At 34.6% G+C, this 72089-nt stretch overlaps 2 protein-coding genes and 3 long non-coding RNA genes across 6 annotated transcripts; 3 read left to right on the forward strand and 2 right to left on the reverse strand.

Moving 5' to 3' along the window:
- Positions 1-19243: 19243 nt before the first annotated feature.
- On the forward strand, positions 19244-21272 carry LOC130051803 (uncharacterized). Its single transcript, XR_008800061.1, has 3 exons — positions 19244-19510; positions 19723-19885; positions 20456-21272. It is a non-coding gene; the product is annotated as an uncharacterized LOC130051803 (long non-coding RNA).
- A 7087-nt stretch (positions 21273-28359) lies between these two features.
- Positions 28360-29130, reverse strand: LOC125679977 (LIM domain kinase 1-like). The gene has a single exon (XM_048919426.1). The coding sequence runs from the start codon at positions 29128-29130 to the stop codon at positions 28360-28362; it is 771 nt and encodes a 256-aa protein (XP_048775383.1).
- A 6458-nt stretch (positions 29131-35588) lies between these two features.
- On the forward strand, positions 35589-37788 carry LOC125679314 (uncharacterized). Of its 2 annotated transcripts, XR_007371777.2 has the most exons (3): positions 35592-36284; positions 37238-37322; positions 37457-37788. It is a non-coding gene; the product is annotated as an uncharacterized LOC125679314 (long non-coding RNA). The 2 variants fall into 2 exon arrangements; XR_008800062.1 differs by having other exon boundaries at positions 35589-37322.
- A 10584-nt stretch (positions 37789-48372) lies between these two features.
- Positions 48373-62346, reverse strand: LOC125679305 (uncharacterized). The gene is made up of 3 exons (XM_048918424.2): positions 58934-62346; positions 53028-53225; positions 48373-49418 (listed from the first exon to the last, which is right to left on the reverse strand). Exons 1-3 carry the CDS (start codon positions 59262-59264, stop codon positions 48751-48753), a joined length of 1197 nt encoding a protein of 398 aa, XP_048774381.1. The 5' UTR covers positions 59265-62346; the 3' UTR covers positions 48373-48750.
- LOC130051804 (uncharacterized) lies at positions 55832-58607 on the forward strand. Its single transcript, XR_008800063.1, has 2 exons — positions 55832-58330; positions 58500-58607. It is a non-coding gene; the product is annotated as an uncharacterized LOC130051804 (long non-coding RNA).
- Positions 62347-72089: the final 9743 nt, after the last annotated feature.

Consider the following 72089-nt stretch of genomic DNA (forward strand, 5'->3'; position numbering starts at 1 on the left):
AGAGGGAGGAGAAAAGCAAAGTTGGGGTTTGGGATAAAGGGCTTGGATGGCGACCATTCGTGCTCGGATATGGCCTAAAATTGACGACCATTCGTGTCTACCCTATAGCACCTTTGGTCGCCCGGCATAACATTGCCATTCACTTGAACGACTTTACTTAAGGTTGCGTTGTGAAAGGTGAATATAACGAACAGTGATCAATCTTTTTATTCCTATAAGCAATAAAAAATAAAGAGTTGGGCAACTACGGACCCCTGGATATACCAGAGGTGGGATCAGGTGCCCAAGAGGAGTCACTTTATCTTGATCAGGTAAATGGAGTTATCCGTAGTTAAAATCAGTGTGCCAAGAACAGCCTAACATCAGTATGAAACACATCAGACAGTATTTGACCCAATGAAACTAGATCATTATAATGACCATAGAATTTGCGAAATGCTGAATTTACACGAGACTGTTGAAATCCCTGCACCATCAACTTGTTAGTAGCCTGCCTCGATTTAAAATTTGATCATACACAGAACAAGATCTTGCGTATCGAATCAATTGAGATATATAAACACCATATGCATAATGCAGGTGATAATGGAATATTGCTACATAAATATGGGAAGTTGACGATGAAGAAGCTGAAATCATTCCGTTCATCAGGGAGTTGAGTTGTTAGTTTGCCGTTAACATCTATTTTCAATAAAATATCTAAGTATAAAGCAGAAGTAGACGACTGTGTCTTTTTTATTTCGAGTTTACAGGGATATATCAAATCAACATATGAATGAAAATTATTATGATTGTTGATAGATAAAGCATCGTCGTTATATCTAAATGTCGAATTAAAGGCCACAACAAGAGATTTTTTCTTCTCATGTAGAAGTTTTTTAATAAATTCTGCTTCACAAGAATACAAAAACAGGTCAGCTAACAAAGGAGCACAATTCGTGCCCATGGGAATTCCAACAGACTGTTGGAAGACCTGATTACCAAAGACTACAAAGATATTGTCAATGAGAAACTCCAGCATATTTTTAATTTCAACTTCAGAATACTTTTGTGTGGAATCAGAAAGGTGTTTAACGAAGTAATTTTTTGGATAACAGACCACTAGATAACAATATTTACGTTTTTCATTTCTGTTGAAGAAGCGACTGTCTATGGTGTCAAAAAGTCTAGTCTTTAATTCATCATAAGGAATGGTTATGTAAAGTGTTGAAAAATCATACGTTTTAATGTTGTTGATTTGAGAAAAGCTTTGCGATTTCAAGTCTACTAAAAGTTCTTTAGATGTTTTTAAATCCACATTTGATTTACACCATTTCTGGCATATACAGTGGCACAATACTTTTGAGTTTCTCTTTCACAGCTGTTAATATTTTCGTGAGGAGCAAAAAGAGGGGCTTGATATAACATTTACTGGATCCAGCAATGTATCTTTGTTTGTAAGGGTTTTTATGAAGTTTAGGAATCCAGTATATGTACGGTAACTAATATTCATCCGACCCATTGACTGGGATATCAATTGTGTCTAAAACTTACGCATGGTTTTGAAGAATTTCATCTTTTGAAAGGATAGTTGGAGTATAAGTACGATGACCAAAAATGGAATTAATGCAAAGTTCGTTTAAAATACAGATGTAATAATGAGCCTTACAAACAAAGGCAATGCTGTTACAAGCTTTGTCAGCTGGAACCAAAACATATTCCTCTTGTAACCTATCTAATTCTTTTATTTTTCTGGTTTACTAAACACAGAAGGATAGACGATACATACTTTTGTTTTGATGTGTCTAATGCAGGATTTTAATATTCCTTTTATACTTTGAATCCATTCTGACAATGTAAGGAGTTCTTTTCATATTTAGCCCATCGTCTGTCATAATCTTCGACAGAATTCATAAGGGGCGAGATCAAAAAATTGATGTCAGATAAAAATCTTACTTTAAATAGTTAGGGTGAGGGGGATAAAATCTCCCGTAAGTTTCTGTCATCCGACATCGATTACACTTTAATAGAAAAAAAAAAGACAAGCGACTGTTAAAAACCACATTTTAATGAACATTTAATAGTTTTGATGTACACTTTCATTTGTGAATACACAGTAGAAAAGGTATACAGAGTGTTATTTATAATCAGATGTTTTTACTTCTTGAAGCTCTGTCACCAATTGAAAGAACGAGGTTCTCTGTATCTAGGACCCTTTAAAATAAGTGATTTGAGGTTCTCATTTTCAACTATAACAACATCACCAGTAATGACATGTCCAGCTGGACTATAGTTGAAAGGAGACAAAGAACAAGAACACATAGTTGGATGCAACAGTAGAAGTTTATTTGTAGGAAATACAGGGTGTAGACTTCGAACTTGAAATATGTTGGAATACAAGACTGAACTCTTTTATGATGAAGAATGTTGCTTATGTTGACGGCATCTATTCCTTTGTTTGTAAATCCGAGCTTCATGAACTGGTGGCATGGTTCGAAAAGTATACCATCTATGACTCTGGTAGTTTGTGATTGGCAACATCCTGATCCATAGAGTTCAGTCTACATTCAGGTGCAAACGAACTCTGGCGGAAGTTTGCATTCAGGTGTTGACAAATCCAAGAATAGACTAGCTCTGGCTTCTTCAAATAACGTATATAAAACTCTCAATGGAACAAAGTAAAGTTTTGTGCGAATATGTGGACCTAATTGTCTGTTGACATAAAGTAAATGCGAACCAAGCGTGACATCATGTATACTTGGTCATTCATAAGAACGATGTCCAAAACTGCGTTTCCATCTTTGAGTATTAAGAAAGAGTCCCATCATCACATTCATGTTATTTCCTTGTGGACTAGTCAAATTTCCTACATCATATACAGTATCATTGCATATGGAGAGTCCTGATCCATGAGTGCTCTTCTCGTTCATGTCTACGAAAAGGGGTACTTGAAAGGTTGGATTGTTTGTATGGTGGTAATTTTTTTCTAGAATCCTGACCCTCATCAACAAGATGGAGTGGTCAGGGGAATTCAAATGCTTGTACAGAATTTGGTTACCACCATGATTTATTTGAAATTAGTGCCTGATATTATTTTATTAAAAGAACCCTTAATTTCTCCCACATTAAAGCCACATAGGTTAAATTACACTGAAAGGCGTAGATAAGTCTTATTAAAAGTTTTGGTACAAAAACTACGTCCGGTGAGATTACTACTAAATGAATTTTTAGTGATCAGTATATCACAAGTTTTACAATTTTCTACAGAACATTTTGAGATCAAGCACATTAGATCTGAAAAAGAATCATCGAAAATATCTGTTAAAGGAACACATGACAGTCTTTAATTCGGCCAAATTTGGTATCATGAATTTGTGTGAAGTTTGGTTGATTCTGACGATTTTTAAAAATCCTCATGATATATTAAGAAAGAAGGCGACCTTCAATTGAACTTGAATTCCCTTTACCCAAGAATGCTTTGTGTCAAGTTTGGTTGAAATTGACCCAGTGGTTCTAGGGAAAATTTTTGAAAGTTGTCACTTTAATTTCACTATTATCTGCCCTTGGTGATAGGTGTGGTTCTTCGTTTGAACAAAATTGAATCCCCTTTACTGAAGGATGCGTTGTGCTAAGTTTGGTTGAAATTTGTTCAGTGAATCTGCAGCAGAAGTTGAAAATGTAAAAAGTGTTTACAGACGGACGGACTTATGCTGGACAAAATGTGATCAGAAAAACTCACCTGAACCTTCGGTCATGTGAGCTAAAACCTATAAATGCTAATATGTGCAAATGTTTCATGTTTGGTATCTTACAACTTGGAGTAAAATTGCTTAAAAAAGGTTTTATCTGGATAATTACGGTTAATTTGAATGAGATAACTAATGTGAGCTAAATAGAACAAAAAGTGAAGTATACAGGTCTTTTTCTTTTTTATTACATTTACATTTCTCTTAATTAATTTATGCAATAGGTTGTAGAGAGTTCTGAAATTTATAATGATCCATTATACATGTTCTATGGGGTAATTCCCCCAGCCACTCTATTCTACAATTGTGCAAATATCTTGGAAATATAGAAATGCCAGTATTTACATGCATGTTCAAAACATTGCAAGACAATGACTTATCAAAAGTAAACAAACAGATGTCGATGATACAAACAGTATATATAGCTAATATTCAGTATAATAAAACAATATTGCACGTATCCCCGGTAGCTGAGGATAGCAATGAAAATCATTACCCCTCCAAAACGAATAGTCAACCTTGAATTCACCTCGGGTGGCAACTGGTTCTCTTGGAGTGATAATTTCCAATGCTGCCATCAATACGCAAGTTCCGAGTTACCCAAAAGTTATTTCCCTTTGTCGAACTCTTTCGCATTTTATGACGTATGGTGGGTACACAATGTATACATTATATCGTAGACTGGCATTGTACATAACGATTACGTACGATTAATGTAATAAAAGCGTAACTTTTGTTTATATCAATCACTCACTGGTATGCATATTCTGGCCATATCAAGCATAATTTGTTTGAATAAGATCATCAAATTGGCTATTGAATCATTATTCGTTTCCTCTTCTACATGAGTGACGCTTTTATCAAAGAAAGATGGCAATTAACAATATTTGTTTGAGCCATTTTGTTATCCAATACTCATAAACTCACTAAAGTTGCCTTTTCCCTGAGATAGGATGGTCTCAGAAACTCTGGATATCATCTTTTAAGAAATAATACAACGATAGTAATTAACAAATGTACCCACTGTCATCATATTTTACGTCATAATTTACGGAAGAGTTCGACAAAGGGAAATAACTCTTGGGGAACTCGGAACTTCCATATTACGGCTATTGGTACTTTGCGGAACGGAACGGAACCGATTGTGGGGTACCCTAAGGGGGAATCCACTGTAAAAAAAAATTTGGTTTTAAAAATAAAATACTGGACTTTAATCTTCTAGTTATATACATAATTGTGTCCATTGATGCTGGCCTAAGAGAAGTAGAGAGTTGTAAAACAGAATACCAGGATTTAAAGTTGTATTTTTTAAATATGCAATTGTGTTCAATCATCTGACCTTTACTTCTGCGTTGGTATCTGTAGTTAATGTATAAACTATGCTTAATTTTCGATTTGCATTATGGATATTTTCTGCGCTGGTTCCGTTCCGTTTCGCTAAATACCAATGGCCGTGTGGATATTAGTATTTAACGGAACGGAACGAAACATCGAAATTCAAGAGTTATTCTACATCTAAAATTAGACACTTGCTATTCAATTATGCTCATTCTTTTTAATCGTACAGAATCTTAAGACAACGAATTATCTTTTTTTCCGATGGGGGTGGAAATAACTGCTTTCGCACACATGCATGTGTTTTTGAACATGTCTGAAATTTTTGATTGCAATTTGTTTCGGTTTTGAAGGCGCATTTTCACACGTGTTCAATCGCATCTTAAGACACCGAATTCTCTCTTTTCTTTTTCTTGCTGTGGTTTTTTTTGGGGGGGTGGGGGTGGGATTGTAAATTAATGCCAGGTTATTTTCTCCTGTTTTTGTAGAAGCTTTCTTTTTCATCGGTTTATTTGATCACTCTGAAAGTCAGAGGAATTGTTAATTTCAAAAATCAATATACATATAGATATATATAGGATTCCGTTCCGTTCCGCTAAATACCAATAGCCGTGTGGATATTAGTACTTAACGGAACGGAACGAAACATCGAATTTCAAGTGTTACTCTACAAGTCCAAGTAGTCTGTTATTAAGTGTTCTCATTCTTTGTAATCGCATCTTAAGACACCGAATTCTCTCTTTTCTTTTTATTTTGTGGGGTTTTTTCAGGAGGTGGTTTTTTTTTTTTTTTTTTTTTTTTGGTAAATTAATGCCACGTTATTTTCTATTGTTTTTGCTGAAGCTTTCTTTTTCATCGGTTTATTTGATCACTCTGAAAGTCAGGAATTGTTAATTTCAAAAATCAATATACATATAGATATATATAGGATTCCGTTCCGTTCCGCTAAATACCAATAGCCGTGTGGGTATTAGTACTTAACGGAACGGAACGAAACATCGAAATGGAAGTGTTATTCTACACCTACAATTAGTCTTTTGTTATTCAAATATGCTCATTCTTTTTAATCGTACAGAATCTTAAGACAACGAATTATCTTTTTTCCTATGGGGGTGGGGGTGGAAATAATTGCTTTCACACACATGCATGTGTTTTTGAACATGTCTGAAATTTTTGATTGCAATTTACTTTGGTTTTGAAGATGCATTTAACACGTGTTCAATCGCATCTTAAGACACCGAATTCCCTCTTTTATTTTTCTTGTGTTGTTTTTTTTTGGGGGGGGGGGATTGTTTTTTTGGTAAATTAATGCCAAGTTATTTTCTCCTGTTTTTGTAGAAGCTTTCATTTTCATCAGTTTATTATTTGATCACTCTGAAAGTCAGAGGAATTGTTAATTTCAAAAATCAATATACATATAGATATATATAGGATTCCGTTCCGTTCCGCTAAATACCAATAGCCGTGTGGATATTAGTACTTAACGGAACGGAACGAAACATCGAAATGGAAGTGTTATTCTACACCTACAATTAGTCTTTTGTTATTCAAATATGCTCATTCTTTTTAATCGTACAGAATCTTAAGACAACGAATTATCTTTTTTCCTATGGGGGTGGGGTGGAAATAATTGCTTTCACACACATGCATGTGTTTTTGAACATGTCTGAAATTTTTGATTGCAATTTACTTTGGTTTTGAAGATGCATTTAACACGTGTTCAATCGCATCTTAAGACACCGAATTCCCTCTTTTATTTTTCTTGTGTTGTTTTTGGGGGGGGGGGGGGGGTGATTGTTTTTTTGGTAAATTAATGCCAGGTTATTTTCTCCTGTTTTTGTAGAAGCTTTCATTTTCATCAGTTTATTATTTGATCACTCTGAAAGTCAGAGGAATTGTTAATTTCAAAAATCAATATACATATAGATATATATAGGATTCCGTTCCGTTCCGTTAAATACCAATAGCCTTGTGGATATTAGTACTTAACGGAACGGAACGAAACATCGAAATGGAAGTGTTATTCTACACCTACAATTAGTCTTTTGTTATTCAAATATGCTCATTCTTTTTAATCGTACAGAATCTTAAGACAACGAATTATCTTTTTTCCTATGGGGGTGGGGGTGGAAATAACTGCTTTCACACACATGCATGTGTTTTTGAACATGTCTGAAATTTTTGATTGCAATTTACTTTGGTTTTGAAGATGCATTTAACACGTGTTCAATCGCATCTTAAGACACCGAATTCCCTCTTTTCTTTTTCTTGTGTTGTTTTTTTGGGGGGGGGGGGGGGGGGGGGGGTGATATTTTTGGGGTAAATTAATGCCAGGTTATTTTCCCCTGTTTTTGTAGAAGCTTTCATTTTCATCGGTTTATTATTTGATCACTCTGAAAGTCAGAGGAATTGTTAATTTCAAAAATCAATATACATATAGATATATATAGGATTCCGTTCCGTTCCGCTAAATACCAATAGCCGTGTGGATATTAGTACTTAACGGAACGGAACGAAACATCGAATTTCAAGTGTTACTCTACAAGTCCAAGTAGTCTGTTATTAAGTGTTCTCATTCTTTGTAATCGCATCTTAAGACACCGAATTCTCTCTTTTCTTTTTATTTTGTGGGGTTTTTTCAAGGTTTTTTTTTTTTTTTTTTTTGTAAATTAATGCCACGTTATTTTCTATTGTTTTTGCTGAAGCTTTCTTTTTCATCGGTTTATTTGATCACTCTGAAAGTCAGAGGAATTGTTAATTTCAAAAATCAATATACATATAGATATATATAGGATTCCGTTCCGTTCCGCTAAATACCAATAGCCGTGTGGGTATTAGTACTTAACGGAACGGAACGAAACATCGAAATGGAAGTGTTATTCTACACCTACAATTAGTCTCTTGTTATTCAATTATGCTCATTCTTTTTAATCGTATGTTTGTTTTGATTTCACTTAAATATTCTCCATAGGGACTTAAACAATATTCAATTATAATTCAAGTGAAAATGTATATTCCAAATACGAATAACGGTGTAGATATTTGGATTGTGTGAAACAGAATAAGATGTAATCATGATTAATTAGGATTATGTGAAACAGAATAAGATGTAATCATGATTAATTTCCTTCCGCAAGTTGTGGCATCAGTGCATTTCTTTATCCTGTCTGCCTGTCCCAACTTTCGAATGATGCGGATAGGGCTCTCATAATTCATTGTGACAAGACCTTTCTGTTGGCACCGAAGTTGTGTATCTCAACTTTTCAGAAAACACAATATATCTTGACCAATGCGTAATATGAATCGAAAATTAATATTCCTTGTGATATGATCCTTTGTTGTCATCAGAGTATGTTTACAAACACATCTTGTTAATTATGTGTCCCCTCTTCCAGGAGGAGACATTGTTTTTGAACTGTCCATTCGTCCGTCACAAAATTTTGTGAACGTTTTTCCTCCTACATGGTTTATCAGATATACTTGAAACTTTGTACAATGCTTCATTGCAATTTGTAGATGTGTATGTTGTTGGGACTGGAGGATCCAATGATTTTCCTAAAAATTATAGTGGATCCAAGAGGGATGATAGATGTTAAATTAGGTTGTGAGTGTGTCTCCTCCTCTATGGCCAAGGTTTATCCAATATACTTGGAAACTGTTTACAATACTTTAAATGATATTTGTATATTGTCGGGACAGGAGGATCCTTAAAGTTATAGTGGATCTGAGGGGTGGAGAGTGTAAAATAGGTTGTGAACACTTTTCCTATGTGGCTTATGGGAGTTCATAATGTCTATGTTTCTGCTCATGCTTTCTCCTCCAAAAGAAATGCAATTTAATGACAGCCTCTTTTTTTCACAACACGATTTTACAAATCCTCCAGTTCCACAAGACACAAAAGTAATTTATGTTCCGCAATTTTGAAATAGAAAAAGCCATATATGAACAAAAACCTTTGGCATTCCGTAGCTCAGTTTTTGTGATTGGATAATCATTGAAATGTGTAATGAATAACACACATGTTAATTAAGTGAACATGTCATTTATTATCATGATCAAACAAATGACGTAATAAACCAAGTTCAAACAAAATGTCGTTAAAGACCAAAATATACAAAATTAATTGGCTGGGACAAACAACCGTTTGCTAATGACTAGGTTTGCAAATGAGCTAATAAACATGTAAATTACAAGAATTGATCCAAGCCAATATACATATAAAAAACACTAATAATATCATATAGGTGGCGCACAAAAAAGGTGAGACCGCACCATAATGCAAAAGGATACATACAATACCACAATACTACAAGTATATATATGCTAATTAAACATTAAAATCATAAAACCATTAACAAAGGCAGTGGAAGGGTTGTGGAGGTCGCTGACAAAATTTTGCTTATTTTCAAACAAATGGCGAAAGCTTCAAGTGGCCGTATTACTGCTTTCTAATTGGTTAAGAATTGAGGGGCACTTATAGGAAAATTTGAATCACATTGAAATGGAGGTACTTGAAGGAAATGCTAACTAATGTACAAAATGTAGAATATACAACAATTTAATGTTCCATTAAATATTTATCTATATTCTGCAATTATGAAATAGAAAAACCCATATATGAACAAAAAACTCTGGCATTCCGTAGCTCAGTTTTTGTGTTTGCATAAATCATTGAAATGCGTAATGAAAAACACATTTTAAGTGAACATGTCATTTATTACCATGATCAAACAAATGACGTAATAAACCAAGTTCAAACAAAATGAAGTAAAAGACCAAAATATACAAAATTAATTGGCTGGGACAAACAACCGTTTGCTAATGACTAGGTTTGCAAATGAGCTAATAAACATGTAAATTACAAGAATTGATCCAAGCCAATATACATATAAAAAAACACTGATAATATCATATAGGTGGCGCACAAAAAAGGCCACAAAGCAATGAAACATGCGAACAAGTTGCATGTAAATTGCTGAGCCATCCAAGGAATGCCAGTTAAATCATCCGAATCCAACATGACATTGTAAAGGAAATATTGAAGATATGATACAAGTTAAATAAATAATGAACAAGACAAAAACAGACTAGAATACACATATGAAGGACTGATTCGGGGAAAAATCAAATTTACTCATTAGGCATATGTAAGCAATGTAGCAGTAAAACTCTTCAGCAGCAAATAGATTCTGTCATGCTCAGAATAATAAAAACCCCAATTTCTACAGTATCTGGAGACTTGAGCAGCAGTTAAATACTGGCCTGCTCAATATTAAATAAACTATACAAGTCTAGATTTAACAATAACTAAAATTTTAAACACTTTTTGAGCAGCAGTCAACTACTGGCCTGCTCAAAAAGTAAGCAAGGCAGACAGTAAACACAGATCTAGTTTCTACAAATAACTGAAACAATTTTTAACTGCTCAGATGTATCAAGTATCTGATTTGTCTACAATAATATACAACTTAGCCAACTGATCACTATGACTTTAAAGAGAGAAAGAATTAATGCGAATACAGTATTATCGGGTCTCTCATGAACACTTGTTGTCTCGTTGCACAAATAACCCAAAATGTGTGTGGATATTATTATTTTGCAAAACAGAACGGAACAATGTACACTGAATTATACGTGTTCATACTAAATTTTCAGGTCATGTTCATAAAATGAAGTAATGGAAATAGGATAGAAAATGGATTCTCTAATATTTCTTCCATAAATGTTATGATTGTGCTTTACTTTTAAAAATTATTCTTATCACAATTATCTAAGAGTTACAATCACAACAAATATTTGAAGTCTACAAGTAAACAATACTAAGATATTTTGAGAGTGACAAACTTTTTCACTATTTACCACTTGTAGTCTTCCTTACAAGGGTCTATACTCTATTAAAATTTACAACAAAATGAGTAAATACTGTAGTGCCATCGTTGGTCTAACAAAATTGACATCATTGTGCTAAAGTTGACCAAACTGTGTCATGTCATTTGGGTAGTCTATCTAAATTTACAACACAAAGCGTAAATACTGTAGCTATTCGAATAAAGAAACACTCCATAAATATCTCTTAATAATTTGATCAGTGAAACTACATCTATTGGTCTATCCAACGTAAAAATGAAAAACAATCTCTCCATTTTCTTTGAAGAATATGGAACTTTTCACTACTCATAATCATTTAAAAATTAATTCTTTTTAAAAATAGTCGAGTTACAGGTATTTACCAATTAAGAGTAACATGGTGAAACCAACATGTTTTCTTTGCAAGGATGGAAAAATCATGGAAGTTTGTCACACAATAAATCCCCCCCCCCCCCAAAAAAAAAACCCTAGTCATTCAAAAAAGCATAAAAAAGGTAAAAATACACATCTTGAAAATACACAACTTATCCAACAGTATAATAAAAGAAACAAGAGTACTGCAAACAGTACAACATACGCCCGTTAGAAGTTCTGTGCAATATCTGTATTCATGATGAGAAAAAATCCAGAAAACTATTTGACCTATTTTTAGCCTTAAAGTAGGTCACAATGCAAGAATCAAGTTGAAATGTACAAAGATTATGTATTTCTCTGAAGGGGGGGGGGGGGGGGGATAAAAATTTCTGAGCAATATCAGATTCATATCCAAAAAATTCTAGAAAACTGTTTGACCTACTTTTACCCCTTAAGTAAGTCTTAGTGTACCTCCCATTCCAGCAAACTGAACTTACATTCCTCCAAGGAGAGCTTGTGACCAAAATTCAGACCAATATCTGTACTCATGATGAAAAAAAAAAGGATTTTCTACTAAGTGATACTACAACCTTAATCTTTGACCTTGAGAAACAATAGGCATCCTCTTCTTGGCATAAAGTGTATGTGTACCAAGTTTAACAGTCCTAGCCTCTATGATTCGGTCTGTATCCTGCCTACAAGGTTTTCTTATTAGCTAGTAGGTGATACTATGACCTTCACTTTTGACCTTGAAGAACAAAAGATGTTCTTCACTTGGCATTAGATGTATGTGTATCAAGTTTGACAGTCCTAGCCCCAAAGGTTGGTCTGTATCTTGTTTAAAAGTTTTTCCTAATAAATTATACAACGACCTTGACTTTTGACCTTGAAGAGCAATAGGTGTTCTCCACTTGGCATGTAGAGTATGTCTACCAAGTTTGACGATCCTCTCCACAATCATTTGGTCTGTATTGTGTCTACATGGTTGTCCTATTAACTGATACTATGACTTTGACCTTGAAAAACAATAGGCATCTTCTCATCAAGAAGATAAAATGTACCAAGTTGCAAGTTCCTGGAGCTTACAGTTTGGTCTGCACCCTGCCTACAAGGTTTTCTTTTTAAGTAATACTATGACCTTGAGCTTTAAAAACAAAAGGCATCCTTCACTTGGCATGGGGAGTTTGCGTACCAATTTTGACGGTCCTAGCCCTAATATATATTCTGCTTACAGGCTTCTCCTATCAACTGATATTAAGACTTTGACCTTGAAAATTCTTGGGCATCTTCCTCTCATCATTGTGATGAAATGTTTAAAGTTGTAAGATCCTAGAGTGTACAGTACATTTTGTATTTTGCCTACAATGTCCGAACAGACAGACGATGCCATACAAGTTCTGTCTTTGTCGGGCATAGAAAAATCATCACGTATAGGAATGAATCACAAAATTGTCAAGGAAACTGGTTGTGACGACAGTTGTTCAAAGTAATTACATCAGAGAAGAAAATGTTATCCAAATTAACAAGATATACCTAAACATCCTAAAAGAAGGAAGTAATTTGAATAACAAGTTTGCTTAGTACTATCCATCTGTACAGTTGAAGTTTCAAATTTCAAATCCTAAAATATCTTGCAACAAATCCTTGTGAGCATCTTGAAGTGATACTTCACTGATATCTATGAGACCTAACCAAAAGTAAGGATGACGTCTAAGTAGACATTTCTTCTTAATACAGTAATAATGTGGTCTCATTCTCTTCTTTGTTGTTTTCCAAATCGTTTTTCCATCCTCCGTTTGCTGTGGATATTTATATCTTTCGTGATGGGAAATCATAATGTCAAATGGCGGTAAAGGATTCTGCTTGCTGATGACAGATGTGCATGTAACACAAAATATTGTTCGTTTTCCTTTAACAGATTCGACGTTGACAATTTTAAATGGCTCATCGTTATGCCATGGCTCACAGTACTGGAATGGTCGCTGAACAGCAAGATCACAAATAACATCACTTTCTTCTTCCTCAAGAATAATTGGCACTTTCTTAATATTCTGTTGGCCTTTTCTGGGTTTTTTTACTCTTTTTTCACCAGAGGAAATGGGTTTGTTCTTATAGATGGCCATAGATGGATTGTATTTAAAGTTCTTCAGTATATCTTCCAGTCGACCCCTGTCATCAGCCACAACAATAACATGACCACAGAGACCAAGTCTTTTAAACTGGGAACACTGGCAAGAGAATCCCGTTTCCGTTTCTTTTATTATATAGGCCTTTTCATCATCGGCAACACAGAAGTTGCCATTATACATTTCATCTACCTTGTTGTAAGAGATGATTAATTCTGCTGCCTTCCAAAGGTCCCTTATGAGGGTCTGTGGAAGGGTAGTGTGAAGAGATGGACAATCTTCCGGTTGTATTGAAAGTTTTCTAAGAATAGGTTTTTCCTCACTGATATTCATCTTACAATGAAAAACTCTATTTATATGGTGTTGCTTTTGCTGCTCTGTCATACCTGCCCATTTTAGTGGATGAATTGCTAGATGTTTAAATGCAGGTGCAAGCCGATATTCACCATGTCCATATATAGCCTTCACTAATTCTTTCTCTTGTGGAACAACAACATTTTCATAAACAAGATCATGAACTGAAGCCTGGTCCACAAAATGTGACCCAAGTGACTCTTTTAAAGTGCTGTTTATGGACTCTGCTCTCTGATTGTCATACTTATTTGGAGGATTTCCTAGACCTGCTGTTATTCTAATTTCTCTTCCCATGCATTTTCTAAATGTTTCTTTTAACGAACGTACTTTTAATTCTTTGGATTCTATGTACTTTTTAAAATTTGTTGGCCATTGAGCGGATAAGTGTCTATAATCTTCTTCAAAGTTGTTTAAATCAACCAACCCTGGGACTCTTTTTCCGTTGAATTCTTTTCCTAATAGCGACTTAATGACTGATTCTTTTTCAAGAGTTGGATATTTCTTAAGTTCAACATCTAAATCGTCTTTCACATGATTGAAGCATCTTAATTTTATACTTTGGTTTGATTGTTTTACCCCTTCTATAGGATATATTGCCTCCATTCCTAACTCTAATGCAAGTTCCCCATCAGTTCCATAGATCATCTTTTCAATTCCATTTGCTTTCAACTGCCCAGCTAGGTACATGTAATCTTCCTTTTGCCTACCTGTACTTGTTGACATGCCTGTAAACACAGTTGGATGCTTTTGTTGATCTCCCTTATGCACGAACATTGGGTGTGGAAAACTCAGACATGTAGTAAAGAAAGGTCCAACTTTGTATGTCATATCAATTCCTAGCTGTGACTTGTGCTGTGCATCAGGATTGCAAAATGTCTTAGTCCATGTCAATGTATTATGTGTTGCAGCAAATGTGTTGGGATGAATTCTTTTACATCTTTCTCTGCTGGCAAAGTCGATGTTTTTGACAAAACCATCATTATCCATTGATGCCACAAGTTTTGAGAAATCTGGTGCTGCAACTCTTCCTGTATTTCGAGCCTTGAATGCGATGTTTGATTTTTTTTTCAAATTGTAGACCTGTTGTCTATCACGTGGTAAATCACTAGGAGATGTTCTGTTTTGAGGACTTTGTTTGTCAATTAAATTTATTACTTTTTTTGGTGGCATCTCACGAGACAAGTTTTTTTCTTTCGCAATCACAGAAGGCTTTGTCCTCATATAGAGTGTTGTTCTCTTCCTTGAATTTCCATGTGGTCTTAAAATAGACTGTCTATCTCCTATATATTGTATCAATCCATATTTGCACAATTTTGATTTGTAGTAAACCTTGCTTATTATTCTGAGACATTTTCCACATTCATTGTTTTGGACACTGTATAATCTTCTAACAAGAAATGTGTCGTCTTGTTCAAGACGAGGGTCATCTTCGGAAATTTTCGATCGTGACATTACCTTCAAATTCTTTATTTTTTTCCCATCAGATGTCATTACTACTTGAACTAGAGATGATGGGAATGAATGTGAATCATACTTTCCTGAATCATCACAAGTTAGATCTGTTTCCCCAACTGCTGTCATATCGACAACAAATACACTATTTGAATTCGGTGTTGGGACTGTTGTACAAATTTTGGACTTTTCAATGGATTGTTTTTCCGAACAGATTCCAATAATTTCATGTAAAGTGAGTCCCTTCTCTTTATTGGAGTAAGCTGGAGTAGCTGAAATGACAATTACCCACTCAACCTTATAAAATTTCTTTCCTTTCCATAATGGCATCTTATGTACATGTGTTAGTTAGATAGCATTAAAATATAGTCTAGGGCTGCAATGGGTACCCGAAATAACCGAAAACCGCGGGTCGTGTTGTTCGGGTCGGGTTCGGTTCCATTTTTTCCATATTTCGGTTCAGGTTTGGTTTTTAAAATAGAATCATTATTAGAAATCCGTTTAAATGAAATACCAAAATCCTCAAAGGTGATGACATTGTGGACAAAACTGTAAATAATAACAGTATATGTAAGATATGACAGACACATTGAAAATACGCCACAGGATCAACATTGTCAATGACAAAACATTGAAAGTATAGATGGAAACGACTTAGAAGTGACAATGCTGTTTGTAGTACCATGGATGTTGAGTCTAAACCTCATTCCACGTTCCAGAGTAATTTGTGTAATAAAGTACAATAAAGGTTTTTGATTTTAACTGTATACAAGATTTTTCAAATAGTCATATAGACCCGAACGGAAATACCCGAACCCGAAATAAAATTTTTAGAACCAACCCGACCCGAAAGTTTTTGGAACCGTGACAGCCCTAAAATATACTTAACAATATTATCAGTAAAACTGGTTAAAAGCTTCCTGCACTGCATCTAACCAATGAAACTATTTCATATGACAATTGACTTGCAAAATGATCAATAAATGTTGAAATATTGTTTCAATAAATGCTGAAAAAATTGTTTAAGTAAGTTTTTTTCCCATATAAAAGGTATATACATGTCGAGTGATGCTGACATTTACAGAATGCCCTTGAATGACTGTTGAAACCATTTGGCTATTACTTATTTGTGTGATATATTCCCATATCGAAAATAAATATGAAAATGATACAAGAAAATAATACTAAAATGATACCAAAAAAATATATTTTTAATGACCAAATTTGGAACCATCTAAATCTTGGTTCCAAATTAGGTCAAAAATAATACACTTTCTAAATAATGAAACACACAAAAATATATTTTTAATATACTTTATTTCTTAGTAAAAATACAAAAATGATACATTTGATGTATTATTTCTATACTCTTGTATTATTTATGTATTAAATCCCAATTTAAAGTACAAAAATAATACATTTTGGAGTAGGATTAAAAAAGTACAAAAAAAATACAAAGTGTATTAATTTTGTATCAACATATTAATTTTGTATCATTTGGTTCACCTTGAAAAAATAGGGAAAAAAATATGATTTGTATTAATTTTGTATCAACATATTATTTTTGTATTATTTGGTTCACCTTGAAAAATTAAAATAGGAAAAAAATATGAATTGTATTAAATTTGTATCAACATCTAAGTATTCAAAGATGGGGAATAGAAATAATACATTACCAAAAAAAAGTATAAAAACAATACATATTTAAAAAAATACAAAAAAAATACATTTTGTATTTCAAAAAAGTACAAGAATGATACACAAAAAGTATATTAATGTGCCAAAAATAATACAATGCAGTGCCTAGAAAAGTAAAAAGAATTGTAAAAAACATGTTTTAATAGTTTTTGAAAGCAGCTTTCAATCACATTTTAAGAAAGAAATCTGACATCTTTAAAAATATATGAATAAAACCTTCAGTCAAATCAACTTAGTTATGCAAAATCAATCAAAAGCAAGGGGAAACAAGATGTGTTTGTGAAACACAAATGTCCCCGATAATGGCCAATCCCAGAGATGGCCAAGGTCACAAGGACAAATATCTTGGTACCAGTAGAAAGATCTTGTCACAAGAAATGCTCATGTACAATATTAAAGCTCTAATATTTACCATTTAGAAGTTATGACCAATGTAAAAATAAAACTAAAAGTAGGTCAAATGTCAAGGTCAAAAGGTTTAGTACCAACGAAAAGGTCTTGTCACAAGGAATACTCATGTGAAATATCAAAGCTCTATCACTTACAGTTCAAAAGTTATTAACAAGGTTAAAGTTTTCAAAAAGTAGGTCAAACTCCAAGGTCAAAGGGTCAAAAGTGTTGGTACTCACGGAAAGGTCTTGTCACAAGGAATGCTCATGTGAAATATTAAAGCTCTACCACTTACTGTTCAAAAGTTATAAGCAAAGTTAAAGTTTTCAAAAAGTAGGTCAAACTCAAAGGTCAAGGTTACAGGGTCAAAAATGTTGGTACTCACCGAAAGGTCTTGTCACAAGGAATACTCATGTGAAATATCAAAGCTCTATCACTTACAGTTCAAAAGTTATTAGCAAGGTTAAAGTTTATGACAGAATGACAGACAGGACAAAAACAATATGCCAATATGCTCCCCCCCCCCCCCCCCCCCAATCTCGGGGCATAAAAAGACATGCATTGGCTACTAATTCAGCTACTATTAAAAGTAAAACCATTGTTACAGTAAACATAATATCCCATGTCGCATTGGCTACTATTGTAGAGATTTAAAAAGCGACTATTAAATACTTTGGGCTATATTATCATGAATATAATAAATAATAACAAATTGTTGTCATTTTCATTGTACAAGATTCAATAAATTGCTAGATGTTTAATCAGTATTTTATACATATCTAGCCTGTCCATGATGTTATATGGTACATACATATCTAGTCTGTCAGTGAGCTGATGATATGGTATGTACATATCTAGTCTGCCCATGATCTTATATGGTATACATATCTAGTCTGTCTGTGACCTTATATGGTATTCATATCTAGTCTGTCCATGATCTTCATAACACATCAGTCTTGAGACTCATCCTCCCTCTGCTTCTGCCGTTTCTTCTGCGTTGCAAAGTGCACTAACTTTGTTCCTAAGGGCTATCTTCAAGTCACACCACTTGTCGTCAGCCTTGACCACTGCATAATCTGTAATAGAATATTATAAAAATATATATATATAAAACATTATCATATAGTCTATCTATTGTCCCTTTATAATCTATACAAATGCAAACGGTTCATATCACATATTCACCGGATTTGAGACCATATTCACTGGAGGTACCCCTTCTGGAAATCCTGGATCTGCTGCTGTCCACCCCCCCCCCCCCTTCTATATAGATCTATGACTATAGTGTGGAAACTGGACAAGCTTGAACTATGCAGGACGAGTAACCCCCCCCCCCCCCCCCCCCGGCCTAGGTTTTGTTTTGGAATATAGGCCTAGCTATAATTTTCAGAAAATTGTAAAGTCAACTTTACTTTGAAAAACTATCCTTCCATACTACATAAACTGAAATAGTTTCATCTGCTGCAAAATAAAGAAATCTTGGGCATTACTTTAACTTACCATGTTGTGATGATCACAAGAACTTTACGTACACCCGGCCCAAAACGTCTGGACATGCCGTTCTTGCAGGATGTCACCTTCCTTATATATTCCGTGATTCTGGACTCCGGTCCTCATTCCACTCAACCACGGAATATTTAGCAATTTATGCAAAATAACCTCCGAAATATTGCGACAGTCTAATCACTTTGAAAATGGCAGCGTCACACATTCAACCAATCAAATTTGAGAGCTACAGATTTTGGAACTTCGACCAATCGCGTGAAAGTACGAAGACGGCCGAAAATTCTAGTCTTGTATTTATCTTTCGTAAATATGCTGTTATTATCTTGTTTGTTTAAATTTTCTGCTATTAGAAACTAATTCATAATTCATAGCTGTTTTTTTTAAACAAATACTAAGATTGTAATAATTTAAAATTGATTACGGAGTCACCCGAACTCTATCTACAGTCACTTCCGCTTCCATATTTTGAAATCGTCGATCTGTGAACATTGTGAGGAAAGGAAAGCAAAACAATGGGAGAAACACGTGGAGAGTATACAATCTATTTTGTGGACAACTTGTTAAAGGCTCCTAGAGTATTCTTATGGGGTATGCGACGTGTATAACACTGGAAGAAGCAGTCCTACCAAACTTGAAAAGCCACGAGGTCGAGTGGTAATGGCGCGCCCGTGCCGATGAACTTGCACGTTGTTTTCACAATCGGTATGCATTTTTCTTATTCGTTTTCTTTAATATTATTATTTGATAAATCCTATAATTGCGTATTTGAGAAATAGATATTTATTTTTCAAAGTGACTTGTGGTAAAATCGCACCTGATAGTTGCCCGATGATGATCAATGTGAAATAATATATCGTTGTTTAAGTTCATAAATTTTAGTTGTTTTTGTTTTCATGTGACCAATTCTATCATAGGTTTTCCCAACTGCCGACTATTCCTTGTCAGATAATCCTAAAAATCCGGGAGATATAGCATAGCCTATCTAACTTTGAAGTTTGAGGAAGCAGACTGACTTTGAAGACGACAATGATGTTGATTGAATAATACCAGGATGCAGCATTGCAGAAAGTAATGACGGTAAACGTAATTCAATTCTTTAACATGAAATATTCAATTTATGACCTTTAATAAACCCAAGTAACTGTTGATAGAGTATGTCCACAAAAAATAATAATAAGCATGTTACAATCACAGACACCTAAAATTTTAACAGTAAGTTGCATGTATTCATTTATAGGGAGGGGTGTGATATATGTTTTTTCAATCTATGGCATTATTTGTAACTTAAGGATAAAATTTCAGGTGCCTGTGTTACAGTTTTAAAAAAAAAATCTTTCATTAGAGGACATTGAAGATATATATATATATATATGCCCCTGCGGTTGAATTTAAAAAAACAAAATTAACTCTGTGAACCTGTAGATCAAAGTGTCAGACATCTTTAGAATGAATTGTATGAACAACAACGCTACACATCAGCATACTTTTGTTGAAGTGCTAACACGCTTCGTAAAGCATGCTGGTATAAAACAGTAACAAGTAAAGTTCATGCCCTCATTTATTTTTGAAAATGAAATATTTTTTTTGAAAATTAAAATTGCAGAGAAAATGTTCAATTTCAGTTGATTTCTTGTGTTTCATTTTCAGGTATCTGACATGTCTTATGCCAATCAATTCCTCCAGAAGATGACACAAACTTTAAATTATGGAAGTTGCGAGCAAGAATTTTTCAAGGGAATGTCAGATGGAGAAGAAACATCAGTCAACAAGACAGTGTAAAATGATAAAGTATCTGTAATAGGTGCTTACCATATTCTGCCTATTGTGGATTCAGTGATGGTTTTTCAAACGAACTATGCTCATCAACCAAATGTCCTTAAAATTTGTGGAGTGCAGAGCCACTTTCAGGCGAGACAGTAGTGTGGTTCATTTTAGTGGACATGATTTTAGACGAGATGTGCTTTGTGAAACTTGAAACATTGTTCATTCATCATAGTGTAATGAGAACTGTTGTGGTCCATCATTCTATGCTTTAGTGAAGTAATGGAGATAATGTGAAGTACATGTGTAAATGCTCATATTCTGCACAACATATTTTTCAGTGACATTATTTCTTTGAGACCAAGCTCTGGACAGTTGATAGCCATTTATGTGTAGGACTTTATTTATTTTTCTGTGTGTGCAATAGCAACTGCCACTTGCAGTAAACCCAAACAAAGTGGAGAAATAATTTGTTGAGTTCAGAGATTACAATTTTTATTGTGTTATTTTGATGAGAAGATAGTATTAATAAGGTACAATGGTACATTGTATCTTATTGAAAAGCTTATTTAAGAGTTATCAGTAGAATTAGACTGCATGACAATTATTAGAATGGGAAACCTAGATGAAGTCAAAAGAAACTATACTGTATTTTACAGACTGTCCTGGAAATATCATGCAATAAATAATGTCTCCAGTGTTATTTAGAAGTATACTTCCTTATTATTTCATTATGCATGCAACTGATAAAGTTGTCTAAACTTAAAAGTTTGAAATCTTTACTGTGAAGTTGAGAAGCTAAATCTTGCATCATGTTTTCCACAAGTTATAAGTTTTATATTTCAATTTAAAAATTAGTCAATTTTTATACAATGAAAATCACTGGGAAATTTTTTTAAGTCCAATTATAATACAAAATTAATACATATAAAATCAAAGATTTGGATTAAAAATGACTAAGTTAAAAAAAATACAATTATAATACAGTGAAAAATCACTGAAATTTTTTAAGTTCAATTATAATACAAAATTAATACATATAAATTCAAAGATTTGGATTAAAAATGACTAAGTTTTTAAAAAAATACAATTTTAATACAGTGAAAATGACTAAGTTTAATTTTGATACAAAAATAATATGCTTGAAAATAATCTAAGTCCAAAATGATACAAAAATAATACCCTTTAAAAAATCAAAGTCAGAATTTAATATAAAAATGAGTTACCCATTTTTTTTGTGATACAAAAATAATATATTTTTTTTGTATTATTTCAAAAAAGTACAAAAATGACTGTATTAATAATATATTAAAAATATACTTTTATGTATTATTTTTCCATATGGGTTATCAATACCTGTTTAAAAAAAACTGTTGAAAGAATGCACTTTTTCCTCATAAAAGTTATATGTTGAGTGACCTTGACCTTTCCAAAATGACCTTGAGAGACCTTGATCGAAAATATCAATAATGTTGAAATATTTTTGAAATGAAGGTTTTTTTCCATGATATATGTAAGGTTTATGTTGAGTTACATTGACCTTTACAAAATGACCTTGAGTGAATCTTGTCTGAAAGCCACTTATTTGTGTGATATATTATTACTAAAAGTGAAAAATATGTTGAAATAAACTTTTTACAGAGTGACCTTAACCTTTTCAATGACCTTGGTCCAAAAGTCCCTATCCCAAAGAATATTTGTGATCAATTTCTGATGAAAGGTTTAGGAGATGGGAACTTTTAGTTCAAGAACTGTAAAATAAGGACATTTTATATTTTATACCGTAAGTGTCAAGTGTAATTAATCAAATGTGGATCATGTGTACATAGTCATCAATGGATATGTCTTTTCTACTTACTACCCATACCATACTTTTTCTGCAATTTTACTATACCTGTATCTAATGAAGGTGTCATATACTAACTAGAACTATCAAGATATGAGTGTGTCTTGAACTCATGACCCTCTAATCGTGAAAGCAAATGCTCTACCACTGAGGTACTGGGTCTAGTTTACTAAGTATAAGCTTAATTCTAAAGTTGGCTGGATGTATATTGTTTAATGTCCCATTCAAGGAATTTTAGCTTGTATTGAGATGTCACCATGCATTGCTGGTGAAGGGCTGCAAAATCTAAGCCTATGCTCACTGCCACTCACTGCAGTGCTTACAGTTGTTGAGCAGGGAGAGATTTTTATCGTGTCACACCCGCTGTGACATGTGGTTTCGGTTTTTAGTCTCATACGACATGCAAGGGATATTGAGGACCTCTTCTAGCCAAGATTCCCACAATCTGTCCTAGTGTATAGTAAAGTACCAGAAAATGTTTTCATAATGTCTGTATTAGTGCACTTTAGACCAACAAGAGGCCCACAGGCCTTATCAGTCATCTGAGTATTAGTTAAAAGTATCATTAATTAACACCAAGGGCTATGAAATCAATAATAATTTTACTCTTCTGCATATATCTAAGCTAAATTCTAATATTCAGGAACAGTATAAAACATAATGTGTGCTTAATACAAATTGAAATGCCCCAAAAGTGCCAATACTCATGAAAGGTTTTACATATATTAAATATTATATTAACACTATATCATTAATTTGGACCCACCCTGGAGTTGGAGCTCTTGGTTTTGAGATTCACAACTCTAGTACATTGCTTCTTGCTTTTCCTATATATGCATTTTGTATCAGCAGAATTAAAGATAGTCATTCAAATGGTAATGACATTTATTCACTGATGACCATTTTGGCCCCACCCCAACACCAAAACCCCTACTCCTGGGATCATAGAATTTACAAGTTAGGTAAAGGGCCACCTGCTCCATCTGAATATCCAAAGTTTTAATTTAGTATCAATAGCATAAAAGAGGATGTAATTCAAATGTTTTTAAACATGAACAGCATATGCCAGGTTTGGCTTCACCCCAAGGATAATGAAATTTACAATTTTGGTAAAGGCCTTCCTGTTCTACATTATGCATTTAGCATTTTGTACAAATGTGCAGTTGTATTGGAAATTATTTTGAAAATTTGACAATTTTTGGCAGTTTCTACTCCACCGTTAAGACCCCAGGGCTGTAGGAAACTTAAAACTTACAATTTATGTTCCCTTGTTCTAAAGAAGCTTAATTGTTAACACGAAGAAAGATGCACCTGAATGATTCAGTTGACCTTAAAATAATATGTTTTAAGCAAAATTTTCAGCGAGGATTTCATTTTGGCATTATTAGCGAAAGTGATGAGATCATTAAAATTGAATATCGCTAAAATTTCATATTTTATCGGAGGTAATAATTATCTTTCCTGGAATTATAAAGTCGCTAAAATTAGCTCTCACTAAATACATACATACTTAATCATATGGAAAAGTTGCTAACTTTGTGTCTCATTAAAAATTTCACTTATACAGTAGGATTAAAGATAACATCGCTGTTATTCTTACCAGGGTATGGCAAAGAATCTGTTCTGTCCACATGCAGCAATGAAGGTTCATCAAACTCTTCCTCAATAGATCTTGTTTCCAAGATTTCCACATCTATGGGATATAAATCAATTTGCTCCTGTCTATCTTCACATTGACTGTGAAGATAGGATATCATTTCCGACAAATGTCTGAAATGAAACAACCCAGCTGACCCATCAGCATCAATTTCACCTTCTTGATTCCTTGAATGTGGATCGAAAATTGAATACCTCTGGTATTTTCCACAGATAATGGCTGTACATGAACCAAAGTGTCTGAATATAAAACTTTGATTTGGCTTGTTTTTAACAGCATTCATTATCAATGAGTGGATCTCATATGAAAATCCAAATGAGGCATCATTCAAAACGCCTATACTTGCATCTGCCTCACAGCCATCAATTTGTAGAGAAATAGAATCTGGCATTTCATCTATATCCAGTTTTGATTCACTTCTTCCAAATGGCCAGTCATACCTTCTCAAAATGCTAAGATGAAGACTGTCACCTTGATGAAGTATTTTGCCAATAATATCAGCATCCCAGTCCTCAACTGCTTTGAGTTGTGCTGCAACTACAGCTGTTAGACAAATACTGCTGCACTGGGTACCGGCAGCTGCATGTTTGAAGATTTCAGGTGTTGATTGATGAAAATGACCAAGAACAGCATCAAAATTTCCTACCTGAAATAGGAAAAGGGGTTTGTTAGTGAAACACTGATGTCCCTGTATGGTAGCAAAGTAACTCTGGTAACCAAAGAAACGTCTTATCACAAGAAATACACATGTAAAATATTATCAAAAGTTATGGCCTAGGTTAATTTTTTTCCTCCAAAATGTAAAACTCTATTAAAGGTCAAGATCACAAATTTTGATACAAATACACTCTTTAAAACATAATACTAAGACTGCTGTAAAGGTTTACTGTATCATTGCAATGTGTATTAAAAACGCATTTCGGTGTCAACAAATCATTTCGAAACAAGGCCAAGGCAAAATAATTTCCGTCTGTTCCCTTCTCCCTATTTGGACATTTCTGTACAAGTCAAGGACTAAATTGATTATTCTATGAGAAGAAAAAACCTAAATGTAAACTTTATGATTTTACAAATTAGTACATAATTCATGAAAATAACGGGACTGCAGAATTTTTGGTGTGATGTATTTGAAGGAGCAGTGTTAGATGAGGTCCTGTGCACTCCATTTTCAAACATCTGCTTGACTTTAACTGAAACGAACTTGTGTGTCTTGCTGGATGCATGTGTATTTAATTGGTATATATAAAAAAATTACTGAAAAGGAATACCCCCCAAATGTCCAACTGTTTGTTTTGAATAGATGCTGCCTATTTTTTAGTGGAACGTGCACAGACCAACAAGAGCAACGCCAACCTGGCATAATACACCCGTAGATTTTGCTCAAGGAAAACATATTTTAGTGGGATTCATATTTTAGTGAAGTTAGCACTGTCCTCTGTGAGTTAATTCATTATTATGCTTGTAGAAATGGATATCAAGATATAAAGAGGGATAGCCTTAGAATGCGCTACTTCATAAATATGCTAACGGTTCGGTTTGTACCCTACCCACAAGGTTTTCCTAATAAGTGATACTACGACCCTGACCTTTGACCTTGAAAACCAATAGGCACCTTCCTCTCATCATGATGATCAAATATACCAAGTTATAATATCCTGGAGCTTACGGTTCGTTTTGTATCCTGCCCACAAGGTTTTCCTTATAAGTGATACTACGACCTTGACCTTGAAAAACAATAGGCATCTTCCTCTCATCATGGTGATCAAATGTACCAAGTTGTAAAGTCCTAGGGCTTATGGTTCAGTCTGTATCCTGCCCACAAGGTCCGGACAGACAGATGGACGACGCCATACCATAATACGTCCCGTCTTTGACGGGCGTATAAAAATGTGACAACTCACATTTTACATGCGAGATTCGCGCATTTCTAGCCCTTCCCATGCTCTCATGTACAGGTAACAAATTCTCACACTTTCACAGATTTTCATTCACAAACATAATAGTCATATAATAAATGTTTGTACACATAATTACCCCCCCCCCCCCTTCAATGATACAAAATTGTAAAAGGGTTATACACATGCTTCATTTAATTTATAGTAATGCCAAAACAATTCAAGATATTGATTGGGCAATATCTTCCTATGTTCAGAGTGGATTGACCCTTGACCTTTAACATGTTACCTAAAATCAATATGAATAAATAAATGCTTATTCGGTATATACATACATAAATTATACCAACGAAAACCCATAAAAGCTCAAAAGCTTAATTCCAATGGGATCCTTTGATGCACAGATGTTTGTGCTAGGGGGTCATTTCTGTGGGAGGAAACCGGAGTACCTGGATGGAGAAAACCCATGTGTCCGAGCGGGCGACCACCATACCCTCTCACATACAACCACTGCCAATCACAAGAATCAAACTCAGGTGGCAGCGGTGGGAAGCGAGAGCGCTACCTCTGTGCTACACGGACACCCCTATGGATCATCTTCTCCTTAGGATGTACCATGTTTGGTGTCAATTAAGCAAATGATTCAAACAATATGAAACAAGATAATACTATGTTCAGTATGACCTTTGACCATTTGAACCCAAAATTAATATGGGTCAAGAACATATTGATCAGACAGTATTTTCCTATATACAGAGTGAGTTAATCCTTGACCTTGTGACCTCACAATCAATAGAGGTCATCTACTCCTTAAGATGTACTAGTGTACCAAGTTTGATGTCTGTCAAGCAAAGGGTTCTCAAGATATTGAGCAGACAACAATATGTGTTTGTGAAACACAAATGCCCCCGATAATGGCCAATTCCAAAGATGGCCAAGGTCACAAGGACTAATATCTTAGTACCAGTAGAAAGATCTTGTCACAAGGAATGCTCATGTACAATATGAAAGCTCTAATATATACCATTTAGAAGTTATGATCAATGTAAACAAGAGTACCGCAAACGGTACATAATACGCCCGTGAAATGCTTACATAGGGTGTTTTTCTTGTGCTATAATTTGTATAACTTTGCTTCAGGTAGTATCAGCCATCATGAGGCTGTGACAAACTTTCATATGAACAAAGGGTCTCAGTTTAAAAATTGAGATTTCCTCAAAATGGACCAAGTTCAACAACCTGCAATTTTTTCAAATATGGAAGAAAATCAAAATCCTTCACCAGATGCACATCTTCAGTACCTATACAAACACTCCACAAAATAAGGTCCTCACTTGAAAACTGTGAGAGGAGTTGGGCAGACAAATTATGTACCCTCCATGTAATAATTATTTCCAAATAAAGGGGCAAAACTCCTGGAAAAAAGGTAGAAATGGATCAAAATTTCATATCATATCTTATATATTTCTATGTGGAACTTTGATACCCTATCCTGGCCCAGTGGTTCTTGAGAAGAAGATTTTTAAAGATTTTAACTATATATTAGTTGCAAATCCTTTATCCCCCATTGTTGTCCCACCTTGACCATGGGAGGCCACGGTTTTAACAAATTTAAATCTGCACTATTTCAGGAAACTTTACCCTTAACCCAAGGATGCTTTTGGCATATCTAGTTAGGTTAAAATTGGCCCAGTGGTTCTGGAAAAGAAGTCGAAAATGTGAAAAGTTTACAGGCAGACAGACAGATGACGGACAACATGCAATCAGAAAAGCTCACTTGAGCTTTCAGCTCAGGTGAGCTAAAAACAGATGAAATAAGGAATTTGATATTGTCCGAGTGACCATGACCTTTTCAAAACGACCTTTTCAAAACTTGGTCCAAAAATCCTTGTCTCTAGGAACATTTGTGATCAATTATATAATTTCTGATGAAAGGTTTAGGAGACATGCGCTTGCATGGACATACAGACATGAAAGTGACTATATGCCCCCCCCCCCCCCCCCCCCCCCCCAAATTTTCCGTGGGGATAATAAAAAAAAATATAACTACTAATAATTTAATACAATGTTACAAATTTACATATCTATGAGTAAGGCTATCATACCTATCACTGTTCTTCTCAACTTTCTCTTCTAACAGGGATTTGACCTGAAGAGCTGTTGGTCTGTTCTCAAACTTTGCCGAAAATAAGAATGCTTTCTTAATCTGGCTCCACTGTACATCTTGCAGTAAGGAGTACTTTTCACTGAGTTCTGGGACAGTTAATTTTTCATAACCCCGTTTCATGATATTTTCACAGGTCATTCCAGATTTTTTAAAACCCTTCATCTCTATTTCATATGGATACCTTCTATCTGGATTAATCAGCATAAAAAATATCATTGACATTGACTACACATCTGTGCTTTTAAGTTGTTCAACAGTCATTGGAAGACCATCATGTTTGTGTAGTTCTGGTGCCATAAATATAGGTGTTCCTCTGTTGATATTTGCTGTTCTTGTGTGTAATAGCGATGAGGTCTGTATTATCTTTGATCTGCTTTCTCCAAAATCAGCTAATTTTGCAACCACTGGTTTTGTTTCCCAAAATTCACCAATATTGTCCTTTGTGTAATGCTGATTGGAAATTAAAACATTGTCAGGCTTTAAGTCCCTGTGGGCCACATCATTCTCATGTAAAAAGGCCAATCCCCTGGAAATGTCTTGTGCTATACATATCTGTAAATGCTCAAAACCAGAAAAGTTACAAACACTATCTACATTGTACAAGAATTCTTTCAGGGATGATACTTTAGTTTCTTCTCCAAAAGGAAGGAAATCAAATTGCATGTATTCCATTAAAAATCCAAATTTCCTGTTACCACAGTACACAACACTGTCGAACTTTACAATATTTTCATGATGTAGGCTGTGCATTAAGCTGGCTTCTTTGATAAATAATTTCTCTTGTTCAGAATCTTCATCAATGATTTCTTTTAGAACCAACTTGTTATCATTTCTCTGGCAAAGTTTGACCATTCCAAAACTTCCACCTGCGATTGTGTTAAGTATTTCCAAAGATTTAAATTCTGATACTGGAAGATCTTTGCACTGCTTCAAAAACCGTTCTTCTGGTTTTTTTCTTTTCCATAGCTTTGGGAGAGAGGGTACTTTAAACGCCATGATTACACCTACAACATTGATTTTTGGAAACTCATTATTTTCAAAAAGAGAATTTTTGTTCTACAACAAGAGTTAAATTTCATTTTAATAACATTAATGAAATATGTTTAATTATTTATGGAAAACTCTGTTGGACTGGTAAATTTTCCTTATCGGAAAGTTAAATTCTAATAATCAGTCTCAGTATTTATTTTTGGATGTGTTAATAATAAATCTTAAAACACAAATACCCCCGAAAGTGTCCATACTGTAACTGTTGATATTAAGATTTATATCACACATATGATAAGGTGAAAATAACGAAGTGATCCATCTCATAACTTCTATAAGAAATCAAAAATTTAGAGTATACTATGGGCAAACAGGAGCCACATGACATACTAGAGGTGGGATCAGGTGTCTCAGAGGAGTAAGCAAATGCAATCCCTGTCAACTAGTCCAGGGCTTGAAGCTAACTTTTTATGTAACCATGCAGTCCAGCCAGACTGATGGGGTATAATTTCAACCAGTCCGCAGAAAATTTATCAGTCCAACAAAGTTTTCCAGAAATAGTTAAACATATTTCATTAATGTTATTAAAATGAAATTTAACTCAATATGCCTCAGACAATATTGTAACACTTGAATGTGGGATTTATTTTTACGAATCAGATTCATCTGATATATCAATACAGATCGAAGCTTGCCAAATGTGTGTATAAAATTTCATAAGTATATTTCCCAAAATGATGCTTTAGAAAATTAACCAGTCCCATCACACTCACTAAAACAAATGTATGTCAGTCCGCCAGACTTTTAACCAGTCACAGACTGATGGACATATGTTAATTTCAAGCCATGCTGGTCACACCGGCCATGAGCCCTTTATCTTTGTCAGGTAAGCAGGTCAAAAGTCAACATCGGTGTACAAAGAACAGGTTGTATTGGCAAACTAGATTGTGATAATGATCACAGATTTTGCTAAATTCATGACTTTAAACAAGACTATTGAAACTTATAACATGATCTTGTTGTAGTAATCACTTTGTACAGATTGGAAGACTGTTGTTTAATACACTAGTATGCTGAAAGAGAAATCTATCTATTTGAAGGAAGAATATTCTTGAGGTGGCTCATTGCAATATCTTATCTAATGGCTTGTTTAAAGGACACATCTCATGTTTTCAAAGATATACAAAATTATATGCATTTTCTCTTCCTTATGCTTATAGAAATTAATTCTAATAGTTCGTTCGCCAAAATATTGCGATAATTAACCACAATAAGGACTAAAATCTAAGCCCCGATTTCAAAAAGACTAGTTAATTAGTTAGGGGGCCAAGATTTGAACAAACTTAAATCTGCACTATGTTAGGAAGTTTTCATGTAAATCTCAGCTTTTCTGGCTCAGTGGTTCTTGAGAAGACGATTTTTAAACATCTTTCCTATATAAATTTGTATGTAAAACTTTGATTCCCCCTTGTGGCCCCATCCAACCCCTGGGGGCCATGATTTGAACAAACTTGAATCTGCACTATATCAAGAAGCATTCATGTAAATCTCAGCTTTTCTGGCTCAGTGGTTCTGGAGAACATTTTTAAAATGACCCCACCCTATTTTTGCACTTCTGTGATTATCTCCCCTTTGAAAGGAACATGGCCCTTCATTTGAACAAACTTGAAAGCTCTTCACCCAAGGATGCTTTGGGCCAAGTTTGGTTGAAATTGGCCCAGTGGTTCTGGAGAAGAAGTTGAAAATATAAAAGGTTTACAAACGGACAGACGGACAACCGTGATCAGAAAAGCTCACTTGAGCTTTCAGCTCAGGTGAGCCAAAAACTTGAATCTGCAATATGTCTGGAAGCTTTCATGTAAATATCAGCATTTCTGGCCAAGTGGTTCTTGAGAAGAAGATTTTAAAGGATTTGTTAGATATATTTGTATACAGTAAAACTTTGATCCCCTATTGTGGCCCCATACTACCTCCATGGGCCATTATTTTAACAAACATGAAACTGCATTATGTCAGGAAACTTTCATGTAAATATCATCTTTTCTGGCTCTGTGGTTCTTGTAAAGAAGAATTTATAAGATTTTTCCTATATATTTGTATACAACACTTTGATCCCCTATTGTGACCCCATCCTACCCACGGGGGCCATGATTTTAACAACAATGAATCTGCATTATGCATTGAAGATTTCATGTAAATTTCAGCTCTACTGGCCTAGTGGTTCTTAAGTAGAAGATTTTTGAATGACCCCACCTTATTTTTGCATTTTTGTGATTATCTTCCCTTTTGAATGGGCCATGTCCTTTCATTTGAACAAACTTGAAGCCGTTTACCCAAGAATGCTTTTGGACAAGTTGGATTATAATTGGCCCAGTAGTTCTGAAGAAGTAAAAACTGTAAAAAGTTTATAGACAGACGGACAGACAGACGACAGACAATAGACGATCAGAAAAGATCACTTGAGCTTTCAGCTCAGATAAGCTAAAAATATAAAAGCTCTATCTTAAATAGTTACAGATACTGATTATGTCCGTTTTTTAAATAGTATGTCAAAGTCACCAGATCAAACATGAATGTATCACACAGTTTTGTCATAAAGAATCTAATATACAAAAAATATAGCAACCCTACATCGAATACTTCTAAAGATATAACAGGTTACGCATTCTTAAAAGTACATCAAATTCAAAGGTCATAGTAGGAAAAGAAAGGTCTTGCCATAAGAAATCTATATAAACAAAATGATGTTCATTGATTCAGAAATGCTTTGATATTCATACAGGTTTATTTTAAGGTCTTGATTTCAAGGGCCTGGGTCTTTCCAATTGGGATAAATAGCGATATTTGCTTGAAATTGGGAAAAGCATTAATTCAAAGAAAAAAGGCGAAAAACAATCCAGAGTGCATTAAGGTATAATTGGACTCCTTCTGACTTTTAACATGTTCAATTTGACTTAAGCTTACCTCATTTAAATAAACATAGGTAAAAAAAAAAAAAAAAAAAAAAAAGGTTTACTTTGAATTATTGATTCTAAATTGTTATTAACAATTTTTAAGCAAATATTGTAACCTGAGGGCCTGTGAAGAAGATTTATGAATGCATGATTAGGCTACTACTCTGCTTGATTTGTTTTTATTGTTTGGGAATTTCTAAGAAAACATTGGGAAAAATACCTGCTTTTTAGCATTGGGAATGGGGGCTTATATCGGCCCCCTAATTGGACCTAAAAAATCCCTGTCATATCATTGGTATGATATCTTAACTGATCTGCATGGTCAAAATTACAATCTGCATGCACATGCACATCATTTTGATTGTATGACACTTAAACATCTGTATCTCTCTTGGGGATCCGGGTTAGAATAGGTGCTCAGTACCCCTTACTTGTCATAAGAGGCAACTAAATGGGGTAGTCCTTCAGATGAGACCGCAAAAACTGAGGTCCTGTGTCACAGCAGGTGTGGTACGATAAAGATCCCTCCCTGTTAGTGCTCAATGGTCATAAGCGCCGAGCATAGGCCTAAATTTTGCAGCCCTTCACCGGCAGGATGAAAAACAACATACAATCAATCTTGTGAATGAAATGAATGAGTTGATATTCACAGCTTAAAAGTAGATAATATGATTATCTATAGATTAGTGTACTATCAAATTCCAACTCGCATACAAGTGAGCATGTGCATTGTGCATACACCGTCTTTTAATGGTTCAAGTTACATGTAAATACAGTGTCATAAATTGTTCAAAATAAATTCTCCAGTTATATCAAAATAGATGGTTCTTCAGATCATGATATGTAGAATCAAAATGTATAATTTCGGTTCATTATTAAGAGTAGTAAAATTCTTTTCTGTTTTCCTATAACATCACAAAAAAATATTCTTTCAACAACAAACTTTGGACATTTAATCAATAATTGAATCTCATCACCTAATGAACCAGAGTTGCATTTGTTATAGATTAATCTCAGCGAGATTCGTCGAGGCTGGATATTTGGACTGACACCTCTTCCGAATCTCAGACCACTGTCACCAGTGTCACATAAAGTGATTCGGGAAATCTTGCCTGAGCTCCGGCCGCTTGTTGCGATTAAAATGGGTTAAATTGAATTTCTTGTCCGCTTCAACACTGTAATTGGGATAGACCAAATTGTTTACGCCGATTTTCTAGGTTTAAAGCAATAGAGTGATCCCAAAAGTCGACGTCTGATAAACATTATGATGAAAGGAGTACATTGTTATGGAAAGAAAATATGCTTTCGAAGTACATTAGAAGTAAATAACAATGTTTTGAATTTGTGTTATTTTCTTTTCAATGTTGCGTATAGGGCCTAGATCTATGCCAATATTCGATGAGGTCTATGTCATTTTGTTTTGGCATAGACCCCTGGTCTTTTTTTAACACTGTGATCACTGTTCGGTGCAATTCAAATATAAGATTTACACCCCCCCCCTTTAAATGACACAGCTAAAAATCCAAAACTTACCACTTCAGGCCACTGTGAGAATCCAAGGTCTAGGCATATATGGGGTTCCCTCCAAAAAATGGCGGCCAAGGGACATAACTTTCAGGTTTTCACCTATACATCATAGTGCTCCGTTACATTAATAAGTATATATTTATCTCGCGATTCGTGTTACATTCAATTCTATCCCTTGCTCAACATTTTAAAAAAAACATAGGCTAGAGAAAACGTAAAAATCACACAAGATAGAGAGCTCTGTAATAACATCATTGGTCTCGTGGTTGTCTGCTATCCTGCACTATCGTTGTTTCTATTTGTGAAGAGCTTCAACAAAGGGACATAATTTCAATTTACAGCCATGAGCAATGATTCTCAAACAGGCCTATATATACATATACAGTGACGGATTTAAGGGAGGGGCACTCAGTGGCGAATTTAAGAGGGTAATCACAAAATCTTTTTATTCATTGAATTATTTTTGTTGGGAGAACTTACATTTTTTTCTCAAAAAACCCTTGAAATTTGCATCATTTTATTAATTTCACTATATTTGAAATGACATAAAATAGTAAAAATGACTACATAAGAGACATATTTCAAGCCCTATAAAATCTGTAAAATCCAGGAGCTTCCAGGGGGCTCCTGTCTCATAAAGTTGCACCCCACCTCAATTCCTGGATCCGCCCTGGTACTAATATATAAAATTCAGTAACAGAAATAAAGGAGAGGTGAACATGATGATGAAGAAGCATTGCTACCACTTAAAACACTCTTTAAAAACGGAATTAAAAATGACAAACGAATTTAAAATGATTATTGCTATAAGGGTTTAATGCCTGACAAAAAATATCACATAGTTTTCATCACCCCCCCCCCCCCAACTCTATTTGATGAATGTTTAAAATAATGATAATCAATGTATGAACATTAATGTCGTTTCAAGGGTTTTTGAACACCTTCTCACCCTACCTATTTGAATTTAGATTTTTTACCTGACATTGTTCATCTTTACCTCTACCCAAAAAGAGTTAAACCATTCTCTCTCTCTCTCTCTCTCTTTCTCTCTCTATATATATATATCACATAAAAAGCAAGGAGGGAGTTGCAACCCCTTTCTAGCCCCATCAATACAGACCCGATCTCGTTAACAGCAACTAAAACGTCTTCCGTCCGATTGTGAAATGATTTCAAAAGTTCCCTACCTTATTCCAAATAAATCACTAGTTATGTAACCAATCGTTAGATGGTGGTACCATACTTTTGATCCCTCGTTGTCCCTTATTTAAAGGGGCATCGACACGATTTGAACTAACAATTTCGAAATTGTATTTTTTCCATTTTATTGTTTACAATGCCTAACTGAAGTATTTCTAAAGGTCATCCAAAATTGTATTATCAGTTGTTGAGTTACAAGTGAGATACAGCACTAACAATTCTTCGTTATGTAAACAAGGCCTGTGCCATGTTTCTTTTTAAAATATGTATTAATAGAAAATAGCATGTTTAAAACAAAATGATTTGTGCCAAACACTGGAAACTATCTAATTGTATTCATAATTATCTTGCAAATTGAAAAAAAAAAATGCTTTAAACGAAATTTTACTGGTATATATAGCTTAAATGTAAACAGGGCACGAACCTTTTTATACATAACAAAGAATTGTGAGCTCTGTATCTCACATGTACCTCGACAACTAACATTAAAAATTTTGCTGACTATTACAAATACCTTAGTTAGACATTCTAAACATTAAAAATGGGGGGGAAAAGATTTGAAAATGTTCATCTCAAATCGTGTCCATGCCCCTTTAAATAAGGGAGTGACCCTTAAAACATGATCTTGTTGAATTGTGTTTTTATTATCATCCACAACTGTTGTTCTACGGGCAACGTTTAATATATATATATATAAGCTTTACTAAACGTCTTCGTGTTTCATTTTTATTTTTTACATATATATATATATATATATATATATATATATATATTTATTAAAAGAAATAGAATAAACAGTACACAAAGTTAAAAATTTAACGCAAGCGCTTTCATTTTATAATCCTCAGGCGTTACATTTTAAAATAGTTTTGAAATGGTTTGACGTCATAAAGGCGTCCTAACATTTCACGTACATAACGACGCCATAAACGAATGAAGGGAAAAGGATTTTACGTTAAGCATATTATGACGTCATAGATAATAACAGTAAACATATTTTACAGTAAGCTATTGAGAGCCGGTTTTAAGGTAGAGACCGATAGCAACCACGTGATCAGTAAAAATCGTGTATTTTCACGTGAAATTATTTTTCGGAATTCCGTACATCGCCATAGAGTAGTTGAAAAACAAAAAGGGGTTCCGAAAGTACAAGTTGCTGTGACTGAATCGATGATTGAGAGGGTCGTCTCGACGAAAGATATAGAAATTTGGCCATAGTTTAGATTAGGAATACGTCAATGTAATAATAGTGGACTAAATGTTTCGTCCGTGCAGAATGGCACTTTTTACCTCACGAAATTCACCACCATGCATAGCTGCGCTACGTAAACAAAGTTGTTGATGTAGCGTGATCGTGGTGTCCGAGTGCTGCGAGTTTCAATACTGTTTATGTAGTCATTGAGAGTTTAAACAAAGTTTCTTCTGAGAAGAGGAATTCGATGGATGCATTCAACGTGGACAACGAAATCATAATTTCGTTTGGTAAGTGAAAAAAATGGCAAATTGAATTTGTATTCAACCCACTTTTCCTCTGCTATTTCACAACGCGATTTTATAATAACATCTATAAACGCACAATTTGGAGCTGTTTCATTTTTTGTGCATTTATGTATTCCATATGTGCCCAAAATATAACTCCTACATGTGCATGTAATTGTAAATGGATGTCATGTATATGCCAGATTTGAAAAAAAATAGGGCTCTCACAAGTTTGGGGGGGGGGGGGGGGGGTTGCACTAAAATTCTATTTGGTATAAATGATAGTACTTATAGTATCTTGAAATTTCATTGACCTAAGGGATATTTCAAATCTGGGGTTTCATGTTTCATACAAGCATGTAGGTCTACAAAACTTTATTTAAAATATTTGTAAAATCACAAGCCCCCCTCATAGGCAAATAAATGTATTGTATGAAAATAAGATATGGATGTCCTTCTCTTGACCCACACTCCGTAAAGGAGACAGGTCTGATAAATCTAGAGTTGACTTGTTTTGATATTATTAGAATGAACTGGCAGTTTATGAAAACATATCTGTCATCTCATATTGTAATATGATAATTATGATGTTTATTCACCTCATTAAGGACCCGGGGGTGGGAGGGTATGTACAGTTTAAATAGAAGGTAACTATAACAATATGAAATAAATAGCAATCATGCAGATGTACTACTACTGCAAGAGTTCACATTGCTGCACTGCACACATTTAACATACATGTAGTGTTACATATGTAATACTGATTTCAGACAAGATTTTAAAAATTAACATAATAAAATACATGTTATGTGTGTATTTTTCAATATATCAGCATTTTAAAGTTCACTAAACATGCATTGAGACACACGATTTTAAAATTGACATTGTCTGACACAGTATAATTAATGATTAATACTGACTGTGCAAATATTAATTATGATGATTTTTTTTCTAAGCATCATCCTAAGGACCAGTGCAAGTTGAAATGGGCTTCCAGCCAACAACTTCAACAGCAATTTGCCATGAAAATCAGCAAGAAAGGTACAATATTTTCTATCTTAGTAAGATAGAATTTTTCATTTTAACACCAGACATTTATAAAGACAATTCTTAGTATATTAGATATTCATCTTTTTTTCAATATTTGAATATACAGAATATATTTTTTATAACAGGTACTTCATTTACATTGATGATGTCATATCCCCTGGACCCCACAACTTCATAGGTTACAGAGAAAATTCAAGAACTTCTGCAAAATATGGGACTTGGATAGAATCAATAATGTATTTGTGAGCCCCGAGCAATGGATATATTGTGCAACATACTAAAGTGTGAATTTAATGGAAAACAAGTACATGTACTCATGTATTACATGTCTTTTTTAAAGACAATAATATTGTATAAATATAGAGGAAGTGTCATTGTTGATTATTCTAAGTTTTTGATATATCAAAATCAGTAAACATTTCTAAATGAAAATAAAATACCAATTTTATAACTTTAATCAATGTGTTTGAATTTCTCATTTTCTAAACCAACACCCCCCCCCCCCCCCCCCCCCCCCCCCCGTTACACACACTCAGTGCATATATACTGCCAAACGCTCAGCATCAGGTGTGAATGTCACTGGTCCTCGGAGATGACCATCAAAACGGATGCCCAGCGTCACAGTAGATGTGGCACGCTAAAGAACCCTCACTGCTCAATGGCCGTAAGCGCCCGAGCAAAGGCCTAAATTTAAAGCCGTTCACCGGTCTTGGTAACGTCTCCATATGAGTAAAAAATTGTCGAGAGAGACGTTAAACAAGATACAATCAATCAATCCATGGGTCGATTGGGTGGAAATCTTTCCATTGATATTAAATATAAAGTTGTTATTTAAACATATTTGGTGCACTATGCTGTATAATCATATCAATTTCTTATAATAGGTAATCGTGTCTGGTTATTATAAAAAAAATGTATGAAAAATAACTAAATATTAATGCAATCATTGTGAGTGCAAAAAGGTCAATCGCAAGAGCACATACATAAATGCATTGGCGGATATAATGGGTGGGGTGGGGGGCAACCGGCGCGAGCCCCCCTAAAATTTTCAAGTTTAAAGTAAATCGTGGTCTCTTGTTTAGAAAAATATATACGATAAAAGAATCCATAATTTCCTCCACTCTCAGAGAAATAAATGTCTGACACAATCTTTTGATTTATTGAATTACTTTTAGTGGGAGAACGGCTACTTTTTCCAAAAACCCTTAAAATTTGCGTTATTTTATTAATTTCACCTTATTAAAAATGACAGAAAATAATAAAAATGACTACATAGGAGACATATTTTAAGCCCTAAAAAATCTGTAAAATCCAGGAGTTTCTGGGGAATCGCCCCCCCCCCTTTCAAGGCGGCCCCCAGACCCCTGCCTCATACAGTTGCACCCCCCTCCCAACTTCAATTCCTGATCCGCCCCTGAAATAGCTTATAGAAACCTTCTTATTGTCATGTTCAATTTTCAAAGAGGTAATTTGGGAATGCTTAAACATTCTAAGTTATAAAAAGGTCAGTAGTTTATCTCTGCTGGCTGAATCTTTCTTCTCAATGCACCGAGTGCATATTCATGACGTCTATGTTCCTGCTCATTCTTAAAGGGGTTGGGATGTAATGGAGACATTTGTTTTAACAAATATAAATTGTATTTCAATTTTTTGTGGGGATTTTTATTTGAGAAAACTCTTAATATTAATCATCAAATATGATGACGTATGATAAATCTATATTCTGAGTGTAAGTGCACAAAGGTCAACAACGAGAACTACAACAAAATATAAGCAAAAATTTGAAATACATACTTTCTGTATTATATTTATTAATTTAAAAAAGGTATTACAAAGAATCTTCGAATTTCAGCAAGCTGTTTTTGATGGATTGTTTACAACATCTTTTAATAACCCTTTTTCTTACGAAAATGTGTAGTTTGTTAAAAGGGGTGGGGTTAGGAATTTTTTGCTAGTTCCATATTGAACCCCATTATGGTGTATAATTTTTTTCATATATTTTACTTACTAATAGATTGACCACTTAATGAAATAAAATAAGAAATTTGATGGGTAATTTTTTTGCAGCTTAAGCAAAGGTATGACCCTGTGTGCAAATATTGTGCACTGTTTTAAGGTAATTGGCCAATGTAGCTCTGTTGAAGTAATGTTGTTGCATGTTAATAATGATTGCTGAACTTGAAATTGATGTGTAATATACAATTATGTGAAAGGTTGTTTGGAACCATATATGACAAGTTATGATCCTTTTTACAATAAAAATGTTATAGCTCTATTTGTATATTGCTCTCTACTTATTTTTCTTCACTTTTTACGCTTTACAAGGACTAAAGAAGGTGTTGTTAAAATCGCCATATTTCTCAAAAACAAGGTCGATTACCTACATTGATTTTTTATTATGTTTTATATCGAAGCTTCATCATAAACATATATCAAAATAAAAAAAATTCAATGGTTAATTTTTTTAGCATCAACCTATCAATCTCTACCTTAAAGTCTTAATAAAGTGTCTTTCTTTTTCTCGTCGGGAAATAGTATTTTCTGTATACAGTTTATAAAACGGAAATACACTAAATTGTCCGTGGCCACACACATCTATATGTTCACTAACTTTAATTTTTCTGTATTCGGGTGCTGAAATGTGTTGTTTATGAACTCGTATACGAGTTCGCAGAGTAGTTCCAGTTTCACCGATATAATGTTTTCCACAGCCAGCACATGTTATAACATAAATTAAATTTTTGGTGGAGCACGTCATATCTGAATTTACCGTAAATTCCTTGTTGTTAAATTCGACACTGTGATTTTTTTTAAAAACACAATTTGGATATATATATATATATATTTATGTATTTATACTTTATGTATATATAAAAAAAAATAAGAACGACGAAAATAACTCAACCGGTTTCATTTTCAAGAGTTATGATATTATTGCTTAGTTACACATTATAGAATATATATCAAACGTGACGGATTGTATTGACGCTTTAACAAAGATCATTATGACGTCATGATACAACGTTACGAAATATTACATGAGAAGAAAAAAAAGAAATAAAAACAAAGCCGACTTTTGGTCTGTGCAAGAAAAGAAAAATACAATATGTACAATAATAAATGACAAGTTTGTTTACATAGCAGTTGACTTCACAATCAAATAAAACAGATTTATAATGCGTGAAAATGTTTATAAATCATATAAAGTTTTGCATTGTATGAAGCGTTTAATGGGTACCTGTAAAGTGCGAAACGAAATCGACACGAAACGAAATCTACCGAAACGAAACGAAATCTACCGAAACGAAACGAAACAGATTGTACAACCGAACTCTTTTAATTGTAATTATTAAAAATGGTATCTTAGGCCCCTGTGAAAGTTACCACATATAAATAAAATTCACCTCCCCTTTGATGTAGGCTTTGGGCTTGACTTATACAATTTTTTAAAAATTGGAAGGGGGGGGGGGAGTAAGCCCATAGTACATATCTGATTAAATACCATGTGCAATTAGTTTCAGATTCATAAATTTCAGAACGGAGGGTTACAGTCTCACAGGTCAGAGGTCTGGGGAAACACACTTAATAGACTTATAATAGACGTTGGATCCGCGTTTGGGCATAAATACATGTTTCAGTGTTTTTGCTCTAAAGATAAATCTATGTATACATGTGGATATTGTGTATTTGTATGTAGTATATCAAACGGTGGATTCTAAGTATGTCCTCCCGTTCTCTTTGTAATCTCTGCTTCCCTTGTTCATAAGCCTTTTGATTTTACAAAATGCTGACCTCTTCCTGATATTATTGCATAAAACAAACTTTCTCGGACACCAGCTTCTTCAAACAATGTATATATACCTTGCCTCAGTAATATTATACGGGTTTTCATTTTCAATAATAAAAAAGAATGAAAATAATTGAATAACAACTTATTCGCATATGTAGCAAAACACTTCAATTTCGATGCGTTTTATTCCGTTCTGCTAAAACTAATATCCACACCGATATTGGTATTTAGCGGAATGAAACGGAACCAGATATAGTTACTTAGTTAAGATGTTTTTAACACAAATAAATCTACAGTTAGACCCCCTCAACACATTCTATAAAATGGTGTTCAAGTTACTACTTCCGATAACGCAGAGAAAGTTGATTTATTGAATGATTATCTTCCTTCAGTTTCAAATGTTGATGACAGTCGCAGAAGTCAACCTAAAATTTTCTCTTTATACAGCGATGTTCCGCAATTAATACATATTACAGAACAAGATGTTTTATATAATAACCTTTTTACCCGTTAACAAACAGGTCCTGACTATCAAAAAATGTTAAAGAGTACTACATATTCAAGACTTGTTATCTGATAAATTCTTGGATCATTGTACAATTCCAAACTGTTGGAAAATTGATCACTTTTTGTACAAAACAGATGATCCATCAGTTATGTCAGGAGAAACTAATGTGGCCTTAATTTACAAAAAGCCCCACTTCCGAAAAAAAAAGAAAAGAATTCGCTGTCTTAAACACTTGAACACATGTGAAAATGCGAATACTATATGTATATTGATTTTTGATATTAACAATCCCTCTGACTTTCAGAGTGATCAAATAATAAACCGATGAAAAAGAAAGCTTCAACAAAAACAGGAGAAAATCATGTGGCATTAATTTACACACCAAAAAAAAAAAATCAAAGGCCTGAAGGGCCACAATGGCGTCGTGCTAAGAAAGAAAAGATTATAATGAAACTATGTACTGTCCAGTTTATCAATGCTTCATCCCTTATTGTATGTACACAGAGTAGATATAGCTTTATATAAATCTCAATGGAGAGTCTTCTACCTGTGAATATTTTGATGCCATTGACTACAGTCACACCTTGTTATTGCAAATTCAACAGGACTGAAATTAAATTTGAGATATCCAAGGATTTGCGATAACAAGGATAACACACACACACAAAAGAAGTGGTTTGGACTGGCAACTCTATTTACATATTCCCGATAACGAAGATTAGCTGTACATGTATTAAAAACACACATACAGCTTTGAATTCAAGCAATACCAAGAATATTTATCCTTCATACAGGAATAATGCTTCTAATACATCTGTACAGTAGCTCTTTTCACACAAAAATTCAATTACAGATATATTTTTTTACAATTCCATTCATTTCTTCAGAATATTTTTCAAAGGATTATTTACAATATCTAATGTTATTAAATAATGAAGATTTTTGTGATCAACCATTGCTCTCAATTATTCTCACATCTTTGCTAGCCAAGGGAGTACTCTACAATCCTTGGCACAGATGTAATTCACAAAGAACTGAAAATTTGTGCATTAAGATATTTAGTGAAAAAGTCAACTGTTGTGAGAACTCTCCTTTTAATAGTTGTAAAGGGCAGTATTGCATGTACTTGTTGATAACATAATAAAAACAAGAAATAAGTTTTAAACCAAAATTTTAATAAGAAATATGTGCAACAATGTAAACAACTATGGACCATTTGTAGTATATATCACTGCTAGCATCTCAAGAGATGAAAATCTAGTCAGATTAAAAAAAAAATTTGTTAATTCAGTAACTTTTACCTCCACAAAAACCTTTACTTGAAAGCCTTATAATAATGAATGCTTCCGTGCTTGGTTTGTTTACAATAACATTAACACGTGCCAGTGTTTATATACCGAGTTGACCAATGATTTGCAAACCTACAGATGCGTTAATACCCTACTGAGAATGCTATGTAGTCAAATAAACATTACCTACCCTAAAATATAATGACCATAAATAATCCGCGATACACTATTTCTCAGTTTAAATTTCGCCAACAGCAAGCAATGTTTACAAACAAAACCCACGCTATCTTTCGTCTAGACACGCTATCGTTTCAGACATCACGTGACTTTGCAAATGTAGTTCACATTGAAATTGGAATTTTTATTTGATTTGTTTTTATTTTTTGTGAAAGTTTTTATATGTTAAAGTAAATCAATGTGATAATTTTCATTTGTTTCTCATTAACAACTTTAAAATGTCGTAAATCATTAAACAGTACAGATATTCATACGCCATTACAAAAAGCGCGGGATTTTTCCGCGGAAGCATCGATAGTCTGACACCTTCGGTCGCGTAAACTTTTCAGCTGATTCAGTCGTACACGCTGACTAGATGCCGTTCGAGCAAAGCTCGACGCCATAAAAAACTGGAAAAAAAACCCCACAAAACATAAAGAAAAGAGAGAATTCGGTGTCTTAAGATGCGATTGAACACGTGTGAAAATGCGTCTTCAAAACCAAAACAAATTGCAATCAAAAACTTCACGCATGTTCAAAAACACATGCATGTGTGTGAAAGCAATTATTTCCACCCCCACCCCCATAGGAAAAAAGATAATTCGTTGTCTTAAGATTCTGTACGATTAAAAAGAATGAGCATATTTGAATAACAAAAGACTAATTGTAGGTGTAGAATAACACTTCCATTTCGATGTTTCGTTCCGTTCCATTAAGTACTAATATCCACACGGCTATTGGTATTTAGCGGAACGGAACGGAATCCTATATATATATCTATATGTATATTGATTTTTGAAATTAACAATTCCTCTGACTTTCAGAGTGATCAAATAATAAACTGATGAAAATGAAAGCTTCTACAAAAACAGGGGAAAATAACCTGGCATTAATTTACCAAAAAAACAATCACCCCCCCCCCCCCAAAAAAAAAACAACACAAGAAAAAGAAAAGAGGGAATTCGGTGTCTTAAGATGCGATTGAACACGTGTTAAATGCATCTTCAAAACCATAGTAAATTGCAATCAGAAATTTCAGACATGTTCAAAAACACATGCATGTGTGTGAAAGCAATTATTTCCACCCCCATAGGAAAAAAGATAATTCGTTGTCTTAAGATTCTGTATGATTAAAAAGAAAGCATATTTGAATAACAAAAGACTAATTGTAGGTGTAGAATAACACCTCCATTTCGATGTTTCGTTCCGTTCCGTTAAGTACTAATACCCACACGGCTATTGGTATTTAGCGGAACGGAACGGAATCCTATATATATCTATAGGTATATTGATTTTTGAAATTAACAATTTCTGACTTTCAGAGTGATCAAATAAACCGATGAAAAAGAAAGCTTCAGCAAAAACAATAGAAAATAACGTGGCATTAATTTACAAAAAAAAAAAAAAAAAACACCTCCTGAAAAAACCCCACAAAATAAAAAGAAAAGAGAGAATTCGGTGTCTTAAGATGCGATTATAAAGAATGAGAACACTTAATAACAGACTACTTGGACTTGTAGAGTAACACTTGAAATTCGATGTTTCGTTCCGTTCCGTTAAGTACTAATATCCACACGGCTATTGGTATTTAGCGGAACGGAACGGAATCCTATATATATCTATAGGTATATTGATTTTTGAAATTAACAATTCCTCTGACTTTCAGAGTGATCAAATAATAAACCGATGAAAATGAAAGCTTCTACAAAAACAGGAGAAAATAACCTGGCATTAATTTACCCCAAATATATCACCCCCCCCCCCCAAAAAAAAAAACCCACAAGAAAAAGAAAAGAGGGAATTCGGTGTCTTAAGATGCGATTGAACACGTGTTAAATGCATCTTCAAAACCATAGTAAATTGCAATCAAAAATTTCAGACATGTTCAAAAACACATGCATGTGTGTGAAAGCAGTTATTTCCACCCCCACCCCCATAGGGAAAAAGATAATTCGTTGTCTTAAGATTCTGTACGATTAAAAAGAATGAGCATATTTGAATAACAAAAGACTAATTGTAGGTGTAGAATAACACTTCCATTTCGATGTTTCGTTCCGTTCCGTTAAGTACTAATATCCACACGGCTATTGGTATTTAGCGGAACGGAACGGAATCCTATATATATCTATAGGTATATTGATTTTTAAAATTAACAATACCTGACTTTCAGAGTGATCAAATAAACCGATGAAAAAGAAAGCTTCAGCAAAAACAATAGAAAATAACGTGGCATTAATTTACCAAAAAAAAACAAAAAAAAAACAAAAAACACCTCCTGAAAAAAACCCACAAAATAAAAAGAAAAGAGAGAATTCGGTGTCTTAAGATGCGATTATAAAGAATGAGAACACTTAATAACAGACTACTTGGACTTGCAGAGTAACACTTGAAATTCGATATTTCGTTCCGTTCCGTTAAGTACTAATATCCACACGGCTATTGGTATTTAGCGGAACGGAACGGAATCCTATATATATCTATATGTATATTGATTTTTGAAATTAACAATTCCTCTGACTTTCAGAGTGATCAAATAATAAACCGATGAAAATGAAAGCTTCTACAAAAACAGGAGAAAATAACCTGGCATTAATTTACCCCAAATATATCACCCCCCCCCCCCCCAAAAAAAAAAAACACAAGAAAAAGAAAAGAGGGAATTCGGTGTCTTAAGATGCGATTGAACACGTGTTAAATGCATCTTCAAAACCATAGTAAATTGCAATCAAAAATTTCAGACATGTTCAAAAACACATGCATGTGTGTGAAAGCAGTTATTTCCACCCCCACCCCCATAGGGAAAAAGATAATTCGTTGTCTTAAGGTATTCCATGTATAATGAAAGGATAATGAACAGTTTTGAAGGATTTAGATCAACATAAATGTTTATTGTTAAATAATGATGAAAGTGAAGCAGATGAAATTCACATGACGGGTAAATGATTAGAAGCTGACCTTTTTACACTTAAGACTTTTTGGAAGAGTTGTCTGCCCTTTGTAAAATCAAGAAAAATCTAATTTTCTAAAAATGTGTGTGGTCAATGATTAATTTTATTTCATATTTTCACTAAGAGAAAGTGTTTGTAACTTTCTACCAAGAGATTTGTGTGAAAATATAATTTCTTTTTAAAATATTGAAATAAAACATGCTTTTCCCATATACTTCAATGTTAAATCCTAGGTGAAATAAATCAAGCAGTAAACAAAATTTTGAAAATTCCTATGGTGGATTATTTTTATTTGATGAACCCTTCAAAATGATACCATGATTACAAAAATTCCACCATCCATTTATTAAATATGAAATATGGTCATTACACATTGAATACCTTAAGATTCTGTACGATTAAAAAGAATGAGCATATTTGAATAACAAAAGACTAATTGTAGGTGTAGAATAACACTTCCATTTCGATGTTTCGTTCCGTTCCGTTAAGTACTAATATCCACACGGCTATTGGTATTTAGCGGAACGGAACGGAATCCTATATATATCTATAGGTATATTGATTTTTAAAATTAACAATTCCTGACTTTCAGAGTGATCAAATAAACCGATGAAAAAGAAAGCTTCAGCAAAAACAATAGAAAATAACGTGGCATTAATTTACCAAAAAAAACAAAAAAAACCAAAAAACACCTCCTGAAAAAAACCCACAAAATAAAAAGAAAAGAGAGAATTCGGTGTCTTAAGATGCGATTATAAAGAATGAGAACACTTAATAACAGACTACTTGGACTTGCAGAGTAACACTTGAAATTCGATATTTCGTTCCGTTCCGTTAAGTACTAATATCCACACCGCTATTGGTATTTAGCGGAACGGAACGGAATCCTATATATATCTATATGTATATTGATTTTTGAAATTAACAATTCCTCTGACTTTCAGAGTGATCAAATAATAAACCGATGAAAATGAAAGCTTCTACAAAAACAGGAGAAAATAACCTGGCATTAATTTACCCCAAATATATCACCCCCCCCCCCCCAAAAAAAAAAAACCACAAGAAAAAGAAAAGAGGGAATTCGGTGTCTTAAGATGCGATTGAACACGTGTTAAATGCATCTTCAAAACCATAGTAAATTGCAATCAGAAATTTCAGACATGTTCAAAAACACATGCATGTGTGTGAAAGCAGTTATTTCCACCCCCACCCCCATAGGGAAAAAGATAATTCGTTGTCTTAAGATTCTGTACGATTAAAAAGAATGAGCATATTTGAATAACAAAAGACTAATTGTAGGTGTAGAATAACACTTCCATTTCGATGTTTCGTTCCGTTCCATTAAGTACTAATATCCACACGGCTATTGGTATTTAGCGGAACGGAACGGAATCCTATATATATCTATATGTATATTGATTTTTGAAATTAACAATTCCTGACTTTCAGAGTGATCAAATAAACCGATGAAAAAGAAAGCTTCAGCAAAAACAATAGAAAATAACGTGGCATTAATTTACAAAAAAAAAAAAAAAAAAAAAAAAAAAAAAAAAAAAAAACACCTCCTGAAAAAAACCACAAAATAAAAAGAAAAGAGAGAATTCGGTGTCTTAAGATGCGATTACAAAGAATGAGAACACTTAATAACAGACTACTTGGACTTGTAGAGTAACACTTGAAATTCGATGTTTCGTTCCGTTCCGTTAAGTACTAATATCCACATGGCTATTGGTATTTAGCGGAACGGAACGGAATCCTATATACATCTATATGTATATTGATTTTTGAAATTAACAATTCCTCTGACTTTCAGAGTGATCAAATAAACCGATGAAAAAGAAAGCTTCTACAAAAACAGGAGAAAATAACCTGGCATTAATTTACAATCCCACCCCCCCCCCCCAAAAAAAACCACAACAAGAAAAAGAAAAGAGAGAATTCGGTGTCTTAAGATGCGATTGAACACGTGTGAAAATGCGCCTTCAAAACCAAAACAAATTGCAATCAAAAATTTCAGACATGTTCAAAAACACATGCATGTGTGCGAAAGCAGTTATTTCCACCCCCATCGGAAAAAAAGATAATTCGTTGTCTTAAGATTCTGTACGATTAAAAAGAATGAGCATAATTGAATAGCAAGTGTCTAATTTTAGATGTAGAATAACTCTTGAATTTCGATGTTTCGTTCCGTTCCGTTAAATACTAATATCCACACGGCTATTGGTATTTAGCGAAACGGAACGTACCAGCGCAGAAAATATCCATTTTATATAAGTAATAAATGCAAATCGAAAATTAAGCATAGTTTATACATTAACTACAGATACCAACGCAGTAGTAAAGGTCAGATGATTGAACACAATTGTATATTTAAAAAATACAACTTTAAATCCTGGTATTCTGTTTTACAACTCTCTACTTCTCTTAGGCCAGCATCAATGGACACAATTATGTATATAACTAGAAGATTAAAGTCCAGTATTTTATTTTTAAAACCAAATTTTTTTTACAGTGGATTCCCCCTTAGGGTACCCCACAATCGGTTCCGTTCCGTTCCGCAAAGTACCAATAGCCCATATTACATGCAATATTTATATTACGTACAAGCCTAAAATAGATTTCTAAAATTGTCATCACATTTACTGCAGAGACATGTATAGATTCAAATTTATTGATTTGTTCCTGCCCCCATTTGGTCTGGCCCGTCTGATTCAGAAAGTTTCATCCTTTTCTTCTCCCTGTGAATTATTTCAATTAATTCAGTTTCAGTTTCCTCTATAAATGAACTCCAGTGTAAAGATCTTTTCCGGAAATCAAGCACTGGGACAGAACGGGCAATATTTCCTAGTTGTAATTTCTCCTCGTACACATTTATCTTTTCCTGTGCTTCTGTGAAAAAGCCACTTTTAAATTTTTTCATTTCTTCTGTTAAACCTGAACTCAAAAACTTGTAATTGACTGATAGCCAGGAAACTAATATTGCAGCATCATCAAATTCATATTTGTTCTCACCACATCTACGAAATAAAGGTATGTGAGAACTTTCTAAGATAACATCATGTTCTGAATCATAGAACATAACAATCATTGAAGAATTTCCTACTCCAATACATGGAGATAAAAAATGTTTCCTCTCTGGACGTGTTTGCTTCTTAAAGAATGAAAATACTATGGTTTGTGATATAATCTGGGCATTTCCAGACAGGACATTTGGCTTCACTTTCACTTCAACAGGACCTTTTCCTCCAGGACTATCGGGTATGTTTTCCAATGGTCCCACAATGAAGTCATTGTTGATAATTATATCTAAATTCCCATGCCAAACTTCTATATTTCCTATAAAATAAAAAGAAAAATCAAGTACAACCCATGTCAAGTGGAGTTATTTCCCATCTACTCACTTTAATATGAGATAAGTACTATTTTTTTTATACAAGAGGTCAAAGGGCCTTAATGGTCACCTGAATTTGATACAACACAGTAAAGGATCCATAAAAGTATAACATAAAACAAAATAACTACATTGGGTTCCATTTAACCCAATAGTGGTTTATCCAATATTTCTGTTAATCTAATATCATGTCAAAACACCAAACCATTTTTTATATATTCCTTTGTATTTTATTCTAATAAATTAATAATCCAATAGGCAAAATCAATAATTTCTGATAATCCAATATCGTTATCACCAAGTATGATATACAACTTGCATGTTTCACATATTTGACACCAAATTCATTGTGTACTCAGTCTGACAAGGCACCCAAGACAGTCATTGGAAGTCATTATAATCACAGGTGGCCCTATTTATGGGATAACAGGCTGCTGATAACTGCCCTTTGTATACACAATGTTTAATTAAATTGATGATTAGTCTGTTGTTTTTACTTAGTTGTTCAGCTTTGGTATTGAGAAACAATTATGATATGATGATCAGCATGCAGAATTGCACATAGCTAGGACACTGTAAGGCAATTATAAGGAATAGTTGGGTATCTTCACACTGTGCAATTAGATTTTATTTCATTTTAATATCTCAGTGTTTTAACATTTCTTTATTAAATGTCAGAAAATATGGATATTAATCCCCATGAGCCTTAACAGTCACCCAAGTGTACTGCAATACTGCAAAAAAGGCTACCCTAGATAGCTAAAATTCAACCATACATGAATGAAGCAAAATCAAATATCTATACATGGTTTCTAAAAGAGGATGGATGGGGATGACCCCCAGGGCATTTACCAAATATAACTGTCAATGCATCTTATCATGGGCATCAAGAGTACATAGGGTTTAGGGGTGGGGATCTCAACTATTTTAAAAATATTCTCCAAATTGCAAAATGAGAGATAGATTCACGCCCGGGGCTTTTGCCTAACATAATAGTAACTGCATCTTAACATGAGCATCAAGAATACATATAATTCAATAGTGGGGATCTCGACCATTTTCAATATATTTGACCAATAATATAATGAAGGGGGTGGGGATGACCCCAGAAGCACTTGCCTGACATAATAGTTAGTCAATGCATCTTCTCATGAGCATCCAAATTCTATATGGTTGAGGGGCAGGGATCTCAATCATTTTCAAGATGTTTGATCAAATGTATAATGAAGGTGGTGGGGATGACCCCCCGGGCACTTGCCTAACATAATAGTAAATGCATCACAAATACATATAGTTTAGGGGTGGGGATATCAACCATTTTAAAGATATTCTTCCATTCATATAATGACGGGGGTCATCCCAGGGGTGCTTAACATAGCAGTCAATGCATCTTATCATGAGCATCAAGGTAAGGATCTCAACCATTTTCAAGAAAATCTCCAAACTGTATAATGAGGGGGGGGGGGGGGGGACCCCTGGGGCACTTGTCTGACATAATAGTCAATGTGGCTGGGATTTGAACCCCAAACCTTTGCATGCTGGGGTGGAGATTTTAAGTATTTTAAAGATATTCATTGATTAATATGACTATTAAATATATAGTCCCACCCTAATTTAAGAATCCTGGCCCCAGGGGCCATGAATTTCACAATTTATATAGAGGTTTCCCTGTTTGATATAGCCATGTGCTCAGTTTATCTGCTGGATGGCCAGGAGTGGAGAAGAAGATTTTAAAAGAATTAAAGCATTTTGATTATATGACCTATGTAGCCTAGGGGTGAATATTGATCAACATTTTTGGATGTGATTATGATATCTGATATATTTATAGATTTACAATTTATTTAAACATTTTCTGAAATAAGGTCCGACATCAGTTGTTATTGTTATTGATCGATTTCGTCATATATGTGGCACATTTGACTTGCTTGATGGTGACTTTTTTTATGTTGAAGGAGACGGATCATCATACTTTTTGTCCCACCAGACATTGTAACTTTTTAAAACACAATTTAGACTGTTTCTTTTTTCTTAAGTGGTGAGATCAAAGATCGATGTCGGATAAAAATCTAAATTCAGATAGTTAGGGGGAGTAAAAACTCCTGCAAGTTTCTGTAATCCGACATCATTTACACTTTAATGGAAAAAGAAAAAAGACAAGTGACTATTAAAAACCACATAACAATATTATTTACATTTTTTAAAATACACATTTAACAGTAGAAAAAGTATACAGTGTTATTTATACTCGCATGTTTTTACTTCTTAATCAATAAATTTCAACATCCATCATAATTTATTTAGTTTTAAGGGTGGGGTGAAAACTATGTGAATTTAGTTTTTTGTTAGACATTGAACTTTTGATCTTGCCCTTAAAATACATTTGTATTCCAAGACTTTGCTCGTGTTCTTTAGGAAGCCATTTCTAAATCATGAAATTTGATCCCAACTATTAAAAGCGCTTATTTTAAGCCCCACTTTATATCAGCATATCGTCGAAACATCGTATCATATATCGCCTGACAGCCATGAATTTCACAACTGAAGAAAAAGCTTCCCTGCTTTAATATATTCATGTGCTCAGTTTGTCTGCTGGATGGCCAGGAGTGGAGGAGACATTTTTTGAAAGAATTAATGAATTTTGTCCATATGACCCTACATAGCCCTACCCTATTTTAAGAACTCTGGCCCATGGGGCATGAATTGCATAATTTATCTATAGGCTTTCTTGCTTTAATATTATAATCATGCTCTCGGTTTGTCTGCTGGATGGCCAGGAATGGAGAAGAAGATTTTTAAAGAATTCTTTTTTGCCTATATGACCTATATAGTTCCACCTTAATTAAAAAATCTTGACCTCAGGAATTTAATAATTTATGTAAAGGCTTTCCTGATTATTGTAATCATGCACTCATTGACAATTTGTCTGTTGGGTGCCCACAAGTAGAGAAGAAGATTTTTAAAGATTGCACAAATTTTCAGTTTTCACCCATCTGAGGGATGGGGATCCTGAATTTCACAATTCACCTTCTCCTACAGATGCCACATACCAAAGTTGGTTAAGATTGGCTCAGTAGCTTTAGAGAAGAAGTTGGAAAACGTTCAACTGTTTATGGACAGTTGATTGATTGATTAATTGCGGTTTTCTGCTGTTTTGGCAATATTTCAGCCATTTTACGACGGTTAACTAAATGAAATATGTTTGGTTGTGAGTGCTTGAGTTTCCCTGATGGCCCCTAGTGAGCCTACTCTTTTTACTCATGATGTCAAAATGACTCAGAACATTGGCGATCAAAATATGCATATTGAGATTCAAAAATATTAATTTTCTAGACAAAGAATTTAAAGGCTGATTTTTTTGCATGTATATTTTTATATATATATATATATATATATAAAAAATTGAAAGGTGGTAAAAAATCTTTCATATCTACACATGGACAGGCAGTCTTTTAAGATGATGGAAAACAGGTGATCAGAAAAGCTCACTTGAACATCTGGTTCAGGTGAGTTCAAAAGCAACAATAGGGAATAATAGTGAGGATTGGTCTTACCTATACTCGTATCCCCATATTGACCTGTCATCTTGCAAGATCTATCATCACAAAAGCACTGATCACCTTTTTTACCAGGAATACCTTTGTCAATAATGAAACAGTTGGAAGTTGCAAGTTTTCCAAAAAGATGATTTGTCAACAGCACAGTAAGTTCAATTTCACTTAACTTCTGTGGGTCAAGATTTATTCTTCTTTCTGAAATAATGAACAAAGTAATATTGAAAATGGACTTCAAATTGTGTTAAAACATCTAGGTAATCAAAGAAAATAGAGCTCGCTTTGACATTATATCACCTTTATAAGGCACCCATTATTATATATCACATTTTTGATATTGTAAACCTGATAATATTATCAACTATGATTGATTATCATGTATGTAATGATATAATATATATCTGATAAAACATACATACAACATTATCAGATTGTATATTATGTACAAGAGACCCATGGGTCACCTGAACAGCAGTTCATAGTAATTAACAAGCATGAGCAAAACTATCTTTATACCAGCACCTTGGTTCAGAAAAAATTCCAAAGGTAACTACTAAAAATTCATCATGTGATTATCATATATATATCCCCCTTGTAGAGAAGTATGGCCCTTTGTTCAAAGACATTTTACCTTAGAATGGTCTGTGCCAAGAATGGTTGAATTTAACCTAGTGGTTCTTGAGAAAAAAAATTTTAAAAGTCGTCAATGTAATTTCACTATTTTGCTAAAATCTCATTTATCAAGATTCTTGAAAAACTCCAAGCAAAGGGCAGAGGCGTATGTGAAGAATAAATGATAACTCTGCAAAGGAGATGGAACTAAGAAAAATGACTTGCCCATGGGCAAGTTCCTAATGATTTTTCACTTGCCCAAACAAACAAGCTGAAGAAGCAGCGGGACAGGGAAACTTGAGAGAACTGTATATGGTCACAAAGAAGCTCTCCTTTAAGTTCCAGCAGACAGACAAGCCAGTGAAGGACAAGAACGGGAATCCTCTCACAACAACAGAAGAACAATTGAAGAGATGGGTAGAACACTTTGGAGAGCTATTAAATAGACCAACACCAGATATGCCTCCAGACATACAACCAGCCAATGCAGACCTCCCAATCAACTGCGACAAGCCAACAAAGACAGAGATCAGGAGAGCAATTACCACACTTAAAAATGGAAAAGCAGCAGAACCTGACGAGATACCAGCAGAAGCCATCAAAGCTGATACAGAGACAGCTGTTAACATCTTACACAACCTCTTCAAGAAGATCTGGGAGGAAGAGAACATCCCGGAGGAATAGAAAGAAGGCATCCTCATTAAGCTACCAAAGAAGGGAGATCTTAGGGACTGCAGTAACTACCGGGGAATTATGCTCCTGTCAGTTCCTGGCAAGGTCCTCAACATGATCCTTCTTGAGAGGATGAAAGAGGCAGTGGACCCAAAGCTCCGTGACCAGCAGGCTGGTTTTAGACGCAACAGATTATGTGCTGATCAGATAGTCAGTCTGCATATCATCATCGAACAATCACCGGAGTGGAAGTCAACCCTCTATATCAACTTCATCAACTACGAGAAAGCGTTCGACAGGGTGAACCATGAGACACTGTGGAAGATACTGAGACACTATGGAGTACCCGAGAAGCTCATCTCCCTGATTCGTAACACCCACCAAGGCATGACATGCAGGGTCACCCATGCTGGCCAGATGTCCGAGAGTTGAGGTCAAGACAGGAGTTCGACAAGGACGTTTGTTGTCACCATTCCTCTTCCTCTTGGTTATTGACTGGATCATGAGGACTACCACATCAAGCAGGAACAATGGTATACAGTGGACACTCCTGATGCAACTCGACTTTGCAGATGACCTGGCTCTCCTTTCGCACAACCACAGTCAGATGCAGGACAAAACAACTCACCTTGTAACAACATCAGCAGGAACGGGACTCAAGATCAATTTGAAGAAAACAGAATTGATGAAGATCAACACCACTGTCCAATTACCAGTCACAGTTGGTGGTGAGCCCATCAAAGAAGCTGAGTCTTTCATCTACCTGGGGAGTGTGATGGACAGACAGGGTGGTACAGACCGCGACATCAAGTCAAGAATCAGCAAGGCACGAGCAGCGTTTACCATACTAAAGAACATATGGGCCTCAAAGAACATCCGCATTAATACCAAACTGCGGATCCTCAACTCCAATGCTAAGTCCGTCTTACTGTATGGAGCAGAGACATGGAGAATGACCAAAGGAAGTGGGGCTGGATTGGACACACCCTAAGGAAGCCATCTTCCAGCACCACATGCCAGGCCCTGACCTGGAAACCGCAGGGCAAGAGAAAGAGGGGACATCCAAGAAACACCTGGAGGCGTGACTCCGAGGCAGAACTAAAAGTGCAAGACATGACCTGGCACGACGCCGCAAAAGCAGCCCAGAATCGTGCTCGTTGGAGGACTGTCGTTGATGGCCTATGTTCCTCACGGAATGACAGACCTAAGTAAGTAAGTAAGTAATCTGAAAAAGCACTTGCCCTGAGCATCGGGCAATGGGATTTGTCAGCCCCTGTACTTGATATAAAAAATATGTCATACCACCTATTCAAACAACATACCATATTTGAACTTAATAGGACAACCATAAAAAAAATTATTAGCCTAGAAGACAACATAAAATTTGTGGATGGATGAAAGACAGACAGAAAGACAAAGTGATTACTATATAGGGCACCCACAAATTCTTGCAGGGCCCCAATTATGTTGACTTGTCATCTGGAGACCTTTATAAATTGACTAGTTGGAAAATGGATCAAGATGGCAGCTAGGGGCATTAAGGTAGTACTCTACATCGTCATAATGGCTGACTTCCTTTAAAAACATGGATGACAAAATCGATGTCAGCAATATTAGACTTTTCCTTTTCCATTTAAATACGTAGCTGAGTAGCTCAGTAGGTTAACACGTTGACTGCAAAAAGAAAAAAAAAAAAAAAACACGTTGACTGCTGAACTGTAGGTCGCAGGATCGAATCCAGCAGGGGTTTTAATTTTTTTTCCAGATTACCTTCTACTAAAACTGTATTTTTTGACAAAATAAAGTAAATTTGAAAATTTTCAACTTCAAAATATTGTTTTACATATCCTCCACTTTTCATCTACATCAAATTTCTCCGGTGTAGCATACCTCCTTAACACACTTTCATATAATCCGAGATTCCTCCGACTCTTACCCCTGCTTTTATATTCTGACATGTGCGGGGGAGACACATGTCACAATATAAAAGCGGGGTTAAGAGTCGGAGGAATCTTGGATTAACTTTCATATATATTGAGTTCCTAGTGATGATGATTTCTTAGTAAGCGAAGCAACAGGAGTGCAACATGTCTTTGCTGGTGCTTTTTGGTATCAATCAACACAAATTGTGTCCAATATTTATCACCTAACTAATCTATGTAATGTTCATCCTCTGAATAGGTGTTTTAGTGTCTTTATTGAAAGTAATGGCAAATTCCGAGCAATGCTGAATAAGTGCGACACACACTTAATATGATGCAAATCGTCTCTATAAAATTGACAAAACAGTCAAGAAATTTCATATCAACGTTGCTGTGTAAGAGGGAAGGAGGCTGAATTCCATATTTGCACATTGAGTTTTTGTTTTGATTTAAATATATTCGCAGAAGTATCACTATCAGACATTGTAGCACTTTTCTTCTTTTCACATGAAACATGAAGAGATGTACTCCTTGGTTGTTTTTCTTGGTTGTACGGGATATATTTACTCTCGCTAAAGACACAGGTATATACTATTTACTAAACATACCAGTTTGCTCAGATTGTGTCAATCCCTAAAGTAAAGGATTTTTTTTTTATCGTGTTTTCTAGAAAAAATCTCGCTATAGGGGAAGTGTTCCCAACATGTTAAACCATGTGCTCTAATATCTGTGGAAACGTGCGAAGTCTTTCCTAACCCCCTTGTTTCCACAGAAATTATTTGTGCTCATGTTTAGAAATTGTCTGTAGTAGCAATGCGAAAGCTCGCTAGGCGGCGCTGTCGAACGTAAATACTGTTATGGCGGAATTCTGACCTCAATTGACATCGCTTGTATTACGTGGTTTTACCCTATGAAAACGCCAGAGATGTCCGAATATATCGGCTATTTTTAGTAGGAAATCCTTTCTACATGACGTATTTGACCAAAATTTTCCCGGGCTGTGTCAGGAAGTAAGTACAAAATCTCACTGAACTTTTTGTCGATGTTTTTCTTATACTTATAATAGAAATACGCATACGTAATGCACATCAAAATGTTGTTTAATTATGTAAGTGAACATATGGAAACAAAAATGTCTTAGAATGAAGCGTAGTAGAAGCGAAAAGACGATTGTTCATGCTGACATGGAAATTCTAAGAACGATAACTCCACCATTGCATTTAACGCTGGTATCAAAAAATGTTTATCAAAAACTGTTTATAAATGATTGCAAGCAATGAAGAATTAATTTGAAGGTGAAATGACAATAATTCATGTAAATTCAACAAGTTAGGATGTTTTTGTTAATCCAATAGTTTATGCAATCGTCAATTATTCTATTTAAATTTTAATTATGAATTTTACTTTTTCTGTTTTAATTTTAGTGGACGAATATTCTCAACTTCTTCTTTTCTTCTCATAAAGCACCCAATAATTACCTGATTAAGATGTACATATATCATATTTACTATTGTAGTACTTAGTGTTCATGAGGATTTTTTAAGACTTTTGTAGATATACATGGCAAAGTTGGGACCATTTTTTTTTTATATGTGTAAGGATCTTTGGTTACAAAAGTTACAGTGTTCTTCATTTTTGTTTTATTCTTGAATAAACTCACAGGTAGTGAGTTTTTTTATAGCATGCTCTCATAGATAGTGAGTTTCCCTAGCTAAAATCTATAATTTACATCTCCAGGCAGAGAAAATGTACACCAAACACAAGAATGTCTCCTCCTCCCTCTTTTCTTGTTTATTTCAATAATAAGATATATTTATATCTTTTCTTAAATTAAAATTTTTATATGGATGTATAATGTCAATTCTGAGATCTATCTTTTTTTAATTATATTATTATTAAAATTCTTTATGGAAAATAACAAATATATTTTGAATTTATATTTGATGGAAGTAGATACATATAAAATTTTCTTCCTAGCTAAATTGCTACAAATGATATCATTATATATTTTTTTCTTGCAGGTACCATAATTTTTCCCCAAGCAGAGTGAGAAACATCCCTAGTTTTCTTCATAATTTTGGAAAAACTTGATTGTAGGTAAGTTACTAAAAAAATTAATTTTGTTAGCTGTAAATTTGCTACCGTTTTGTATGAAATGTTATAATTGTTTTGACAATCAAATTAATTAATGCTGCACTTTAATTATGTGGATTGAGATTGTATAGTAGAAGGAAAAGATGTAAATTAAATTTTATTACATTTTTAGGGAGAAGATTCAAGTTCCATGGACCGATATTTGTGTAGGATTTATTGACTGTATTTTTCTCAATGAGGATCATTATAAATCATAAATAAATCATTTGTAGACTGTTAATTCATATTTTAGTAGTTGTTTGTTTGAACTAAGAACCTAATGGAGAAATCCTGAAATTTTGAGGAGGAAACAGCGAAAAATAAAAAAGATATAGACCTGGGTTACTTTTTCTTCCGTTTCTAAATCAGGCCTCAAATTTTAAATGAATTTATCGAATGTTCACAAACCCATAACTTTCTCATTTTTGAAGGTATTAAGCTCAAATAAACTGCAATATGTTTCATTTGACCAACTAATAACAAATACATGCAGAAAAACCTTTTAAGTTAATGTTAAAAATTTCATGTGGCATTGCTATCTGTAGCTGTATGAGTGTATCTACTCACCTTCCTTTTTGAAATCTAAAAGTTTTCCAAGCAAAAGTCTATCTGTCTTGTCTTCTGGTATCGTTTCCCGAGACAAATACTTTGTAACCAATGTAATACCTTTTCGAAATACATCCCCGAACAAATACTCGACACTGTGCCCGTCAATATCACAAAAAGCTTTTGAGAATGGAGCGCCGCCGCCTCCAACTGTTGCATTGCTTCGTTTAATCCTAAACGGTAAAAGTTTCACTGCATTTGGAAACCATTCATTGGTAAAACATAAAGAATGTGTCGCATTTGCAAATGCAAACTTTAAAATATGATTTTTATTGTCATAATCAGACGCCATCTTATTTACTCCAAAACGAGGGTAGCAGGGAACAGTTTCGCACTAGATGGGCGCAAATACGAAACTAAGACACGTGGTCAGTTGCGGAAGAAATTCCAGAGAAAACATGCATTGCCTGATCCAGCAAAAGGTCTGTAGCTGAGAGGGAAGTGGATGGCCCCATATAAAAAGTAGATTTTTAAGAAGGACATACAGGGTTCTTGATTGCGCACAGTGTCTAAATCTCGGTAAATGCATGGGAGTGGTGGAATCCAGCTGTTTACATCAAAGTTTACGGTCTTTTCATTGGGATACAACACTAAATTTAAAACTGGATCACTTCACAAAATACGACAAGGAACACAATCACAACCTTTGACACTTTATGCAGAAACAGAAAAAATGTGAAATATAAGAAGAATCCAGCGATAGTCATCAAACATAAACTTTATTCATATGGATATAATACTTAATCTAAAACTACATCAATTCACAGAATAAATCAGAAAACATATGTATAACATTATGAAGGTTATACAGATACAGAAATCATGTGCAACAGAAGAAAAACCCTGCTGTTGACATCAATCATAAACTAATTTATTAATGATACAAAAAGAGGTTGAGGCAATCAAATTTCTCAGAATACATCAAGAAACATCAGCATATCATTATACAGGTTTTGTCAATACATAAATCTTATGCGATATAAGAAGATCCCAGCGGTTACCAAGCATAAACTTTTCATTGGGATACAAAATTAAACCCAAAACCTGGATCTTTTCATAGAATCAAAACAAAAAAAAATCATCTGCATAACATTCTGCAAGTTCTGCAGATACAGAAATCATGCTCAATAAAAGAAGAATCCAGCGGTTGGCATCATTCATAAACTCATTTTATCGGGATACAACACTATATCCAAGACTCCACAGAATACGGCAAAAACACGACCATAACATACTGCAGGGTAGCCGATACAGAAATTATTTGCAGTATAAAACGAATCCATCGGCTGACTTCACGCATAAACTTTTTTCACTGCGTTACAAAACTAAATTCAAAACTGGATCAATTCACTGAATACATTAAGAAACACCTACAAGATAAGATAAGTTTATTCTAATTTTGGGCCCAGAGGGCATAACAGCAAGACTGCTTATAAAGAAGGAAATTTCAAAAAATGTTTACAACATTAATTACAGATTACATGAACTGCCAACTACATGTGGATGCAGCATGTAGGGGAAACGAGTACATACATATATATGAATTGCAAATCAGGTGTATACACAAGTAAATGGACATTATATAACCGTCTGCAGTTTATACAGAGTCAGATATTTTGTGCAAAATAAGACGAATGATGATTTCTGGATGGGTTAATCTGCAAAATATTATTAAGCAAGTTCTGAGATATCAGCTTTTCTGTGATGGAGGTACGTTCAGTGTTCTGTTGAACACTTTGGTGGGTACAAGATGTATAGACTAGCTATGTAAATAAGGATAAAAGTTATGAAGGCGTAAATTTTGTGTATATCAGCCATTGGTATACATTCAACTGAAGAATATTTATTTGAACTAGGCCATTACATTAAATATGAAATTATTTTTTATTTCCGTGGCCGAGTGGTTAGATCATCGTGCTCAAAATCACATGGCCTCTCACCTCTGTCGGTGCGAGTTCGAATCCCACTCGCGCCGGTAAGTGAGAAAGTTTCCCAGTTTACTTTCGGAAGGTCGGTAGTCTCTTCTCAGGTATATTGTATCTGGGTTCTCTCTTCCACCAATAAAAACTGGGCGCCACCAGATAACTGAAAATTATTGAGTGTGGCGGAAAACACCAATCATTATCAAATACTCAAACTTACTAAATTTGTGTGTCCCAGCAGATTGGGTGGTTGCATGATGTCTAATAGTCATCCTTTAAGTAATATATGAAGGCAGCGATCAGCATTTGTACCCACCGCGTGTGGACGAAAGTATGTTTTGCGTCTCACCGTGCGTAAGAGTTCCACAAAGGGAAAGAACTATAGGGCAACTCGGAAATTGCGTAAGGGATAACATTTCTAAGTGGTTGAAAACACTCAACCCAACACTGGATCAATTAACAGATATCAAGAAACATCTGCAAGCCATTCTGCAGGTTATACCAATACAGAAATCGTGTGCAATATAGGAGGAATCAGGCTAATGACATCGAAGCACCGTTTGTGAAGAACTTAGGTACATGGTTTGATAAGATAATATGCATGCAATTTAAGCAAATTTCATCTGTGTCCCGTGCTTGCTATCATCAGCTATGTAATATCGGACGAATACGGTCGGTCATTAAAGAAGATGCGTGCAAGACCTAGCTTAGTATATTCCCCCATGACATCTCAGCTCGACTACGCCAATGCTCTTCTTTTCGGTGTCATTACAACCGACCTGGCTAAACTGCTAATGTAGTTTTGATATTATCTGCCATTATAATTTACTTTTATAACATACCATGCAGTTTTTACTATGTTCAGCGCTCTAGAGTGATTATCATATAAGGCGCTATATAAACAAATATTATCATTTATTATCATTAAATCAAAAACTGACCATTTCACAGAATACGTCAGGAAAAAGCATAACAATCTGCATGTTAAGCCGATACAAAAGTCGAGTTCAATATTAGAGGAAACCTGCGGTTGACATCAAACATACAATCCTCTCTGCTATGCAACATTAAATCCAAAACCGAATCACTTTATAAAATACACACAAAAACAAAAACAAAACAAAAAAAATTGTATAATATTCTGCAGGTCTTACAGATACATAAGTCATGTGCAATTAAAGAAGAATCCATTGCTTGACATCTGCGATAAAATTCTTCTTCTTTTTCTTTTTTTGAGATATAAGTAGGTACAGAAATCACGTGGAATATAGGAAGAATCCATCGATTGAAATCAAATCCATTTAGTTGAGATGCAACATTAAATCCAAAACTGGATTCAAAGAATTAAAAAAACATCTGCATCCCATTCTGCAGATTATGCCGATACAGAAATAATGTGCAATATCAGAAGAATTCAGCGGTTAACATTAAACAATTTCATTAAGATAAAAAAAAAAGTGGTTGAAGACACTCAATCCAAAAGTGGATCACTTCACAGAAATACATAAGAATTATACAGGTGAAGCAGATATCCAGCTGTTGACATCTATCATAACCCAGTTTATCTGGATACAGGAAGAGGTTTCATACTTTCAATTTAAAACTGGTTTTCTTCACAGAGTACATCAAGAAACATCTGTAAACCATTTTGTAGGCTATGCAGATACAGAAATCGTGTGCAATATAAGAAATTAGCAATTAGTTAACATCAACATTAACATCGACAGGGGATGCTTACTCCTACTAGTCACCTGATCCCACCTCTGGTATATCCAGGGGTCAGTGTTTTCCCAACTCTCTAATTTGTATTACTTATAGGAGTTATGAGATTGATCACTGTTCGTTATCTTCACCTTTCATCAAACATTTATGATTAACTCTTTTCGTTGGAATAAAACACTAAATCCAAAACTGGACCACTTCACAAAATACAGCAAGAAACATCGGCCTAACATTATACGTGCTATCCAGATACAGAAATCGCATGTAATATAGGCAGAATCTAGCCAATGGTATCAACATAAATAATTGTCACCGGGATACAATAAATCCAAAACTGGATTTCAATATAGAATGCGTCACGAAACATCTGCATAACATTTTGCAAGTTATGTCGCTGTAGAAATCATGTGGAACATCATAAAAATCCAGCTGTTGACATCAATCTTACACTCATTTCATTGTGATAAATGAAGTGGTGGAAAACACTCAATCCAAAATTGGATCACAGAAACATAGGCACACCATTCTGCAGGCTATGCAAATAAAGAAATCGTGCTCAATATATATAAGAAATCCAGCGATTGATTTTCCTTTCGTGGAATACAAGACTAAATTCAAAACTGGATCACTTCACAAAATACATCAGATCTTTCTGCAGATTATGCAGATACTCAAATCGAGTGCAATATAACAAGAATTCAGCGATTGGCATCAAACATAAACTCATTTCATTGGGATACAAGACTAAATCCAAAACTGGATTGCTTCTAAGCAAAATACACCAAGAAACATCGACATAACATTATACAGATTTTAAGCAGATATCCAGCTGTTGACATCTATCATAACTCAGTGTTTCTGAATACAGGAAGAGGTTTCATACTTTCAATTTAAAACTGGTTTTCTTCACAGAGTACATCAAGAAACATCTGTAAACATTTTGTAGGCTATGCAGATACAGAAATCGTGTGCAATATACGAAAAACCCAAACGTTAGCATTAAACATTGGAATTACAACAATAAATCCAAAACTGGACTTCAATATAGAATGCCACAAGAAAAATCTGCAAAACATTCTGTAGGTTATGCAGCGATTGACATCAAACATAAACTCCTTTCGTTGGGTTACAACACTAAATCCAAAACTGGATCACTTCACAAAATACATCACGAAACATCTGCTTAACATACTACAGGTTAAAGATACTAGAACCTCAACTGGATTACTACCTTGAATACATCAAGAAACATCAACATAACCTTTGGCAGTTTATGCAGAAACCATGGGCAATATAAGAAGAATACAGCGGTTGTCATCAAACATAAACTTTATTCATTTAAATATCAATCTGAAAACATCTGTATAACATTCTGAAGGTTATACAGATACAGAGAGATCATGTGGAACATAAGAAAAATTCAGCTGTTGACATCAATTATAATCGGGACACAACAAGAGTTTAAGAACATTTAATCCAAACTGGATCACTTTGCAGAATGCATCAAAGAACATCTGCACACCATTCTGCAGGTTATCCAGGTACATAAATCATGCGCAATGTAAGAAGAATTCAGCGATTGACGGCAAACATAAACTCCTTTATGTTCATTGGGATTAATAAAATGGTTGAAAACACTTAATCCAAAACTGGATCACTTCAAAGAATACATCAAGAAACATGTGCATACTATTCTGTAGGCCACGCAGTTACAGAAGTCGTGTGCAATATACTGAAAGTTCAAGTGAGCTTTTCTGATCGCCTGTTGTCCGTCGTTTGTAAACTTTTCACATTTTCGACTTGTTTTACAGAACCACTGGGCCAATTTTAACCAAACTTGGCACAAAGCATTCTTGGGTGAAGGGCGTTCAAGTTTGTTCAAATGAAGGGTCACGCCCCCTTCGAAGGGGAGATAATCAGAAAAATTCAAAAATAGGGTGGGGTCATTTAAAAATCTTCTTCTCAAGAACCATTGGGCCAGAAGAGCTGAAATTTACCTGAAAGCTTCCTGGCATAGTGGAAATTCAAGTTTGTTAAAATCATGACCCCCAGGGATAGGATGAGCCACAATAGGGGATCAAAGTTTTACACACAACTACTAGTATATAGGGAAAATCTTAAAAAATCTTATTCTCAAGAACCACTGGGCTAGGAAAGTACAAATTTACATGAAAGCTTCCCGACATAGTGCAGATTCAAGTGTGTTGAAACCATGCCCTCCGGGGGTTGGAATGGGGCCACAATAGGGGAACAACGTTTTACATACAATTATATAAGGAAAATAATTAATCTTCTGAGGGATCACTGGACCAGAAACGTTTACAATTAAATGAAAGCTTCCTGACATAGTGCAGATTAAAGTTTGTTAAATTCATGTCCCCGGGGGTAGGGTGGGTCCACAACAGGGGATCAAAGTTTAACATACAAATATATACAGGGATTTCAACAGCCTCGATTGAAGTCAGCATTTCGCAAATTCTATGGTCGTTATAACGATTTAGTTCGTCAGTACAACCTCGCATTGGGTCAAATGCTGTCTGACGTGTTTCATACCGATTGTTAAGCCATTCTTGGCACACTGATTTTGACTGCGGGTAACTCCGTTTACCTAATCAGGATATAGGGCTCATGGCGGGTGTGACCGGTCGACAGGGGATGCTTACTCCTCCTAGACACCTGATCCCACCTCTGGTGTGTCCAGGGGTCCGTGTTTGCCCAACTATCTATTTTGTATTGCTTATAGGAGTTATGAGATTGATCACTGTTCGTTATCTTCACCTTGCATAGAGAAAATCTTAAAAATCTTTTTCTCATGAACCATGGGACCAAAGAAGTTTACATTTACATGAAAGCTTCCTGACATAGTGCAGATTCAAGTTTTTAAAAATCATGGCTGCCGAGGGTAGGTTTGGACCACTATTGGGATCAAAGTTTTACATGCGAATATATAGGGAAAATCTTTAAATATGGGCCAGGGTGACCTCGGTGAACGATGTGGCCTCTTGTTTTAAATTAATTCTGCTTCATAAGGTTAGCTAACAAAGGAACACAATTGGTGCCCATGGGATTTCCAACAGACCTGATCATCAAAGAGTACGAAAATACTGTCAATGAGAAACTCCAGAAACTAGCAATTAACATCAAACATAAACTCCTTTCATAGGGATAAAACACTAAATCCAAAACTGGATCACTTCACAAAATAAATTAAAGAATCGTCATAACATTCTGTAGGTTAAGCAGATATCCTAGCTGAACTCATTTTATCAGGATATAATAGGTTTAAAACTTTAAACTGTATTGCTTTACAGAATACATCAAGAAACATCTGCATATCATTGTGCAATTTAATACATTAATCATGAGCAATATAGGAGGAATCCAGCCATTGACATCAAACATAAACTATTTTCATTGGGAAACATCACTGAATCCAAAACTGGATCACTTCACAGAATACGTCAAGAAACAACTGCATAACATTCTGCAGGTTAAGCCGATACAGACATCTAAGAAGAATCCATTTGTTGACATCAAACATAAACTACATTAATTTGGATACAAGAAGAAGTTAAATACACTAAACCCAAAAGTGGACAAGAATTTATGCAGATTAAGAGATTAGGTGCAACACCCATTATGTGCAACATTAAAAAATGACATCAATCATAAAATTAATATGATTTATTATAAACAATTGAAATTAATACGATTCATTAGAAACAATTTCCTCATTTTCATAAAGAAATGCCATTAATATAGTTGTACAGTGAACATGAACACCCTCAGCGTTTTATGGAAACAATCTCTTTGTTACATGTAAATATATTTTTTCTTATCTGCAAATCAAATACATGTATTACCAACAAAAATCTCACCAAAAGCAAGAAAAATAGTGGTTTAGTTCTTTATAACAGGAATTTCCTTATAACCGAGTTCTTTATAACCAGTTTGTTGTACAAGAATTTAGGAGAATATTGGACGAGGTATTTCAAATCCCCTTTATAACCAAGAATTATTTGTTTTCGCGTTCCTTATAAACGAGTTTTATTAAATCAAATATTTCATTTTCTATAACAAAATAATGGTCACCATGTATATTTATGATAATGTTTCCCCGAAAAAAAAAAGATAAAATGTAGGAGTATTTCAGTATTCGACACAATTCCATATATATACGCTTTTCATAGAGAGGTAAATTCGAAACTAGAACTGGCAAAAAAACATTCCCCCCTCCCTTTTTTCATATCAACAAGAAAATGCAAAAATCGGTTGATTTTTATCTCATGTCAACTTAATTTAAGGGAAATTCGATTAAATATCTATTAATTACATAAAAAATTATGTGTATTTGACTTGCATATTTTCTGTAAACATGACAAGAAAAGCAACATAACCTAAGAAAGCCAACTAGATTAAATTTTTTCGGCTTGGCCGTAGCAAAATATTGTTCATAATAGTAAATAAATTCATACATCTAGGAAGAGGGTTTTGATTGGTTGTATATTGCTTTACGTCCCTCTCGAGAATATTTCACTCATATGGAGACGTCACCATTGCCGGTGAAGGGCTGCAAAATTTAGGCCTATGCTCGGCGCTTACGGCCTTTGAACAGGGAGTGATCTGCTGTGACACGGGACCTCGGTTCGAAGAACCGCCCCATATAGTCGCCTCTTATGACAAGTAAGGGGTACTGAAGACATATTCTAATCAGGATCTAACTGGGATGTATATACGATCCTTTTTTACAAATCTTTAAAATTCAAGATTATTTTCAATTTTTTGCACCATGTATATTACACTGTCTATGAAATGATTAATTTACTCGAAAATCACATTGATTTCGAATCCCCAGTCAAGTGCGTACCTTATCGAAAATCCCAGATAAGGACGGATTGTCGGTGTTACATATATATATATATATATATATATATATTACATTACGTTAACACCTTGTCTGGATTGTATTTTACTATTCCAATCTATTATATACTTTTAAAATTGCTCATTTTTGCCACACTATGTCACTACATTAATATTCTAACACAAGAACATTTTTGAAAAACTAATAACTAATAATTCTTGGATTTATGCTAATCTAGATTTTTTTCCTACAATTCCTCTTTTTAAAAAATGGGGGGAGGGATTGGCATGGCCTACAGTAATATCGGCCGAGATTCGGACTGACAGTCAAGCCGAATCTCAGCCGAGATTAGGCCTACAGACTAAACAATTCCTAATTGCTTTAAAGTACAAGAACTTGTACCTCAACCTCTACTTATTCTTTATCCTTAAAATTGTCTATGATTTTACTTTAAAATGTCCTAGAGCTCTATGCAAACCATCTAGGAAAATTCCCACGTACGCATCAACAAATGACTGAAATATCTACAATTTATTCAATCTGCAAAAATAGTCATATACATGTATTCTTAATGTGCACATGTGAAAAGGTGATAATAACGAACAGTGATCAATCTCATAATTTATATAAGGAATACAAGTCTGTACATATCAGAGACTGGATCAAGCGCCTGGCAGGAGTAAGTATCCCCTGTCGACTGGTCACACCCGCCATGAGCCTTATATCTTTGATCAAGTAAACGCACTGGTGCTTTAAGAGTAGGACTTCAGGTCCCCTTCCTTTATTTTTGAATGACAGAGTGTATTTTTTTTTTTAAATATTAAATTTCGGAGTGTTCTTATTTAAATGGAATACACAAACTTCGCATAGAAACTGGGTTTTTTAAATGTCATATTCCCGTACAGAATAGACGAACAAGGTTTGCAATTCAGCTAGCGACATTTTGAAAAAATCCTATTAAAAGAGCAACAATAATACACCTACCAACTTAAAAGAACGGTCATTCTAAATCTACTGATGATTCGTGTTAACAGAACGGTCATTCTAAATCTACTGATGATTCGTGTTAACAGAACGGTCATTCTAAATCTACTGATGATTCGTGGATTGAAAATAATTTCTTCACGCCGTTCAATTTCATCGTTTTAACCTCGCCACCTAAAACGAATGGAAGGTGTGATACTGAGGTTTGTCACAGGCTGTCCAGCACTTGCTGCCAAATAATTAGGGCTAAAACCTCGAAATGATGTAGAATGTAGTCCAAGAATAACTCGTTAATTCAACTCAAATCAAATGTTAAGTATAATAAACATGTACAATATGACCCAATTAATCGACGAACCAACACATTTCACGGAAGACCCTTCTACACTTCTAGATGTCATTATAGTTAGTGATGGTAGTATTCTGGAAAAAGTTTATGTTGGTGATCGTTTTCTTGATCAGAATATTCGTTATCATTGTCCTGTTTTATGCACTGATCAGCCAGTATAATTAAGTGTCATTCTTTTAAACGTGAAATATGGTTATTCAGCCAAGGGAATTACAATGTATATAGAGAAAGCCTAAATTTAGTTGATTGGGATGAATTATTAGCCGTTCCTAATATCTACACTAATGTAAAAAGATTTAACGAAACCATTATCAAACATGCAAAAATCAATATTCCTAATAAAATGGTGACCCATTAGAAAATCAGACCCCCCCCCCCCTGGTTAAATAACAATTAGAACACTCATTCGTAGACGAAAACGATTACATACTATTGCAAAAAGAACTGATGATCCTGGTAAATCGTCAGAATTTAAGAAAATTAGAAATCATTGTATTTGCACCGTGCGCAAAGCTCTCGACGACTATTACAAAAAGGTATCAAACAATATATCTGTATCTGAGTGTAATGATTCGAAAAAGTGGTGGAATATGGTAAATAAGATATCAAACCAGTTACAACTTACCTCCCTTAGAAGTTAATGGTAATGTTTACGAAAACAATGTTGACAAAGCAACGACGTTTAATAAATTATTTTACAAACCAATCAAAAATTGATGACTCGGAAGTGACTCTTCCAAATAACAACGATGAATTTATTCAAAAACTTCTACGTGAGAAGAAAAAATCTCTCGCTGTGACCTTCAATTCGACTTTTAGATATATCGATGACGTTTTGTCTATTAACAATGATAGCTTTCATTCATATGTCGATTTGATATATCCCTGTGAGCTCGAAATAAAGGACACCACAGAGTCGTCCACTTCTGCTTCATACTTGGATATTTTATTGAGAGTAGACATTAACGGCAAACTGACAACTCAACTGTATGACAAACGGGATGATTTCAGCTTCTCCATCATCAACTTCCCACATTTATGTAGCAATATTCCATTATCACCTGCATATGGTGTTTATATATCTCAACTGATTCGATATGCAAGAGCTTGTTCTGGGTATAGTCAGTTTTTAAATCGAGGTAAGCTACTGACAAGCAAGTTGATGGTACAGGGATTTCAACAGTCTCGATTGAAGTCAGCATTTCGCAAATTCTATGGTCGTTATAACGATCTACTTCGTCAATACAACCTCGCATTGGGTCAAATGCTGTCTGACGTGTTTCATACCGATTGTTAAGCCGTTCTTGGCATACTGAATTTGACTGCGGATAACTCCGTTTACCTGATCAGGATATGGGGCTCACGGCGGGTGTGACCGGTCAACAGGGGATGCTTACTCCTCCTAGGCACCTGATCCCACCTCTGGTGTGTCCAGGTTTGCCCAACTATCTATTTTGTATTGCTTGTAGGAGTTATGAGATTGATCACTGTTCGTTATCTTCACCTTGCATTTAACCATCGAGTTTGTATCTCTGCTGGTGGACAGTCTGTCCCCGAGGATACTTGTCGCTCGATATATGTTCCTTCATGAATATACACAATAACGAAACAATACTGGCTGACACGTCGCCCAGTATAAAAAGGTGTCACTCTGTGGAGTCTATAAGGGACACAGGCTCCTACAGATCGGTTGGTGTCCCTCGGATTATCCTTCGAGATATCAAAGATTTGTCGTATGTACAATCGTCAGACTTTCAGCTTTGGTACAGAAACCAAAATTCTTATACCCAAATTAAAGACTGTTATGTTCCTTTAAGAGATATATTTGATAATTCCTTTTCAGACCTCATGTGTTCAACCTCAAAATGTTCTGCAAAAAATTGCAAAACTTGTGATATACTGATCACTAAAAATTCATTTAGTAGTAATCTAACTGGACGTAGTTTCTGTACCAAAACGTTTGATAATCTGACTTGTAAATCTTCAAACGTTGTCTACGCCATTGAGTGTAACCTGTGTGGCTTAATTTATGTGGGAGAAACCAAGGGTTCACTTAATAAAAGAATATCGGGGCACAGATTTCAAATTAATAATGGTGGTAACCAACTTCTTTACAAGCACTTTAATGCACCGGACCACTCCATCTTGTCCATGAGGGTAAGGATTTTAGAAAAAAATTACCATCACACAAACAATCCTACATTAAGCACCCCTTTTCGTAGACAACGAGAAGATCACTGGATCAGGACCCTAGGCACTGCATTTCCATATGGATGCAATGATAATGTATATGATGTGGGAAATTTGACTAGTCCACAAGGAAATAACGTTAATGTGATGGGACTCTTTCCCAATATCCAAAGACGAAAACGCAGTCACGGACATCGTTCATATAAAAGACCTAGTATAAATGATGTCACGTTTGATTCACTTTTGCCTCACGTCAACAGACAATTGGGTCCACATCATATTCGTACAAAACTTTACTCTATTCCATTGAGGGTTTTACATACGTTATTTGAAGAAGCTATGGCTAGTCTATACTTGGATTTTTCAACACCTGAATATAGACTGAACTCTATGATTATGGATGTTGCCTACCACAGGCTCTATAAACCAGAACGGACCATGGATGATATTCCTTCCAAATCATGCCGTCAGTTCCCTAAGCTCAAATTTACAAACAAAGGAATAGATGCCGTCAACATAAGCAACATTCTTCGTCATAAAAGGGTTCAGTCGTGTATTCCAACTTATTTCAAGTTAAAGTCTACACCCTGTACTTCCTACAGCTATACTTCTACTATTGCATCCAAACTTTTTAATTATAAACAAACTTTGCAGTGCTTAGACATAGACCATCTTATACGTAATCCACCAACATGTTCTTCATCTTCTTTCAACTACAGTCCAGCTGGACATGTCATTACTGGTGATGTTGATATAGTTGAAAATGAGGACCTCAAATCACTTATTCTTAAAGGTCCTAAATACAGAGAACCTCGGTCTTTTAATTGGCGACAGAACTTCATCTCTATTATGAGTTCTGTCGAAGATTATGCCAGACGATGGGCTAAATATGAAAAAGAACTTGATACATTGTCAGAATGGGTTAAAAGCATAAGAGGGATATTAAAATCCCGCATTAGACACATGAAAACAAAAGTACGTACCATCTATCCTTCTGTGTTTAGTAAACCAGAAGTGATAAAAGAATTAGATAGGTTACATGAGGAATATGTTTTGGTTCCAGCTGACAAAGCTAGTAACAACATT

The sequence above is a fragment of the Ostrea edulis genome, chromosome 2 (genome assembly GCF_947568905.1).
Source record: "Ostrea edulis chromosome 2, xbOstEdul1.1, whole genome shotgun sequence".
Classification (NCBI taxonomy): Eukaryota; Metazoa; Mollusca; class Bivalvia; order Ostreida; family Ostreidae; genus Ostrea; species Ostrea edulis.

Excerpts from the sequence above, each read along its gene's own strand:
- LOC125679977 (XM_048919426.1), bottom strand. The coding sequence starts at position 29,130 with ATGGCGTTTAAAGTACCCTCTCTCCCAAAGCTATGGAAAAGAAAAAAA.
- LOC125679305 (XM_048918424.2), bottom strand. The coding sequence starts at position 59,264 with ATGGCGTCTGATTATGACAATAAAAATCATATTTTAAAGTTTGCATTT. Across the intron at positions 53,226-58,933 it reads TTTAGATTTCAAAAAGGAAG|AAAGAAGAATAAATCTTGAC; the intron begins GTGAGTAGATAC and ends TCATTATTTCAG. Across the intron at positions 49,419-53,027 it reads ATATGGGGATACGAGTATAG|GAAATATAGAAGTTTGGCAT; the intron begins GTAAGACCAATC and ends TTTATTTTATAG.